Source organism: Drosophila mauritiana, chromosome 2L (genome assembly GCF_004382145.1).
Source record: "Drosophila mauritiana strain mau12 chromosome 2L, ASM438214v1, whole genome shotgun sequence".
In the NCBI taxonomy this organism is placed as follows: Eukaryota; Metazoa; Arthropoda; class Insecta; order Diptera; family Drosophilidae; genus Drosophila; species Drosophila mauritiana.
In genome coordinates this window covers 22,507,577-22,579,665 of record NC_046667.1, presented here as the reverse complement: position 1 = coordinate 22,579,665, position 72,089 = coordinate 22,507,577, and the positions used below count along the sequence as shown (strand labels likewise).

Genomic DNA, 72,089 nt, shown 5'->3' with positions numbered 1-72,089 from the left:
AGAGAAGTCAACAAGGCGAATTCCCTGTTTTCGCAAGGCAAATTTTCGGAGGCTAAACAATTTTATAGCTGGCTCTAATTGGTCCGATCTTTACTCCTGCAACATAATGGCGGATGCGATTAATATGTTTTATACCGCAATTAAATCATTTTTTGACTCTTGTGTTCCGATGTACTATCCGTCAATCCACTATGGTTTTTTATGCGTTTTTTTTGGCAGAAAGTCAAAAAAATTTTTGAACGGAATAAAAAAATTTTTATTTTTTTTATATTTAGGATAGTCTAATTAGATAAAAAAAAGTCGATTTTTACTTTTTTATGCAACACTGCCTTATTGCCCACCTCTCAAAGACAGCTGATTGTCGATAACATGCGTAAGACAAAATTGGCGGCAAATCATTGTGCAACATTTGTGGTTAATATTTCCTCAGAGAATTAAAAATTTTAAGGTGGTGTCATGGAAAACAGTAGGCCAGGTATGTAGATTTGTAGTTCAGTAAAATTTTTGTGTATGTTATATGTTTTTGTGTAGTTGTATCGTGTTTTGTTTATGTACCTTTTTTACAGTCAACTTAACAAATGTAGCTGTGTTTCGTGGAATATAACTTTTGTATGGCAAACCACTGCAAAAGAATTTAAACGGCAAGTTATTAACTAACATGTGTATAATATTATACAACTGGTTTCATTTGCACCTTTTTGTTCCTTTTTGAAAAAATTACGTTTTTGTAGATGAATACTGGTTTGGGCATGCAGAGCTGCTAGACATTTGGAGCAACAATAGTCGCTCTGAGGATGCAGTTAGACAGCATATATTAAAAAAAATTGGTCAGAATAATTTAAATGAATGTTGTATTTCATTGATAAATAAAAAAGTTAAGTCCTTCTTTGATTACATAAGGAAACATTTGCCAGGTTGCAATAGATCGCTGGACAGGTTGAAGAAAAAACACTTCAAATGGCTGGCATGTACTCCAAACAAAGTTGGTCGTCCAAAACTAGTTTATGAAAAGGCTAGTGACAGACTAAAAAGAAAATTAGCTTCGGACCTTGCGGATGAAAATAATAATTCTGTACCATTACTCTTGCATGCTGCTTCAGTTTCGGCTAAAAAAGGAAATGAAAAGGACATGGCAGTTGTATTAAAAGCAGCTGGTAACAGCGATAATATCAATAATATAAAAAGAAAAATGTTCTCTTCTGAGCCCACACAAATGTCCGTCGACAATGCATTAGCCTTTTTATTTGAAAACGGATTTACAAAAAGCCAATACATCAATTTAAAACGGAATACAAAAGTACACGGCTTTGATATTTACCAATCATATCCTGATGTTCTTAACGCTAAACTAAAGCTTGGCCTATCACAACAAATATCCTTGGTATCCTATGTCACCTACTGTTCACAAGGTGTTAGTTCATGGGCATCAAATTATAGATAATTGTTTGGTGCCTGTTGGCTGTCTTGGTGAGCATGCGTCCGAATCGAGGAACAAATTTTATAAGAGCGATCGGAGAAGACATGCAAGAAAATGCAGTCGCCTAAATACTATGACCGATATTTTTAACAGAGCTCTAGATACGTCTGATCCTTTGTTGTCTAGTATTTATCTAAAAGAAAGACAAAGGAAAAATAAAAACAAAAATATGCCGCAAGAGGTAATTTCTCTACTTAAATCACCATGCGTTGGAAGCGATCATGATGATCATGGTGATTGCCAGGACATCGACGAGGGGGAGGAGGACGATGAAAGAGAACTTCTACAGCAAGATCATGAACTTGATGTAATAGCCTCAGACGAAGAGTTTTTTTAAATTAATAAATAATAAGTTTAATTTTTTTGTAAGTATAATAGCATAACAATGACATACCATATGATAAATTTATTTTTAAATTTCATGACAAACTGTTTTGGACCATCATATACATCTTAATATGATTTTATTTTATTTAATTTTCTGTATATAATATCATAATATAATATAATTAAAAATAGATACAATTTTTTTTTTTTTGGTAATGTAAATATTTTTATGGCATATCGGCCAGATCGTTTATATGGCAGCTATATGAAAGTTGACCAAATCACTTGAAACTTTGTGAATCATCTTGGGGGAACTAAAGAGTATCACAAACCAAATTTGGTGAAGATAGGTCATCATTTCGAATTTCTGCCAAAAAAAACGCAAAAAAAACCATAGTGCAATCTCGCAATCTCCTTGGTTTAATAAAGAGTTGACACACCTAAGAAATGTAGAGTCCAGGCTCTATATGAAATTTAAAAATACCGGTTCTCAGTCCATCCTTTGTAAATATTTAAGCGCTCGGTGCTCGATGCTCAGTGCTACAAAAATTATTTAAACCGTTGTAAGTTCCAGTTTGCACAGGATCCGAAAAAGTTTTATAATTTCGTTAGCACTAAGCGAAAAACAAGTTCTTACCCTTCCTCGCTATTTTTTGAAAACCCTACGGTTACATCGGATCAGGCAATAGCCGATCTATTCGCCAAGTTTTTTCAAACGTATTCAACTTTACCTCACTCCCTCCGAACAGCCATACTCTTATGCGGTATCTAAGTCGAATCTAATATTTTGCCCCACTATAAACGAAAGCTCACTGCTTAACGATCTTCAGCGTGTTAAACCGGTCTATTCGCCAGGTCCCGATGGAATCCCTGGCTGTGTGCTCAGATTCTGTGCAGAAGCCTTGTGCAAGCCTCTACTGAAACTGTTTACCTTATCTTTGGAATCTTCACAATTCCCTCATATATGGAAGGAGTCCTTTGTGATTCCTCTTCACAAAAAAGGTAGCAAACTGGACGCAAGCAATTACAGAGGAATCTCTAAATTGTCGGATATCCCAAAACTTTTCCAAAATGTTATCACTCCTCATTTGCAGCACCTTTGTAGATCAATCATATCACCGTGTCAACACGGTTTTATGAAACGCAGATCTACAACCACTAACCTCTTGGAGCTAACTTCTTTCGTAATACAGGGTTTCAAAAATAATCTTCAAACAGATGTCATCTACACGGATTTTAGTAAAGCATTTGACTCTGTTAATCATTACCTTCTAATAAGAAAACTTGATCTTATAGGTTTCCCTGTTGATCTTCTAAATTGGATTTCAAGCTATCTGAATGGCAGGACACAACAAGTCCTCTTTAAAAATTCTTTATCTTCTATTCTCCGAGTCACATCCGGTGTCCCACAAGGGAGCCATCTTGGTCCGCTTCTTTTTACCTTATTCATTAACGACGTCCCCTTAATAATAAAACATTCGCGTGTACTTATGTACGCAGACGATGTTAAATTATGCCTCCAGTACAAGGACACTTCGTGCCATTTGGACTTACAATCCGATCTAGACCGATTTCAAATATGGTGCCGTGATAACGTATTAAACTTAAATGGCTCCAAGTGTAAAGTTATGACCTTTTGTCGTGCCAACCCAATACGCACGACTTACACTCTAAGTGGGTGCTCTTTGGACAGAATAACACGAGTTGCTGATCTTGGTGTTCTGGACCCAAAACTAAAATTTTCTGACCATATTTCGTCTATTGTCAATAAGGCCAGGGGTGTGCTTGGTTTTATAAAAAGTTGGTCTAAGGAATTTGATGATCCTTACTTGACTAAAACCTTATTTATTTCGTTAGTCCGTCCGATTCTCGAGTACGGATCACCTGTTTGGAGTCCACAAAACGCAGTCCACTCGGACCGCATTGAATCGGTCCAAAAAAACTTCTTACTTTTTGCCTTGCGGCGCCTAAATTGGGATGCAAACCGTATATTACCTCCTTATTCCAGTAGACTACTTTTAATTAATTTACCGTCCCTAGCTAACCGTAGAACTATGCTTGGAACAGTCTTTATTTGTAAGCTTATTCGTGGGGATGTTGATAGTCCCGACTTGATTAGTCGGCTTAACTTCTCGGTTCCAAGTAGATTCACTAGAAACTATATACCCCTTATCTTAAATCATTGTAGATCTAATTATGAGTTGCATGACCCTTACAGAGTTTTATGTTCTGACTATAATAGACTTTATCCTATTATCTGTAATCTTGACTCTCTGCCGCAATTAAAGCAATCGATTTTATCTTTTCTATTACATAATTAGATCCTACTAACACTAATATTTAACATAGTTATTTTACATTATATTCATTTCCTCGTTCCTGTTCTCTTTTTTATATCGCGTCTATATCTTCTCGCGAATCGAGCCGTCCGATTCACGGCAGCGCCCCTCGGTCGGTTAGGCGGGAGGTGTGGCAGTGGGACCCGTGCGAAATATAAAAAAAAAAAAACTAATACAAAAATTAAAAAATATCAAAACATTTTTCAAAAGTGTGGCGTGGAAGTTTTGGGCGGCTTGTAGGCGTGGCAAAATTTTTTTTGGCAAGGCGATAGAAATTTTTTGAGCTATTAAAATCATACAAAAATTTCAAAACATTTTACAAAAGTGTGGGAGTAGCAGTTGAGGGCTGCGTCTATGTCTCCGGAAGCTGCATGTTTAATCTCAACATTCTAGCTTTTATAGTTCCTGAGATCGAGGCGATCGGCAATCTTATTTTTGGCTACTTATCATCATACTTGTATTTTTTCTTGCCTAAATATGATAATTATGTTGTAACAGACTGATTTTTTTTTGGTCTCGGTACGAGATAAGTGCGTCTAGCTCAGAAGATTTGTATTAGGCGTTAACACCCGGTTACAAGTGACAACACTGCAGTTATCTTATCGTCGATAGGATGCATGCGCTATCGGTCGTTGGACTCGCCGGTCCAACGCCAGGGTCGATTCATAGTATAGCAAGGCATCTGAACGTAGCCGTGCTTTATCTTAATGGAGCTCAGCTACCTTGAAAAATTTAAAAAGTGTTGTAATGCACGCTAATTGTACGTGCTCCAGGTTAAAAGAGAGGTTTTAATTTCAATATCACAAGCTTTATGCTTTTAACTGGTCTACAAGACTTGCCGGTCTCTGAACCTGCTATGCAGAAATATGAATCCATCACCAAGTAAATCAGAACTGCGCCCTTTTTAAGACACACGTCAATGATGCCGTCGTTCTGCATATGCCAATCATCTAGCGACGAACTGGATGCTTTGTTCACTGCTTCACTGCTACTGTCATCAAGACTGGACGACGGGCTACACCACCACCGCGCCAAGTCGACCCAAAAACTGTTAGAAGACGCATACTAAATTCTGAGCCAAGAGCTATTTTTAACCTCAAAATGCGCCTTAGGATGAAGTTCATAGTAATAGGGGATCCTGCAAGTAAGCAGTCCATCTCAAGAACCGGCACGAAATCCGCGCCACCCTGCTCGAAGGATCTGACCCTGAAAATAACAGCGACTTCTCAGTCTGGAAGTTAACGAGAGGAATAAATAGGCAGCCGATCTGCCAATCGCCAGTACATGAACACAATGGCATATGGCTCAAAACGGATGGTGACAAGCAAATGCATTTTCTGACCTTTTGTTCTCCATCTTCCCCCTTTCAACTGACGGAAGACTCCCACCGAGAGGAAGTCGTAAACTTTTTAGATGTGCCAATCTGCCCACATCATGAGATATACCACAGCCAAATTCTCCCACGCAAAGGAGTTACGGCCGTAGTAAAAATTTATAGAAGAAGAATTTACTTAAGAACAAACAGACATAAATACAAATTATAACACAAATATACTTTTTATTTTATCAAACAAATAAGGCTAATTTGGAAATCGAACTTCTAAAAGTTATTCAGCAAGTTTAACCATATAATGAAAGAAAAATTTTACCAACCCAAAGTTGAACCCGTCTTAAATCCATGTCTTTTTTTTTTTTTTTAAACATTTGATAAATATACGGCGAGTCGAAGTTCTGATTCAGACGCGTACCATATATTTATTTTGATTAAAGGCCGAAATCGTTATGGTTGTTATACCTGTTACTCGTAGAGCAAAAGGGTATACAAGATTCGTTGAAAAGTATGTAACACACAGAAGGAAGGGTTTCCGACAATACATATTGATCAGGATCAATAGCCGAGTCAATCTGGCCATATCCGCCTTTCCAACTGTCCGTATGAACGTCGAAATCTCAGGATCTATAAAAACTAGAAGGTTGAGATTCAGTTTACAGATCCTAGAGACAAAGACGCAGCGCGTCTTTGTTGTGTTTTAATAACATACTTAAATGTACCTTGCAAAATTACAAGCGGAATTGGAGCGCTTCCGTGGGAGCGACGATGGCAGAGCCAGCAACGCAGTTGGCACTGACTCTAGCAGAAGCAGCGACGGTGCTGGGGGGTATAAATACCACCCAATTTTGTACTTTAAATTTAATTCCGATTTTTCAAAATAAAGACGGACCACCGGTCCTAATTACCTTCTTGTGAAAATAAACAAACGTTTACTTTAACTGGCGCCCAACCTTAAAAGGGTCCTGCCGCGGAAAAAATCCTTCGTCGTAACAAAAATCCAGTAAGTGCACCCCATAGGCTGCCCTGATTACGATACGCGAAAACGCAAACCCGTAAGAGCACCCTATAGGCTGCCCGCTTCGCGAACTATAAGAACAACAAAAACAAACAAATACAACAAATCTGTAAGAGCACCCAATTGGCTGCCAAGATCACCGTGGGACGGATCCTGCAAAAATAGGACTCACTTACATCGGCCTGAAGGCTATCGCTGCAGACGACTGGACGGGAGTGATACGAAGGTATTCCAGAAGACCCCAGGAGCAAAAAGGAAGAATACCAAATAACCGGTTCAGTACTGTAAGTTAAGCAAGTTAAGAGATAAGAGAAAATACAACTGAAAAACATACAAAATCTATACGAAAAGTGAAAATATAAATTTTTTAACATACAAAAATCTATAGGAGAAATAATCTAAAAATATAAAACAAAAAGTAAAGGAAATAATATTTGTAAAACACACAAAAATGTATATGAAAAATACTCTAAAATTTAAAATTTTCTAAAAAAAAATTTAAGGAAAAAATGTTTGAAACATACAAAATCTATATGAGATAAAATTTAAAAGAAAAAAAAAAATATTTGAAAAACATTCAAAATCTATACGAGAAATACTTTAATAATATAAAATATAAAATTTTCTAACAAAAATTAAAAACATACAAAATCTTTACGAGAAAATACCGAAAAAAATGTCTGAAGACATACAAAACCTATACGAGAAACACTTTGAGAAAATATTAAGAAAAAATATTTTATAAATAATCATGGCAAACCCATACAATCTAATTAGACCTGCCCTACTTAATAATAACACAGGCCCCGAAGTAAACCAAGCCCTTAACGTAGCCAATATGCAGGGACAAATTCAGGAAATAGTAGAGATAATTTTGAACCAAAAATTAAACTCAGACACTGCACCACTACTTGATCAAGCAGTCCATATCAATAATGTTAATATGAGTAAATTAGAACGAGTTCCAGATATAGTAAAGTGTTTAAGGGAATTTTCTGGCCAAGCAGGAGAGCGTACAGAGAATATTAAAAATATATTCATCATTAGCAGGATCACCCAAATATTACGGAATTCTTAATGTTATCAGGAACAAAATTGTAGGCAACGCAGACTCAGTCCTATAGTCTTACAACACCGCACTAAATTGGACAGCTATCTCAAAACGTTTGACAGCACACTACGCGGATAAACGCGATGTGACCTCACTAGAATTCCAAATGACCTCGCTGGTGCAAGGAAATCAAAGTACATATTTCTACCAGCAAGTTTATACCCACCTATCTCTTATTTTGGACAAAATTACTTGCATTTTGCCAAATCCTACAGAGACAAGGCACTTGACATCTTCGTCAGAGGCCTGAACGGCGACTTGCCCAGACTGTTGGGAACCAAAGAGCCCGCAGATCTCACATCAGCACTTCAGCTATGCGAGAAATTGGAAAACCAAAAATTTAGAACCATGTACACAAATAATAGCCAAACCCATTTAAGAAAATTCGAAGGCTCTGGTAGAGGACCACCCCTACCAAGAAAACCCGTACAACAATTCTCAAACGCAGGTCGACAACCATTCATTCCACACTTGGCTTATGTTCCACAGACCCCTAGAATAACTCATTATGTACCACAGCAACAATATGGAGCGAATTATCAACAACACTATGGCAACCTACCAACACAGCCACCAAGACCATCGGCCCCAAAGCCACAACCTAGGCCAGAGCCTATGGACATAGATAGAAGTATGCAGACAAAACAAGTTAACTACATGAACAGACCCAGATTTGGACAGCAAGAAAAGAGACCATCACCACAAGGACTAAACGGACTGACAGACAAAAAACAGAGAAATTTTCATATAGACACCGCTAGCGAACAAACTACAGAGTACAACGACGCACCAACAGGAACTGATGAAGCAACACTCAATGAATACTATTCAGAAATCTCAGATTTCGAGCAGGATACAGACGTGGCAGAACATTCTTAATTACATTACAGCCCTCTTCGTTACCCTACTTCCAATCTAAAGCAGGTAAGGTGGAGAGATGATCAACATTCTGATAGACACCGGATCCAACAAAAATTACATCCAACCCAGATTAGCTAAGAAACCAATTAAAAACAACCAACCCTTTTTCGTTAACTTTGTGGTCGGAAAAGTTCTTATAACACAACATACAATCGCCAATCCTTTTGACCTAAAAAATACTTTTATTAAATTTTTTATACTACCCTCACTAAAAACCTTCAATGCCATTATCGGAAACGATACACTGCGCTAAGTAAAAGCCAAAATTAATATGCAAAAGGATACAGAATAAAAAAAGAATTAAAATAAAACAGAAAACCTCACGCCAAGTCAACAAATTAGATACTCAAGTAGAACACGCTTCAGAAACTCAAAAGAAACATTTGAGAACTATTTGGGGACCCGGACGAAAAACTGACATACATAACAAGAGTAGAAGCCACTATAAGGAGTACAAACGAGAGCCCAATATACTCAAGACACTACCCGTACCCATAGGCTCTTAGACCAGAAGTAGAAACACAAATACAAAAGCTGCTCGCAAACAACATAATTAGACCCTCACGATCTCCATACAATTCCCCAATATGGATTGTCCCAAAAAAAAATGGACGCATCAGGACAGAGAAAACACAGAATGGTAATTGACTATAGGAAATGAAACATGGTTACCATTCCAGACAGATACCCCATACCGGACATTAACAACGTACTTGCACAGCTAGGACAGAATAAGTTTTACTCAGTCATTGACCTCAAAAGCGGCTTTCACAAATCCCACTAAGAAAATCCGATATTGAAAAAACGGCATTCTCAGTTAACCAGGGTAAATACGAGTTTACCAGACTACCGTTTGGACTCAAAAATTAGGAATAGGAATTAGGTGTTTCGTATACATCGATGACATCATCATCTTTAGCAAAATTGAGGAAAACCATCTAAAAGACATCAAGATAATATTTAATATTCTAGAAGAAGCAAATATGCGAATCCTGAAGTGAAATTCTTAGGGTTTTTAGTGGCTGATACTGGAATAAAAAAGGACTCTCAGGGTTTTACCGTCGCTTTATCAAAGATTATGCGAAACTCGCAAAGCCCCTTACAGCCCTTTTCAAAAAATGCCTCAAACAGAACACTAATCTTCCTGGACGAAAACGCTGGGGAAGCATTCAATAAACTTAAAAAAAACTCTAGCTTCCGAAGAAGTCATGCTGGCTTATCCAGATTATAGTAAAGAACTCCAATTGACCACCGATGCCTCCGATTATGCCATAGGAGCCGTATTAGCTCAGGAGGACAAACCAATAATGTTTATTTCTAGAACCTTAAGTAAGGCAGAAGAAAGTTACTCACCGAACAAAAAAGATATGCTGGCCATAATTTGGGCAGTACAAACTTTTCGAAATTTTTTGTATGTATATCCAACCAAAATAAAGATATTCACAGATCACGAGTCTCTCACACACCCAACCAATACAAAAAGCCGTAACGATCAAATGAAAAGGTGGAAAGCAATATTAGAAGAATACACCCACGAACCTTTGCACAAACCTGGCAAGGCAAACGTGGTTGCCGATGCATTGAGTAGACCTCCCTTGCAAACGAATGGAGAACTAAATGCTATGACAGAAACCGTGCACAGTAGTTTCAGCTCTCCCGAAAAACTAATACCCATGGCAGAAGAACCAATAAATGTTTTTAAAAATCAAATACTGCTATCTTTAGGAAATATATCTTACAAATTTGAAATGGTTTTTCCAACATATCACAGACACACTATTACAGAACCAATATTCAATTCAGACAATTTGATGCAAATTCTAAAAGAAAGACTCAATCCGTCCGTCATAAATGGAATCTACACCGAAGAGGAAACCTTAGGGAAACTACAAGAAATTTATCCACTTTTTAATAATTACAAAACCAGATTCTCTAATAAAATAGTTACAGACCTGACCGACGAAAATGACCAAGAAAACGCAATTATATCGGAACACAGGATAGCACACCGCAATAGCAGCGAAAACAAACAGCAGCTGTTAAAAAAAGTATATTTTCCACAAATGAGGGCTAAAATCACAAAAATAACAAAGGACCTGATAGAGCTACAAAGCACACTTATACCACAATACCCAGGGCAAATTATTCATGTCGACTTTTATCTCACATGTAAAAAAGTAGTAAAGCGATAGATAAATTTTCTAAATTCGTACAAGCTAATAGTCAATTCACGAGCAACCCAAGACATAAAACAACCCCTGAAAGAAATATTAATAAACTTCGGTATTCCTGAAGTAGTGGTAATAGATAACGAAATGTCCCTTGATTCAGGTCCCATAATGCGGATGCTGCAAGACCAGTTCAATATAAAGGTCTATTAAGCACCACCCAACAACAGCTCAGCCAACGGTCAGATCGAACGCTTTCATTCAACTCTTTCAGAAATTATTAGATGCCAAAAAGCCTAGAAACTATACAGTTCATTAAACAACCTTATAGAGAGATCAGTTGTCACATATAATTATTCAATACACTCAACCACAAACAGGAAACTGGTCGATTTATTCTTGGGCCGAAAAGTATCTCTGGTCCCTAAACTTCTACAGACAGAAAGACAGAAAATTACGGACAAAATCAAGCTCACGCACGAAAAAGATCTAGCTCACCATAATAAAAGTAGGAATCGGATAAAAAATTACTATCCTGGACAAGAAATATTCGTACAAAACAATAAAAGATTAGGAACCAAATTGTCACCCAGATACAAAAAAGAAATTGTCAAGGAAAACAGAAACAGCAGAAATAGGGAGAATAATTTATAAAAAACTAATTCGAAATTAAACACTGTCACTTACAGAGCCCTTCTGACTGTGTGCGCTGCGGACGTACAAATAACGGACTACACTAATTCTTATTGTTTATTGAAAAGGTGCTCCAAGTGTGGAACACTGACAACCATAATGGGAAGATCCTAATCTTCACCCAAACTCAGCGAATTGAGAGCAAAGGCTGAAAGAGTAAACGCGAAATAAAAAGTCTTGAGCCGCGTGTCCGAACACGAAGAAGTTTTATTTGAAACTGAAACTGATACACATAAAAATGCCAGCTTCATGCGGCTGCTTATTTACTAATATATATACATACATACAGTTCATGTGTATGTGTGTATGTTCTCATACAAAATTACATATGCACATGTGGGCATTGCTTATATTCAACAGCCTTCCTCAATGCCAACATGTTTACAAAAATTAAAACAAATTTAACATTTTCATAAACCATAAAGCATAATTGCTTCCCCTTTGAAAGGTTCTTTGTCATAATGTCTGCTATCATCTCATCCTTAGAAGTGTACCCTAACACAACGTGACCCTCTTTCATGACTTCTCTAATGAAATGATATCGAATGTCGATGTGCTTCGTCCTAGAGTTATGAACCGGGTTCTTCGCTAAGTGCTGCGCACTCAGGTTGTCGCCATGCATAACCGCCGGTGTCTTCAGATCACCGCATCCGATCTCCACTATTAGCCTTCGTAAAGCTATAGCTTCCTTGCAAGCCGTGGTCAGAGTCATATACTCGGCTTCAGTACTGCTCAACGCCACGCTCTGCTGCTTCTCGGACCTCCATGATACTGGTCCGCCAGACAGGAAAAACACATACCCTGTGTATGACTTTCGGTCCAAACGGTCGCCTCCCCAATCTGCATCCACAAAGCCGGTAAATGCCTGACCGCACTTTTGATAATGCAGCTTGACGTCCACAGTTGACGCCAAGTACCGGAGGATGTGCTTCACAGCCACCATGTGCTCAGAATGCGGGTCCTGGTTCCTCTGAGCCAACTTCGCCACCGAATGTAGTATGTCTGGTCTGGTAGTAAGCCCAAGCCACATTAGCTCACCAATTGTAGACCTTCTGGCACTGCTCACCCGAGCACACCACTTGATGCCCTTCATCCAAAGGTGTCGTCGCTGGTCTACAGTTCTCGCTGCCATATGCCCGCAATAGTTCCTTGATATATTGCGAATGGCCCAAAGTTATTTCTCCAAGGTCGCCATCTCGTTGCACCTCCATGCCTAAGAACAAAAGCAGTGGACCCTTGTCCGTGCACTCGAAATCTTGGCTTTCAGATCCTCCATATCTTCTCTTGACTGGCACGCTAGAATTAAATCATCAACATATACTAAGATGAGCATTAGATTACCTTGACCACTTTGCTGATAAAGACATGGTTCATGATTACAGGCCTTAAATCCCAAGTCTTTTAGAACACCGTCGAGCTTGGAGTTCCACTCTCCGCCTGACTGCTTCAAGCCGTATATTGCCTTCCTCAGCAATAAAACCTGGTCGGGATTACCAGCATCTGTGTACCATTGGGGCTGCTTCATGTACACAGTATCCTTTAGCTCGCTATTTAAGTACGCCGTGCATACGTCCATGTGATGCAAGTACAATTGCATCTCTGCTGCCAATGCCAAAATGAGCCTCACACTCTCGAGCCTGCACACGGGTGAAAAAGTTTTGAAGTAGTCCACTCCGAACTTCTGCGAACACCCCTTTGCTACTAGTCGTGCCTTGAAGCGCTCAATCCTACCAGAGACGTCTCGTTTCAGGGAATACACCCACTTGCAAGCCACACACCGCCGATTTCTTGGTTAATCAGCCAGCTTCCATGTCTCATTTGCAAGTAGCGCCTTGTACTACAGGCCCATTGCCTCTTCCCACTTTGCAGAATACTGCGAATTGATGGCCTCCTCATAGGACTTGGGAATTTCGACGTCGCTAGCCATCAACACGCCAAGTACATTGTATAGCTTCCTCGGGCGCCCTGGTCTGCCCGACCGAACAATCTTTGGCCGTCCAGGCCCCACATGTACTTCAGCTTCTTCTGCCTCAGCTGCACTCTCATAGTCGTCGCTGCTGCCCACGGGTTCTGTATCGTCACCTTCCCGTGCATTCGAATCACTCTGCGGCTCCGGGTCATCAGTTGCGGGAAACTGGAACTCAATGGTATTTCCATGATTTACCAAACTACCAGACTCATCAAAAAGGACATCTCGCTTCTCGATCACACACCGCTTCTCTTTGTCAAACAGACGGTATCCCTTAGCCGCTATTGAATATCCAATCGTACGATATTCCTTTCCTTTGGATTCGAATTTGCCTTTATGGACTCCTTTGTCCAATGCCACTGCTATGGCACCAAAAACCCTCAAGTGGCTCACTGCTGGTATTTTTCCGGTCCACTCTTCCATAGGGGTTTTGCTTTGTAATGCTCTGCTCGTTGATCGGTTCCTCAGATACACCGCAGTGTTTATCGCCTCAGCCCATAGCCATCACCTCAGCACCTAGCCATTTCTACTAGCGTGCGGTTGGCTCGTTCTGCAACTCCATTTTGTTGGGGAGTGTGTGGAACAGTCAGCTGTCTAGCGATCCCATGTGCCTTTAAATAGTCATCAAAAACATTATTGACGAACTCACCACCATTATCGCTCCGGATACATTTTATCTTTCTACCTGTTTGTCGCTCGACCAGTTTCTTAAACTCGACAAACTTAGTGAAGACCTCGTCCTTTTTCCGCAAGAAATATACAAAAATCCGCCTGGACTTGTCGTCTATGAAAGTGAGAAAGTACTTTGATCCAGCAAGTGACGGTGTGCTAAATGTTCCGCACACGTCTGAATGGATCATATCCAACAGCTCCTCAGCTCTGCTCCTCGTTGTCTTCGGAAATGGTTGCACATGGATTTTTGCCAGCATGCAAGTCTTGCATACTGCGTCTGGTTTGAAAACGACCTTTTCAACACCGTACACCATCTTCTTCCTCACCATCTCCTGTAGGCTGCTTGTATTCAAATGGCCATACCTTTTATGCCATAGTGAACCATCAGCATCAACGGCCGCAAAACAATTGTTATGTTTCCCTTGAAACATATACAAATTACCAGCTCTCATTACACGCAGTATTCGCTCGCCTTCCTGAATGACGTTAGCGTAATGTGGTCCAAAATTGACAAAACATTTATACTGAGCTGCACGGCTGACTGACATAAAGTTGCCGTTCAAATCTGGGACGAAGAGTACGTTATTCAATACCAGAGTACATAAATCAGTCTTAAGCTTCACTGTTCCTATGCCCTTTGCTAGTAGGAATCCATTTCCAGCAAGACTAATTTTTTCAGTGTGCTCTTCAAACTCAGTAAAAACACTTCTGTCACAGCACATGTGACTGGTAGCCCCGCTATCGAGACACCACTGTGTTTTGCCAAAACCACCACCATCCAGCGCATTTAACAAGCAGCATTGTTTTTGTGTCGCGCTCTCTTTGTTTACTTTCTCGCGACGACAGTTCGCTTTAAAATGCCCACGCTCTCCACAGTTATAACAAACTACGTCTTTTCTCTTCTTTGCGCTCGGCCGAGCTTCTCTCGCCGGCGCCTGTGGCTTATGTACTGCAGTAAATGCCTTTGCGCTCTCCGTTTGTTTTTCTCTCTGCTGCTCCGCTCCTCCCCTTCTCGTGTCTTCCTCGATCAGCTTTATACATAGAGCATCGAAATACGGCAGCTCGTCGCGCGTCTCAATGGCGACAACGAAATTCTCGAAACTCTCTGGAAGGCTCGACAGCAAAACAACACTGCGCAATTCCTCGGTGATACCAATTTCCACCGCATCAAGGGCATCAAAGATTTCCTTAAATTCTTTAATATGTGACGATATACTCTGCCCTTCCAACAAACGTTTGCTCAGCCACTTCTTATACAGCATGACCGTTCGTAACGGCCCTTTCGGCTGGTGGACATCCTGTAAAACTTTCCATGCCTCAGCCGCAGTGAGACACCCTTTTACATAACCAAGTTGCGAAGACTTCACACTCAAGATGCCTTAGTAAAAATTTTTAATGCTATGCTAAGACTAGGGCACTTTCCAAGGCAATGGAAGCGTGCACGTATCATCATGATACCTAAAGCCGGAAAGCCGCCAACGCAGATCGATGCATATCGCCCAATCAGCCTGCTATCAACTTTCTCTAAGATTTTTGAGAGAATACTCTTAGCCCGCCTGATGGAACTGCCGCAAGTAGTGAACCACATACCTCCACACCAATTTGGTTTCAGGAAGTCCCACGGCTGCCCTGAACAAATACATCGACTGGTAAACCAGGTGACGCATGGCTTCGAGCACAAACTCTACACGGTCGGCGTCTTTCTAGACGTGAAGCAAGCGTTTGACAAGGTGTGGCATGAGGGCCTTCTATACAAGATGAAAGCTCTCCTTCCTGCTCCCTACTATGCCATCCTGAGATCGTTCATCTCTTATCGGACGTTCGACGTTGCAGTGCGTGATGCTCGATCCAGCCTGGAAGAGATTCACGCAGGAGTTCCTCAGGGAAGTGTTCTTGGGCCCTTCCTATACACCCGTAAACAACACCGAAGTCCCCCCGGCTCAGCGACTCCTGGCCACTTACGCCGATGACACTGCCATGCTGGCGTCTCATCCTTCACTGCAAACTGCCTCCAACGCAGTCCAGGAATGGCTACATGCAATCGAAAAATGGACTGCCAAATGGAATGTGGCCATTAACTCCTCAAAGTCAGCCTGTGTAACTTTTTCCCTGCGACCCGGAACCTGCACAGATCTGACCTTCGATGGAAGCCCTATCACCAATGCTAGATCGCACTGCTACCTTGGAGTTCATCTAGATCGGAGACTGACCTGGAGGGCCCACATCACGTCGGTCAAATCTAAGTCACTGGCGAAGCTAAAAAAGCTCGACTGGCTCTTCCACTCCAGCAAACTTCAAATGAGCTCTAAGGCTCTTTTAATCAAAGCCATTCTCGCTCCAACGTGGAGTTATGCCATCCAAGTGTGGGGAACTGCCGCCAAATCCCAGCTTAATAGGCTCCGTGTGGTCCAGTCGAGAGCTGCACGTCACGCATCTGGGCTCCCCTGGTACGTGACGAACATGGTCATCGAAAGAGATCTGAAAGTTACCCTTCTTGGTGATCAGATCAATTTCCATAGCAGCCGTTATGCCGACAGGCTTATGGTCCACCCGAACCGACTAGCAACTATCCTAGCTGATCCCATCTCCCTCCGAAGACTGAAGAGGGTACACCCCAGCGATCTCCTTACCCGGAGGATAATATAACATATTACATACTAAGTAATTAATAACTAGACTAGATTTTTTCTTTCTCTTGTACTTTATAATTAAGATACCACTTGGTCTCAATTATCTTTATCACACATTAGGTTAAGTTCAGAGGAATTACTGAACGATTCCTTTTGAAACCTTAATAAATAGAATTAGTTATTAAAAAAAAAACCAACACTGAACGCATCTGGATGATCCACGTTTCATAGGAGCCATCCTCCAGCTTATCGATCTGATACAGGGTACTCATTCCGCCAATCTTGAGTAGACTACAAAATCTAACTCCTGAGTTTCACTACACGTTTCTCCTTTAGGCAGCTGGGCCCATAACCTATTGTTTATTGAATAATGCCAGCTTAATGCGGCTGCTTATTTACTAATATATATACATACATACAGTTCATGTGTATGTATGTATGTTCTCATACAAAATTACATATGCACATGTGGGCATTGCTTATATTCAACATTTCTGACATTGTGACACTGACTACAGGACTAGCCAAGGTTCAAACAGGGATCTTTCGATTAATCCATATTATTGACATAGAGGAATATGAAAAAACAATTGATATAATAAACCAATTGATATAAAAACTTACGACCCAATCCCCTACCCTTCTTAATAGAGGAAGTCAGGATTTCTAAAAACCTAATAAATCAATTTAATAAACAGCCTAAAATATGAAGGAGACGCTCAAAGGGATACTAGAACCACATTAATGTTTCAAATTCAAATGCTTAAAAAAGAAGAGCAAAAAAAAACACGACCGTTCGCTTTGAAAGCTAACAGACGATTTCGAAGTTAAAAGAATATTAGATCAGAATCAATTACCTTACACAAACTTTGAGGAAGCCATGCACATAGCAGAAGTAAACATAGCAAGTAACGGACCAATGTTAATCTATATTGTAAAAATTACTGTAACCGATACCAAACTATGTGAAGAAATTCTAATTAAACCAATAAAAATTGGTCAATATGTCAACAAAATAGAAACCGAAAATGTAATTAGATGTAAAGATAAAATATTCGCAAAAACTACAAAATGTAATACTTATAATGAAATGACAATTTGTAAACATAAGAACATGACAGACATTAGTAATTCATCTTGCCTACCAAATCTCCTAAAAAGTCGCCCTGCCACCTGCATTATAATCAACAATCAACACATCCCCACAATTGATGAAATCGCACCCGGAGTTATATTACTCAACAAATTCAGCGGCAAGAACTCAGTCAACGGAACAACGTCAACACTTAATGGGTCATTTGTCATTTACTTCAGCAATACCACAATAGAAGTTGATGAACAAGCCTTTACGAACAAGTACACCGTACACCATCGACCTATGCCGGCAATCCTCCGAACCGAGATGACAATTAAAAACCTAGAAGAGAAACTATCACTAGAATTTGTCAAGGAACTTAATGTCAATAATACTAAAACCTTGGAGCTGTTAAAAACAACCTCCCACACAGCGGATATACTGATGGGCTGCGTCCTAATTACCGGAATCGTCGTAATAACGATCCGCATCTTGATTAAGGTTACAAAGGTTACAAAATTCCATATAAACCAAACCACCGACCACAAACTGACCAACGACCGCAACGAGTGGGGACACTCGATTTTAAAGGCGGAGGAGTTAGCACCAAAAGAACTCGCAACAACAATCTATGAAGGCTTACACGCGCATACGGCCGTGCACCTGCAGTAGCCAATAAATGCAAGATCAGCGTCTGGAGCGCTTCCGTGGGAGCGACGATGGCAGAGCCAGCAACGGAGTTGGCACTGACGCTAGCAGAAGCAGCGACGGTGCTGGGGGGTATAAATACCACCCAATTTTGTACTTTTAATTTAGTTCCGATTTTTGTCAAAATAAAGACGGACCACCGGTCCTAATTACCTTCTTGTGAAAATAAACCAACGTTTACTTTAACTTATATGTGGAATATATTTATCTCCATCACGACCCTTGAAAAAAGACAAGGTAATTTCGTTTCATTTTACCACGGTCAAACAAAGACTTGTAAGTACATTTATATTATTTTCATGTATACTCAAATATTACAGCTAAACCACACAAATTAACTTTGCTGTGATTTTTCGCTGAAAACATCTTTACATCGCTAAAATTCAACATTGTATTGTATGTTGAAGTATTATGTCACTATTTCATAATCAGAACAATGCAGCAAGATATGGGCAAAAGAAAATCCTAAAATTATTTTATATGCAACATTGACTAAAAATTAGCAGGGGAGTTTCTAGTAAGCATGGTACTGCAGAACACCAAAAGAAAAATGTTATGGCCACAAGATCCACTTCTTAAAAAGGAGTGCTTGCTCTTGTGAAAATGTTAAATGCTATGCTAAAATTAGGTCATTTCCCCAGGCAATGGAAGCGTGCACGAATTGTAATGATCTTGGGGATTTCACCAACACTGATTGACTCATACTTTCTCCAAAGTTATTGATCGAATTTTGCTTACCCGCTTGATGGAACTGCCGCAGGTAAGAGAACACATCCTCCTGCTCAGCTGATCCTGGCCACCTACGCTGATGACACCGCAATGCTTGCGTCGCACTCATCCTTGCAATTCGCTTCCAATGCAGTTCAGGAATGGCTGCATGCATTCGAGCGATGGACTGCCAAATGGAACATAGCCATTAACTGCACTAAGTCGGCCTGTGTCACATTTACCCTCAACGACCTCAAACCTGCCTAGGTCTTCTCTTCGGCGGAAATACCATTGACTGCGTCTCATCCCACTGCTACCTCGGAGTTCACCTTGATCGGAAGCTGAGTTGGAAAGCCCCTATAACGGCAGTTAGAGCCAATTCCTCTTGGAAACTGAAAAAGCTGGGCTGGCTTTTCCACTCAAGCGAACTCCATATGGCAACTAGGGCTCTCTTAATAAAAGCCATATTAGGTCAAACACTGACCTACGCCACTCAAGTGTGGGGAACTGCCCCTAAGGCTCAGCTCAATAGACTTAGAGTAATACAATCGCGAGCGGCACGACATGCGTCTGGGCTACCCTAGTATGTGAGCTAACGAGCCATCGAAATATACCTAAAAGTTGTCCCATTGGGAGACCAGATAAACCAGATAAAATTTCCCTCCGACGTCTGAAGAGAATACATTCCCGTGAACTCCTTTAACGTAAGATAGCATAATCTTTCCACGGTACATTTGTATACACTATAATTAAGGAACAGAATCCATAATTTCTTTTAAGCTACACATTATGTTAAGATCAGAAGGAACTGAACGATTCATACTGACTAATGAATTAAAAAAAGCTTGAAAAAAAAAGTCTATAAAAATTTCATTTTTGGTTAAGCTATTGAATCAATTTCAGATTAAAAAAGAATGAAATTGTTTTAAAAATTGTGGGCATGATAGCCTGTTTGTTTTTGGCTTATAGAAACCGTAAAGTCATATGATATAGAAAAAAAAATACAGCTTTAGATCAAGCGCCACCACCTAGTAATGCAGACATAAGTTTACCACTCTGCGCGTGCAGCGCATCGATTTCCGCAAAATCTTTCGATTTCGCAAAATTTTTGCTATCACAATTTTTTGTAAACAATTAAGAGACAATATAGCGTTTTTTCACAGTTTTAATTCCGATGTTTGTAATTACTTCTATATACCCTTAAAGTAATAAAATTAAAAAGCATTTTTTACAAATAACGCTTTTGGTCCTCATTTAAATTAATTAATTAATTCTTTTAAGTATTTTTACCTGCTTGTTTCGGTACACCAACAGTATAGCAGCCTTCGTGATAACTTTTGTCGACGTACTTATCGAACCCTTGTCCAATCGAAAATTTTTGTTGCCGGCAAAATTTTGTATGTCAAATCTTAGGTGTGGTCACATATCAATTTTTTATTTTTGTTTTGACGTGGGAGTTTTGGGGTTAGAGCGAGCGTGTTGTGGCATATCGATACTAGACTACTACAAAAGACAAGACAACTACAAAAACATTTCAAAACATTTTTCAAAAGTGTGGGTGCGGTAGTTTTGTACGGTTCGTGGGCATTAGAGCGGAGTGGCAAAAAGTTTTTTGGCAAATCGATAGAATTTTACAAGCCAAATGCAAAAGGGCTCGGTATACCCTTGTTTTCTTTCCATCAACTCTTTAACCTTCATCAAGTCACTTCCAGTCGTTGAAAAAGTTCGCTTCATTTCTTCAGTGACCGAATAGTAGACATAATCCTAATTCTCCGCTCAATCCTCTAAAAATTTGTTGTCGGCTTACTCGATATAATTCTTGCACACTTTCCACACTTGGGGTAAATTTGGTGACTGGATTCCTCTGCAACGCATTCTTGAGGTATCGTATCTGCTATGGTGTCGAAGGTTGCTTTGGCTCCCTCAATCGATGCATCTAGGCGTTAAAGCACTCTTGTGACACTTGTTCTGGTGTCGGGGTGTCTTGATGCCTTAGAAAGCTATCCGTAGGGTTTCTAGGTAGTCCGTAAAGGTCTATGCGGCGTGTAACTCAGCCATCTTCTTCTTCAGAGCGTTTATTTGTGCGCTCATTTTCATTAGCTCTCGTTCCCGCCTGTTTAACCGGTGGAAGCACCGCGGAAGCACACTGGCGCGACACCTAGGATACCCTACGGGTGGTAGTTCTATTCCTCCGGCTGCTTCACCTCCTACCTCCGACCACCTACCTCCTCTGGCTGGTTTTCCCAGTTTTCGAGACTCTCACATAGTCGGCGGGTGTCTTCCGCGCTTGGACTTCGCGGTGCACGCGCCTCTCCTCCACAACAGTTTTCCTATTTCCCCGGACTCGAACCTCACAAGCAACCTGGCTACTTGGGGTAGTACGTTGGCAGCGTCGTCCAAAAGAAACTGAAATCGTCATGGAAAACCGTAAAGACTCTATCCTGTCAAACGGCACGGCTCTTTAGCCTAGTTCGACGGCAGTCGGCTTAACGTTTTTCGGTCAGTACCCCACCCCCTCTGTACTGGATCGACAAATAAGCGATACATCCGCATTTTTGGACCCGAACCTGTATGTATAGTTATGTGTAAGTTAAATTAAAAAAATCGGTCTGCTTTTAGCTTCGATATTATAACAAGGAAATCCTTTTTTTTTACCTAAGGAGTATACAATTTAATTTTCCAGTTAATTAAACTGTTTGGAGCAGATCGCCAGCGCATAGTCATGCGCTACTACTGTACCCACAGCGCTCTTCGAGTCCCTCTTTTCACCATTCTTTCTTCTCTCGCTGAAGCTGTCCCGTCATCTATTCAGCAATTCTACATTGTAAGCATATGCCGATGGATTTATATTTTGCTACGCCGGCTTATAATTGCCGTCGGCGTGGAAAAGGACTTGGGCAGAGGGAGAGGCATCCGATGTTCAGACACCAGTTTGCAAGCCTAAGCTCGCGTATTTGGTTCATGGGATCTTGGTAAGCCTCTCACCTCTTCAACATAAAGAGAATAAATATTAAGTGCCTGTAAAATAAATGAGTTTGTATCGTTCGTCAGTCATCAGTCCTTACTGTCTCACAAGCTTGCTGTTAGCTTGATCGTAAAACGATCGGACAATGTTTAGACCACCTTCCCTTCTCTCCTCATCACTCTTCACGGGCCACGCATTACGCTCCCTTTTTTCTAGGTTGTTAACGTTTGACGTTTGGTAGGTAATTTTTGACCCAATCCACCTCTCGTGTCAGCACACCTTTCAAAAATATTTACCTACGAATTTTGTTGTAGTTGAACTCAACGATTTGATAACCATCAACTCGGAGGAAGGTGTTTTTTAATCTGTGCAGGATCTAGTAACACGTCCTCTGGTGAACAATAAATTGTCAAAGACACCACAATCATAAATAAATCGACTAATTTTCTCTGGTCCTCTGGGAGGAATCCGATTTGGACAACCTTTCAATAAGATGTTCGAAGCATCTATGACTCGCACTTATAATAATAATTCCGGGAGATGTTGCAAATTCGGTACGATCTTATACGAGCGTATAAAGGAATCTACAGCTATACGATATTCTGGTAGATCGCATAGTTCTGAAAACAAGTAAACTCCATATGGTAGCCTATAAAGATGGGGCTTGTGGAGACTAACGAAAACTGATTGCTGTTCTGAACTGATTCATGACAGCTCATCAAAATTTGCGATATGTCTAACACTGATTGATCGGTCCTCCAGTTGGCCAGAAGCTATACCTTTAAGAAACCTTTAAGAATTACTGCCGAGACGATAGACACCGCTTTTTGGACCCATTGAATTGCGCGTTTTAGTACAATGAAAACCATTTTAACGGATCAGGAAAACAGTTCGAGGCTGCTCTCAACAATATCCTTTATGACGTCGGCACCAATCGACATACAGATATCTTTTTCATTGAAACAACAAGGAAATGTCGATGTCTGTTGACCGACTTAAGACACCTTTTGTATTAGATTATAGCAACAATCTCACTTCGCCTTATTAAATATGTTATATATTCAAATATTGTTGTCAGTCACCGACTATCTCTCTTCGAGTGCGGACGTCTATGACTTTCCAATTGTGTGCGCTTTGCTTATCGCGTGATTACCATCGCCGTTACATTGATATTTATCATCTTATCTTCTTGATCTTCTTATCAACGCGTACGTGCAAATCCAAAAACATTCAATATTCAGACCTCCCTGAAACGCAGTGCAAAAATCAGAGATATTTAGTGGTTTATCAAAAAACTCTCCGAAAACCATATCCGACTATAACTGCTTTGCCGTCCATAGAGCCCTTGAGTATATCAGCAAAGACATCACATCCATCTCTAATCTTCGCGATGGTAACCTTCTCTTGCTGGTTAACTGCAGGGAAGTTTTTTTTTTTTTTTTTTTTATTTAATTAATTTATTTATTAAGGCATACGGGGAAGTCATGAAGCCCCTTTGTGTCCTTCTTATCTATTAATTCAGCCCATTTTGGGCTCGCCGGCTAACTATAGTTAGCTTTTTCAAATTTACAGTAATTTAACTAGAATTACATAACAATCACATATAACAAATTAACAAATAGGATTTAAGATAAGCGTCAGCTTCTGCGGACCCTTGTCAAAGGAGATCGGGTAATGAGATCCCTCGGTTGCCTTCTATTGAGCCTCCTTGGTGGGCGAGATCTATTTAGAGCGCTGGCCAGCCGATTTCTGTGGCGCTCCAGCCTGTCATGGTATCTGCTCGAGTGCTGGTTTATTTCGTCAAAAACCGTTGCTAGTTTCAGGTCTCTGTGCAGAGTGGTGTTTCGAAAAAACCACTCGCAGCCGGTGATAAGTCTTGCTACCTTATTTTGAATAGCCTGGATTCTTTTGATTTGGCTGTCGCATGCCAAGCCCCAGATTTGGCACCCATACTTCCAGTTTGGTGCTAAGATCTGTTTGTAAATTGTCAGCTTGTTGGATAGCGACAATTTACTGAGCGAACAAAGTAGCCAGTAGTGCTTCGCCACCTTAGCACGTAGGCGCGTTCTGATGTCGGTCACATGCTTGGAAAATGTGAGTCTGCGATCCAGAAGCACTCCAAGGTACTTTGCTGCGTTCGGCTGTGGTACGGGGGCTTCCTCGATGTAGACGGGCGGTGGCGTTCTCCGCTTTAAAGTAAAGCAGACGTTGTTGGATTTACTGATATTGATGCCAATGTTCCAACGTCTTGCCCATTCCGAGAACCGGTATGCAAAGTCCTGGATACCATCGGCTGCGTCGTGCTCGCATCGGGACCTGTAGGTGACGCACACGTCATCGGCAAATGTGGCCAACATAGATTTCCCGTAAAGGCTTACATCCGGCAGTAGAGCAGGGGGCCGAGGACACTACCTTGTGGAACACCAGCTGCCACGTTGTGCTCGGTGGAAATTGCTGAATGAAAGCGCACAGCGAACCTCCTTCCTTCCAGGTACGATTTTAGCAGCCCAAAATATGGAGCAGGCAGCGTATGCTTGATTTTCAGTTGGAGTCCAATGTGCCACACTCGATCAAACGCTTCTCGAATGTCCAAGAAGAGGCTGTTACAATATTCCTTACTGTCGTAGGCCGTCAGAATTTGCTCGACGACTCGATGGAGCTGCTCGGCAGTACAGTGGCCAGCACGGAAACCGAACTGGTGCTCAGGGGTAATCCCCTGGGCTTCCATAATCCTTACAATCCGGACAGCAATCAGTCTCTCAAACACCTTTGAAATTGAAGGGAGGAGACTGATCGGCCGGTAGGAGGCGGGCTCCCTTTCCGGCTTGCCAGGTTTGTGGATCATGGTGATTATCCCGAGCTTCCACTGATAAGGGAAGTATTGCAACCTCACAATAGCGTTGAAAACCAACGTTATGTAGAGGATCGCTTGTCTGGGCAGGGCCTTCAATGTGGCGTTGCAGATGACGTCATGTCCAGGTGCTTTGTTGTTACTCTGGCGCACAATGACTACGGCTACCTCGCAGGGTTCGAACGGCGTGATTGGCATATCAATTTGAAGCGCTTGGACAATTTTGTTTCATCTGCTTCCTTTGCCAACTCTCATAACTACTTCTGTTCGCTCTCAGGTTCTATCTCAGAGAGTGAGCGTTTGCCGATTTCCCTCTCGCACCGGTACCCACATCCCTTCCCTTGATTTTTAATCCAGGTTGAGATGTATTGCTCTTCCAGGGTGACTCTATCAAAGAGCGTTGATCGGGCTTCTCCAGGTTCGTCGCAGGAGCAGGAATAACGGGGTCGCAATATGGGGTCCTTATTAAGGTAATACCACCCAAACTGCAATACTGTTCAAACATTGCACTAACATATTGTCTCCCATTATCCGTGCATCCGTTTTTTAGCAGCCTTGTATCCGTAGGAGACACCTTTCAATTCGGGCTGGAGGTTTCGAGGTTGGTTTAAATATTGTTTCTAGTGATTTGTGATCTGTCACCATCTCAAATTGCAGTCCTGCTTCATAGAAGTAAAACTTCTCAACCGCCCAGACTAAATCTAGATTTTCTTTTTCAGTCTGGGAGTATCGTTTTTCAACGTCCAAAAAGCTTCGACTAACAAACGAGATTACTTTAAGTTCGTTGTCTTCTGTGAACTGAATTAGCACGGCTCCAAGCGCAACAGGACTAGCGTCCGCTATCAGTTGAGTTTTATTATTAATATCGAAATAGGACAAGTTTCTTATTTTAGCCAAACAAACTGTTCCGAGTTATATAGTTATCAGTTATCGAGTTATAGATATAGTTATCAGCCTGCTAGATTCATCGATTTCCAATTGAAGGCAAGTATTTTTAAGGTCAAGACGAGAAAAAATATTTTGCGCCCCTCAGTCTGATGATAAATGTCAGGAAAACGGGCAATGGATAGTTCTCCTTTAAGATGGCTTTATTAGCTAGTCTCATATCTATGTATATTCGAAGATCGCCGTTTTCTTTAGAAGCTATTACCATGGGTGATATCCAAGGAGAATGACCTAGGACTGGTTCAATAATATCAAGAGCAAGGGTCTCGTCCAATTTCGTCATTACCTTATTTTCCAACGCAATTGGTATGCGCCGCATTGGTTGTTGAGTCAAGAGTGATTGTTTTCCAATTTTAATTACAAAAAACGGTGCAATTATTTCGGATCTGCGGCTCACAGATATGGGCGCATCAAAAATACAAATTACTTGCAGAAATTGAACCGAGATCCTGAGTCAATTATCAAAGAAACTTCTTTACCACCTATTCGGCATTTTATCAATTCGTCTTCGTCGTCACTTATGATTTTTAAACAATTGTTTCCAGGTTTCTTATCGTTCTCTTGCTCTACCCAACGCACGCTGGAGCGCAGTCGTTTATTATTATAGGTGTTATTTTGGCTACCTGGTCGCTTTAAATTGGTTCTGCACTTGTGTGCAAAATTACCCAAGCGAGTACATTTATTGCACGTTTGCTTTAAAGCTGGACAAGCGGGGCTGTTGCCATTATGACCTTTTCGACCACATCTGACGCACTCAAATTGATTGTTGGGCGACTTCAAGTCTTACGATGTTACCCTTTGTATTTTTTCTGACTTAAGCCGAATAAGGTGAAGAACAGTGCGTCTCCTTTGGCTGTATTGACAGAATGTGCCGCCAGCACAATTGGTTTACCCTGTCAGCTGTCCATTATGATAGCTATCAGCAGAATACGTCACGAGAAGTGGTCCACTTCGATAAATAAACGAAAAGAACAGATCGACGGTGAAAGTGCTGAAAACAATTGTAATAACTCAACAGTTTTGTATAATATGAATATTTATTGAATACTTTAAAACTTGATTTCAAACACAATTTTTTTTTTTTTTTTTTTTTTTTTAATTAATTTATTTATTAAGGCATACGGGGAAGTCATGAAGCCCATTTGTGTCCTTCTTATCTATTAATTCAGCCCATTTTGGGCTCGCCGGCTAACTATAGTTAGCTTTTTCAAATTTACAGTAATTTAACTAGAATTACATAACAATCACATATAACAAATTAACAAATAGGATTTAAGATAAGCGTCAGTTTCTGCGGACCCTTGTCAAAGGAGATCGGGTAATGAGATCCCTCGGTTGCCTTCTATTGAGCCTCCTTGGTGGGCGAGATCTATTTAGAGCGCTGGCCAGCCGATTTCTGTGGCGCTCCAGCCTGTCATGGTATCTGCTCGAGTGCTGGTTTATTTCGTCGAAAACCGTTGCTAGTTTTAGGTCTCTGTGCAGAGTGGTGTTTCGAACAAACCACTCGCAGCCGGTGATAAGTCTTGCTACCTTATTTTGAATAGCCTGGATTCTTTTGATTTGGCTGTCACATGCCAAGCCCCAGATTTGGCACCCATACTTCCAGTTTGGTGCTAAGATCTGTTTGTAAATTGTCAGCTTGTTGGATAGCGACAATTTACTGCGCGAACAAAGTAGCCAGTAGTGCTTCGCCACCTTAGCACGTAGGCGCGTTCTGATGTCGGTCACATGCTTGGAAAATGTGAGTCTGCGATCCAGCAGCACTCCAAGGTACTTTGCTGCGTTCGGCTGTGGTACGGGGGCTTCCTCGATGTAGACGGGCGGTGGCGTTCTCCGCTTTAAAGTAAAGCAGACGTTGTTGGATTTACTGCTATTGATGCCAATGTTCCAACGTCTTGCCCATTCCGAGAACCGGTATGCAAAGTCCTGGATACCATCGGCTGCGTCGTGCTCGCATCGGGACCTATAGGTGACGCACACGTCATCGGCAAATGTGGCCAACATAGATTTCCCGTAAAGGCTTACATCCGGCTGCGGCATGTCGTGGCTATACAGGCAGTAGAGCAGGGGGCCGAGGACACTACCTTGTGGAACACCAGCTGCCACGTTGTGCTCGGTGGAAATTGCTGAATGAAAGCGCACAGCGATTCTCCTTCCTTCCAGGTACGATTTTAGCAACCCAAAATATGGAGCAGGCAGCGTCTGCTTGATTTTCAGTTGGAGTCCAATGTGCCACACTCGATCAAACGCTTCTCGAATATCCAAGAAGAGGCTGTTACAATATTCCTTACTGTCGTAGGCCGTCAGAATTTGCTCGACGACTCGATGGAGCTGCTCGACAGTACAGTGGCCAGCACGGAAACCGAACTGGTGCTCAGGGGTAATCCCCTGGGCTTCCATAATCCTTACAATCCGGACAGCAATCAGTCTCTCAAACACCTTCGAAATTGAAGGGAGGAGACTGATCGGCCGGTAGGAGGCGGGCTCCCTTTCCGGCTTGCCAGGTTTGTGGATCATGGTGATTATCCCGAGCTTCCACTGATAAGGGAAGTATTGCAACCTCACAATAGCGTTGAAAACCAACGTTATGTAGAGGATCGCTTGTCTGGGCAGGGCCTTCAATGTGGCGTTGCAGATGACGTCATGTCCAGGTGCTTTGTTGTTACTCTGGCGCACAATGACTTCGGCTACCTCGCAGGGTTCAAACGGCGTGATTGGCATATTCATTTGAAGCGCTTGGTTCAGCTGGTCCTGAGTTTCTTCAACCTGTTGCAGGCTGGCAAGCTTGAATGGTTGAAATCGCTCGGCGAGGTGCGCAGCGAATACCTCCGCTTGTCCCAAGTCGGTCCGACACCATGTCCCGTTGCTATCGACTAGAGGCGCCTTCCTCGTGCAACGCCTTTTGATTGCGCGCGTGGCCTTCCACAGCGAATGCGTCGCTTCGCTTTCGACTCCAGTATTGGCATGCCTTTCGTCGAACCATGCGGCTTTGTGCAGCACCAACGCGCATCGGAGCCTACTCAGCGCTCGATTCCATTCCGTTTTGTCCAACGGGTGCCGAGACCTCATCCACCTAGTGCGTAAGCGCCTCTTCTCTGCAGGGAAGTAAGTGACAAATTTATCAAAGTGACCTCTTTACCTGGCTTATGCGATATCGAGTGCTTGCTCCACAACACTCTTAACTTTGTCAAAGGCACCATTTACGCTCCCTGTCTTATTAACATTTCAGAAAACGAAATTGTTGAGGAACTAAAATCTCAAAATGTACACAGCGTATTTAAATTCATCAAAATGATCTACGGCACCCCCAAACCTTTTGGAAAAATTCTCGTAACGTTTGACCGTTTCAATCTTCCCAGTAAGCTAACGGTTTCCTGGCACACAGTTAAGGTGTCAGAATATATAACCAACCCGATGAGATGTATGTCTTGTCAATTATTAGGCCACACATCAAAGCACTGCAAGAACCCACCCGTCTGTGTATCATGCAATCTCGGTCCCCACCTTCCCGTGCCATGCACTCGCATTTTCTGTGCAAACTGCACCGGCGAACACCCAGCCTCCTCACCCGAATGCCCACAATATCAAACACAAAAATAACTGCTTAACATCAAAACAAGCAAAAAATGCAGTTTCCATGAAGCTCGCACTATACTAAAACAACAACAAAACACAACAAATAACCCCACGCTTACCTACTCGACCGTCGCAAACCAAAGCACAGCATCCGTTATGCTTGTCAAAAAATCCCGAAACCCAGACACGATTACAAACACCGACTTGCCCACCAGCTCGACAAAAGTACCATCTCCGCTCTCACTAACGTATCCCACTTCTCGGACGAACTCTTTGAATCTCGAAGAGAACTTACTTCCTCCCCAAGCACCTCTGCCAAAACTGATTTCTCTTACTTAAGAACAACAAGTAAACTAAAATCATGCATTGAACGATCTCGCTCCCTCAGGGCGGAAGCAAATGCTCTATTAGGACAAACCTACGACGACGACAACAATACATTAATGACCTCAAGATCCAACTCTAACGAATCAATTGCTTCACAAACCTCAAACCTACAAACAAAAATCAACACAACAGAATCAGATGACACTAGTCCTTGTTGCGAAGTTGCGAAAAATCAGCAGCATATTGGACTGACGGTTGCTTAAATCAGCAAGTCGCACAAATGACGAAAGTCATACGAGCAGCTGCAAACTGTAGCATTCCCCAATGTAGCATTTCCCCCGAAGTCAACAAAGCGAATTCCCTGTTTTCGCAAGGCAAATTTTCGGAGGCTAAACAATTTTATAGCTGGCTTTAATTGGTCCGATCTTTACTCCTGCAACATAATGGTATAACTGTAATGAACACACTCATAGAGCGTTGTCCACCCCAACACACTCTGTCTACTATTTTGACCGGCATGCTCAGGGAAAATGGGCGTGGGTTTTGTGTTGAGATGAACAAGAGTCTTACAGCTACAATACTGTAGACAGAGATACGGTAGATTCAAAAACGATAACCAAACGGTTAAGAAGCGGACAAGAAAGTGTACCTATTGAAGATAAGGTCGAGATGTTATTGGCCTTATTCTATACCCACCCTACCTGTGAAATCCATTCGGACTCCACCCTAATACAACCACTGCTTCACATACCCTTTGGTGCCCAACAAGACGTCAGATTAATTCATTTTGGACCCCATATAATTGTAGATAAAGATATTGTTCCGATACATTTTCCTAAACCTAATCCTTAAACTAAAAATTACGTTATTCTCTCTCTTATTATCTCTTATTGAGTAATTTTGCTTATCAACGATAAAATAAAGGAAAAATATTTAAAATAGGAATGCAAATATTGGTATTTAAGTTTACATTCTACTTTTGTTTGTTTGGCTTACTTTACATTAGAATTATGTATAATTAATGAATATTTAAACTTTAAACTTCTTTAAATTAAGAGATCTATATATATATACGATTAATTAAGGCAAGGTATGTTAAAGCATTTAGGAATATCTGACTTTTTATATATATGTGTCGCATTACGAATGTATTTTGACCACTGTACGTGTCTGTCATATTATTAGCATGGTTTGACCACTGTGCTTGCAAGACGCAGCTGCGCAATGAGTTTGGTATATTGTGAGGTCATTCTTAGAATTTGACTACAACGTAGAATATGACTGGCGCCAAAGCACCGTTACGAGTGAGGCGACAGCGTTGTCGCGCTGTCGCCAAGTGTAGTCCAGCTAGCGTGTGTAAAGGATAGATCGATGCGTAGAAAATACGATCAGTTGCATACAGACGGTCGCGCACGCTGGTTGGAATTCGCTTCACTCGAAAGGTTTATTTGCTAATATGGAAGATCAGGAGCAAGAAAATGCCAACGCTGCGACATCAGAAGTGGGATCTGCTTTAGCTACAAATATCACCGATGCATACCTGGCAGCTTCACAAGTGCAAAACAACAACCTAGTGGAGATCATCAAAAATATGCAGACACCAAAGGCATCGGCAACTGATGAAAAGGGAAAACATATAACTCTCCCAAAGTTTCATCCTGAGGGAGCTGGTGCAGATGCCTCCGCTTGGTGTACAACAGTGGATCTTATTTTTGCTGATAAAATGCCCGAAGGTAGCAGCCTGATGATAACTTTAAGTAAGGCGCTAGAGGGAAGTGCATCACAATGGCTGTCCCAAATATGCTTTGCTGGCATCACATGGCCACAATTTAAAGAACTCTTCGTTCAACGCTTCGTTGGCATCGAAACGTCTGCAGCCACACTGATGAAAATTTTGAGCGGGCGACCAAAGTCTGGAGAAAGTTACACCGAATATGGAAGCCGAATCGTCACCTTACTTATGTCCAAATTTAAATCTATTGATCTGGAGGAATTTGCGGTTTCACTTACTCTGGCTCACATGGCACAAATTGATAACAAATTGTCGCGCTGGGTTTTTACAAACAATATTAAAACTCGAAATGACATGCAACAACAACTACAAGCGCACACTTTTAAAAAACGGAACCTTGATGACGACGCATCTACAACAGACCCGGAGCGTAAAAAGTCTAAGTATCTCTCTCAAGTGGAATGCAATTATTGTGGAAAGACTGGACATAAATATGCTGAATGTCGTGCTCGGCAGAGGTCACAAAATCAAAGTCACAACGGAAGTTCAACGCAGGGATCAACAGTCAAATGTTTCAAATGCGACGAGCTTGGGCACTTCGCATCCGCCTGTCCAAAAGGACAATCACGAGGAAACGACCAAGTAACCGAGAAACGTGTTGGCATCTGTACTGTAGCTCCACCATCAGGAATAGTAAGAAGTTCAACCGGTGAGTCCGTTCCATACTTTTTTTGATTCCATTATGAAAGGATGGATTAGTGGTGCTGTGCTTATGAGTGGCAAGTTCTAGCTACGTAAAGATTTGTAATTTTAATTTCATAAATAAAAAAGATTTAATATAAGAAATAAGATTCAATGTAGGCGACCATGTCTTGCTCAAGAGTGAAGAGTGGCATCAAACAAAGCTAAACCCAAGGTTTGGGGCCATATGTAATGGCGGAAAAGCTTGATGGTGACCGATATGTGTTGAGATCTTTGACAAGCAAGAGAACGTATAGTAGGCCCACGAATAGTTATGGTCGATGCCTGTTGAGGTAGACGCAGACCAATGCGAGAGATCGCCGACTGAGGCACTCGTAGAGATCAATGTGAGAGATCGCCGACTGAGGCACTCGTAGAGATCAATGTGAGAGATCGCCGACTGAGGCACTCGTAGAGACCACTGCGAGAGATCGCCGACTGAGGCACTCGTAGAGACCATAGACTCTGAGTTAATTATTCACAAGGCTACAGCTATGAGGGTCCGGAGAGACCATGACGCATGAGGATGCGTGAGATCGTTGCAAGGAGTGCAGCAAGAGCCTGAAAGTGTGACATAATAGAGAAACTGAAGACCGCACCATAGCAGAAGAGACTTGTTATGGCGGGGGCCGTTTGTGTAAAAGGAACTACACAAAATATAAGTTCAGTTTGTGTAAAAGGAACTACACAAAATATAAGTTCAGTTTGTGTAAAAGGAACTACACAAAATATAAGTTAATTATGTGTAAAAGGAACTACACTAAAGATAGGTTTATTATGTGTAAAAGGAACTACACAAAAGATAAGTTAATTATTTGTAAAAGGAACTACAAAATATGTTTGATTTGAAAGATTAAGAGAAAAATGTGTTAAAGGAATTACACGAGTGGTATGATTTGTTAAATTTGAGTTGTGTTACGAAAATTTAAGTAATTTAGTCATGTTATGATAAGACTAAAGTTGAAACTAATTTGAATCAGAAAAGGATTGAATGGAAATAATTCTTTGAAATATCCAAGGAGTCTTTGAATCCTGAAGTGTTATCACTTATGTGGTAGATTTAAGACAACACACGAGGACGTGTATTATGTCAGGAAGGCCGTGTCGCATTACGAATGTATTTTGACCACTGTACGTGTCTGTCATATTATTAGCATGGTTTGACCACTGTGCTTGCAAGACGCAGCTGCGCAATGAGTTTGGTATATTGTGAGGTCATTCTTAGAATTTGACTACAACGTAGAATATGACTGGCGCCAAAGCACCGTTACGAGTGAGGCGACAGCGTTGTCGCGCTGTCGCCAAGTGTAGTCCAGCTAGCGTGTGTAAAGGATAGATCGATGCGTAGAAAATACGATCAGTTGCATACAGACGGTCGTGCACGCTGGTTGGAATTCGCTTCACTCGAAAGGTTTATTTGCTAATATGGAAGATCAGGAGCAAGAAAATGCCAACGCTGCGACATATGCTTGTGTGTTTTTATTGTTTTTGTTCCGTACTCACGCACTTTCCATCGATGTCAGCAGGCCTGATGACTGTTGATGATTTGCTGTAGGTATTAATATAAATCGGGAAAATCACATATATATACTTGTCAGATCTCCCACAAGTTAAGCAAAATTAAAATCGTAGAAATTTATAAGTAAATATTTTTAGGTAAAATTAACAGAAATAAGAAAAACTATTCTAAAGAAGTTGACCAGCGATCTGTCGGCAGAAGAGCACAAGCCCAGCTTTGCGCTGCACGCGGTGGGTGCCCCTGATGCAAGCAGTTGTAAATCTTTCTGCGATCGATGAAGCCTCAGTAAGTTTCACGCGTGGTCAAAAGTTAAGGGCGAAAAACAATACAAACCGCCTTGGCGACGCAGCCACTAAGTCTTCTGCCTCCAATTGTGAGACCGGCAGCGGCGCAGTTAAAGTAAACTATCTCTTGGCAGTATTTGTAACTCTTATCCAAATCACACGATGCTCGTGGATTTTTAATCATGGATTTTGCACAAAGTTAAACTTCACTCGATGACGCCTTCACGAAAAGAGAACGGAAATATACAAATCATGTGTGACCGTAGCTTGCTACAATCCTACTCGGGAATTTTGTGGTATTTTATATAGGGCAATATTCAATTTTGCCCGGATTTGAATTTGGCTAAAATGGTTCGTCACCAAATAAGTGCGGTAGCACATATAAGGTTGCCATTTGGCTCGACTCCCACAATGGCGGATGCGATTAATATGTTTTATACCGCAATTAAATCATTTTTTGACTCTTGTGTTCCGATGTACTATCCGTCAATCTCTAAACCTACTTGGTTTAATAAACAGTTGACACACCTAAGAAATGTAAAGTCCAGACTCTATATGAAATTTAAAAATACCGGTTCTCAGTCCATCCTTTGTAAATATTTAAGCGCTCGGTTAAACTTTACCGTGCTTAATGCTCAGTGCTACAAAAATTATTTAAACCGTTGTAAGTTCCAGTTTGCACAGGATCCGAAACAGTTTTATAATTTCGTTAGCACTAAGCGAAAAACAAGTTCTTACCCTTCCTCGCTATTTTTTGAAAACACTACGGTTACATCGGATCAGGCAATAGCCGATCTATTCGCCAAGTTTTTTCAAACAACATATTAAACTTTACCTCATTCCGAACAGCCATACTCTTATGCGGTATCTAAGTCGAATCTAATATTTTGCCCCACTATAAACGAAAGCTCACTGCTTAACGATCTTCAGCGTGTTAAACCGGTCTATTCGCGGGGTCCCGATGGAATCCCTGGCTGTGTGCTCAGATTCTGTGCGGAAGCCTTGTGCAAGCCTCTACTGAAACTGTTTACCTTATCTTTGGAATCTTCACAATTCCCTCATTTATGGAAGGAGTCCTTTGTGATTCCTCTTCACAAAAAAGGTAACAAACTGGATGCAAGCAATTACAGAGGAATCTCTAAATTGTCGGATATCCCAAAACTTTTCGAAAATGTTATCACTCCTCATTTGCAGCACCTTTGTAGATCAATCATTTCACCGTGTCAACACGGTTTTATGAAACGCAGATCTACAACCACTAACCTCTTGGAGCTAACTTCTTTCGTAATACAGGGTTTCAAAAATAATCTTCAAACAGATGTCATCTACACTGATTTTACTAAAGCATTTGACTCTGTTAATCATTACCTTCTAATAAAAAAACTTGATCTTATAGGTTTCCCTGTTGATCTTCTAAATTGGATTTCAAGCTATCTGAATGGCAGGACACAACAAGTCCTCTTTAAAAATTCGTTATCTTCTATTCTCCAAGTCACATCCGGTGTCCCACAAGGGAGCCATCTTGGTCCGCTTCTTTTTACCTTATTTATTAACGACCTCCCCTCAATAATAAAACATTCGCGTGTACTTATGTACGCAGACGATGTTAAATTATGCCTCCAGTACAAGGACACTTCGTGCCATCTGGACTTACAATCCGATCTAGACCGATTTCAAATATGGTGCCGTAATAACATATTAGACTTAAATGGCTCCAAGTGTAAAGTTATGACCTTTTGTCGTGCCAACCCAATACGCACGACTTACGCTCTAAGTGGGTGCTCTTTGGACAGAATAACACGAGTTGTTGATCTTGGTGTTCTGGACCCAAAACTAAAATTTTCTGACCATATTTCGTCTATTGTCAATAAGGCCAGGGGTGTGCCTGGTTTTATAAAAAGGTGGTCTAAGGAATTTGATGATCCTTACTTGACTAAAACCTTATTTATTTCGTTAGTCCGTCCGATTCTCGAGTACGGATCACCTGTTTGGAGTCCAAAATAGGCAGTCCACTCGGACCGCATTAAATCGGTCCAAAAAAATTTCTTACTTTTTGCCTTGCGGCGCCTAAATTGGGATGCAAACCATATATTACCTCCTTATTCCAGTAGACTACTTTTAATTAATTTACCATCCCTAGCTAACCGTAGAACTATGCTTGGAACAGTTTTTATTTGTTAACTTATTCGTGGGGATGTTGAGAGTCCCGACTTGATTAGTCGGCTTAACTCCTCGGTTCCAAGTAGATTCACTAGAAACTATATACCCCTTATCTTAAATCATTGTAGATCTAATTATGAGTTGCATGACCCTTACAGAGTTTTATGTTCTGACTATAATAGACTTTATCATATTATCTGTAATCTGGACTCTCTGCCGCTGTTAAAGCAATCGATTTTATCTTTTCTATTACATATTTAGATCCTACTAACACTAATATTTAACATAGTTATTCCACATTATATTCATTTCCTCGTTCCTGTTCTCTTTTTTTTATCGCGTCTATATCTTCTCGCGAATCGAGCCGTGCGATACACGGTAGCGCCCCTCGGTCAGTTGGGCGGGAGGTGTGGCCGTGGGACCCGTGCGATTTAAAAAAAAAAAAAAAAAGTGTGATCCACAAAGCCAAAGTGCCATGCTGGAACGCGAACCTTCAACAGCTTAGGGACCAAAAGCAACGCTTGTTCTCGTCCTACGAAGCCAATATGGATAATACAAACCTTATCAGATAAAAAAAAGCAATCGCCCTTTTTAAAAAAGCTCAAAAAAGCTTTTTAAAAAAGCTCCTTTGAAAAATTGACTTCCAAAATCTCCCCAGTATCCTCCACAAAAAAGTCTGGTCCGATATAAAACGCCTAGCCGGCATCCCTCCCACACCATTCAAATATATCAAATCCAACTGAGGTACCCTAACTGGATCATTTGATATCGCCGAAGAGTTTGCCCTATCTTGGTCTAAATACTCTTCTGACCAAAATTTTTCAGCAGAATATATACAAGAAAAAAATCGGTATCTTACAGAGCCCTATGCCATCGACTCACTTTCCCCATCGTCTACATCCTTAGATTCCAAATTCACATTGCTTGAAATAGAAAATTCAGTAGCAAAAGCAAAAGGGAAAAGCCCTGGGCCGACAGAGTATTATACCCTATGCTCAAAAACCTATCTCCCCACCTAAAAACAAAACTTTTGGACATCTTTAATCAAATATTAAACACTGGAAAATACCCACATACATGGAGATTGGCTACCGTTATCCCTATCTCAAAACCAAACAAACCTCCTTCCGATATTAACAGCTACCGTCCAATTTCTCTGTTATCCTGTCTGGGAAAAACACTAGAAAAAATAATAGCACAAAGACTTATCTGGTTCATTAAACGCCACAACCTAATTTCCCATAATCAAGTTGCCTTTAAAAGAAATCACAGCACGATGGACGCGTTATTGCGTATCCAACACTTCGCGTCGAACGCTCTTTCGACCAAAAATCACGTCTCTATCTTGGCGACGGATTTTGAAAGAGCCTTCGATCGCATGGGGATTCACGCCGTACTTTGCAGACTCGCTGGGGCATTGGTCCAAAGCTTTATAACCTAATTAAAGCCTTCATGACCAATCGGTCCTTCAGGGTTCGAATAAACAATGTCACATCGAACTCCCACATTTTACACAATGGAATCCCGCAGGGTTCGCCACTTTCGGTGGTTTTATTTATGATAGCTACGAAGATATAAATGACATTGTAACTCGGCATAAAGATATTTACATCTCACTATACGCAGACGATGCAATAATCTTTACAAAAATAAAAAATATTAACACAGAGAAAAATTCTTAGAAATATTGCAAGAAATTAACTTGTGGGGAGCAACCTCTTGCCATTGAAAAATGCCAAATTTTACATATCTGTCGGAAACAACGTTGCAACCTTTCCAACATTGTTTTTAACAGCCGCACAATAAAAGATAACCTTCGACTCCAAACTACTTTTTAACTAGATTTAACATTATTAAATTTCTATCTAAATATTCTTACATAAATATTAAGACTCTCGTAGATATTACGCGCGCATTAACGCGCCAATCTTCGGTTGGTGTGCTGAATCACACTTAAAAAAGCTACAAGCCTTATATCACAGAGCAGTCCGTCGCGCCATTCAGGCATTTCCTACATCTCCAGTAGCGTGCACATTGGCAGAATCGGGTCTTCCGAGTATCTAATCACGCGTAGAAGAAACTACATTGATGCTTATCCCGAAGCTGTACACCACGTCCATCTGCCTGCTAACCAAAGACTTCGGAGCCATATTTAAACAAAAACGGAAATTTAAGTGCATATCCACTCTAAGACGTTGCGCCAACTACATCAAGCTACTTGACCTTCCCCTCCCTAAGCCCAGGAGGCCCTTCAATTCGCCAGCACTTTGGGGTTCCAAACAGCCTGACATAAACCTTTAAATATACAATGCTGCCAAAAAGGATACAGGTCGTATAGAATACCAAAAACGTTTTATGAGCGCATAAGAAGATCTTGGTGTGAAAAACTGGATCTACACCGATGGTTCTAAAGTCACCGGCGCAACCACTTTTGCGGTTGTTGACTGTAACCGTAAAATCGTTGCAGGAGGTAGGCTTCCGTCATACAACTCCATATTCACAGACGAAGCATTCGCCATTCTCAAAAACGCTGGTAAATCTGTTATCTGCACAGACAGCCTCTCCTCTCTCTCCGCTATACGCAACTGGAACCATAATGACCCCACAACACAAGAAGTTAGGCACATCCTAAGTTCTCATCGAAAATTACCTTACTCTGGGTTCCCAGTCATCAAGGTATCCATGGGAATGAACTTGCTGACAACGGCACCCAAGAGATGAGGCTTACACCATCAATCCTTTTCACTCCGTTTAACTCCAAGGATTTCCAAAGTCGAATCAATCTATACCTCAAAGAAAAGAAACTCTCCGAATGGGCACTCTTCATACACAGGTACCAGTCTATTAATCCGAATTGCATCATGTTCAAGCCACCAACGAACGTACAAGTTAATAATTACAGTTAATTGATTTGATTTTGAAGATTGCAAGCGACCGTTTATTGCAATTTATAATTTGAAACTAAATCTAGCGTACAAAATGTTTCCCTAAGTCCCTAGCAATCAAGTGAAGTCGTCGGCAGCGGCGCAGCGGGCGTCGGCCGCGGCGCAGCGGAGAAGTGTTGATGTCGCGCTTAACCGTTCGTTGGAGTTGATGGCAGCGGAGAAAATTTGATTCTTGAATGCATTTATCGGGGCTTCAACGCTAGGTATCAGCCCATGGCTCGAACTGTCAGAGCTGTGCATTGTTGAGGCTACTGTGTTAATCTGTTGGACTGTCGGTCCTCTGGACAGAGCGTCGGCTACAGTATTTTCTCTGCCTGGCTTGTAGAAAATGTCGTAGTCATATTCCTCAAGGTATGCTTTCCATCTCTTAATCCTCGCATTTCCATTCCAACTACTGAGAGAATGGGTCAAAAGCTGATGGTCAGTAAAGATTTTCACCTTTGCTTTACCGTAAAGGTAAATTTTTAGCTTTTTTAGAGCCCAAATAATGGCTAACATTTCTTTCTCACTCGTGGCATAATTTTCTTCCGCCTTCGAGAGTGTTCTCGATAAAAATGAGATGGGTCTGTTCTCTTGTGAAAGAACAGCGCCTACTGCGAAATTGGAAGCATCCGTTGTTAGGTGAAATTCTTTTTTAAAGTCCGGGTAGTGGAGTATTACGTCTGGAGAAACCAAGCTGCTCTTCAATTTCTTGAAGGCTTCTATTGCTTCGCTATTAAGGGAGACGGATTTTTTTGACGATAATGTCTTGGAAATTCGACCATTCTCCCCTCTCAAAAGCGAAGTTTTGCTAACTTAGCGTAGTTAGGAATAAATATCCTGTAATATCCGGATAATTCCAAGAATGATCTCAGTTCTTTGAGTGTCCTTGGAATTGGAAAGTCTGAGATTGCCTGTACCTTGGTTGGGCTGGTTTCAATGCCCTTGTCGGACACGATGAAGCCTAGGAACTCCACTTTTCTCTTCATGAACTCGCATTTATCCAACTGACATTTCATGTTGGCTTGCTGAAGAGTTCTGATAGTGTCAAGGTTCTGGTAGTTTGTTTCATCATCTTTACTAAAGATGATGATGTCGTCAATAAAAATGAAACATATCTTACCGATATGTTCGTGAAGGATATCGTCCAGTGCGCGCTGGAAAATTGACGGTCATTTTTCAGACCGAATGGGAGTCGTGTAAACTCGTATTTTCCATTATTGATGGAGAAGGCGGTCTTTTCAATATCAGATTCCTTTAAAATAATCTGATGAAACCCACTTTTCAGATCGAGCACTGAGAAAATCTTGTTGTCTCCCAATTGGGCTAACACTTCATTAATGTCAGGGATAGGGTATCTGTCCGCTACCGTTACCATGTTAAGTTTCCGATAGTTAATTACCACCCTGTATTTTTTCTTGCCAGAGGAGTCGAGTTTTTTTGGTACAATCCACACTGGTGAATTGTAATGTGACCTTGAGGGTCGAATGATTCCATCGTGTAAAAGTTCGGAAATTTGTTTGTGTGCCTCGTCTTTAAGAGACATTTGGTACTGATAGAATTTTGAGTATATTGGCTTTTCCGATATAGTTCGGATGGCTGCCCTTACACTTGTTGTGTAGGTTAGTTTTTGATTGGGGTCTGCGAAGAGACCTGGAGACGAATCAATTATTTTATTTAATTTCATTCTCTGTTCTACCTCTAAGTGTTTTATTCTCGGACTAATTGTGCTAACAGCCTCGAACTGTTTTTCTTTGAGAACAACTCTTTTCCCGTTTTCCAGTTTCATGGTAAGGTTCTTCAAATCAATTTGCGCTCCCATTCCCTTCATTGTGTTTTTGCCAAGTATGGCGTCAAAAGTCTTCAGCGTTGGTAATAAAAAAAATTTTATTTCGAAATCGAAAAGGTTTGCTCTTTTGTAATGCTATATTTTTACATCACCGCCTGGAGTATCAGCTATGTAAGGCTTGTTATTTGGTATCGCGTTCGTCACCAAATTGGGCTGGATGTAATTTTTATTAGAGCCTGTGTCAATCAACACCCTTTAAACCTTTCCACTCCCCACTCTACATTCGAAGTATGATAGTGAGGGGTCTTCTACTGTAAAAAATGCAACACGTGGTCTCGTTGTTCGCTGTCCAAATTGTCTATTTGCCCATCACAGTATTCATTTAGGGTGCCGTTTATATCGTTCTGGGTTTCATAATCTTGCATCGACCGTTGATAGCCTGTCATGCTTGAACTGGACCCAGTTACTTCAATACTTGGCTGTCCTATGTTCACTGTTTGGATGTTGTAGTTCCTTTGTCGTTTGTTTATGTCCGAGTGTGGTCTATTCATATAATTAATGTTTCGCGTCTGTACACTGCCGTCCACGTCCATTGGTGCTGGTCTTGGTTGTGGTTTGGTCGCAAAGGGACGGGGTGGGGCATTATATTGTTGCCATTGCTGTTGATAGTTTTGTCGGGGTGGAATGAACGGTGCATTACCGAAGTTAGACACATGTTGCCTTGGCGCCGGGAATGACTGGCCTAAATATTGTGGAGGTCTCCTCATGGGATGTCGTGGAGGGACCGGTGGAGGCTGTCGATGGCCAAAGGCATTCGACGGCTGAAAATTGCGGGGTGCCGGTATGGGTTTTTCGTTTCCTCTAAAACTCGACTGTTGACCCTTATTTGCCGCATGGTTTGACCTGAAAGTTTGATTTTCAAGTTTAAGGCAATAATGTAAAGCTGAGGGGAGATCAGCTGGCTCTTTTATTGCCAAAAGGCGAGGTAAATCTCCTCGAAGGCCTCTCATAAAAGTATCCAGAGCTTTGTCTCTGTACATTTTTGTAACAAAGTGATCGGATTCTCGGCTCATTAAGCGACAGATTTTTGTAGGCGTCCTGGTGGAAGTCTTCCACCGACTGCTGGTGGCCTTGAACCAAAGTTGACATTTGGTATTCCAAGGTAGTTATGTCCCGTTTATCTGCGTAATGCAGAGTGAGACATCTCGACATGGCCTTCCAGTCCAGCGGAATGCTGTAGGACTCGAGTGCCACATCAGCACATCCAACAATTTTAATTCTTATGGTATGAAGTATACCAGAATATTTTGGAGTACCCACAAATGGGGTATAAGTCTCCATGATTCTATCAACGCTCTTTTCTCAAGACCCAAATTCTGCTGGATTTCCAGAGAATTCCCTGATCGATTTTACGATATCAGGTACCCTGTCGAAGTCCACTAAATTATTTCTGTATTCGGGCTCGACGACCTGATCGCTCACGTCAGTAAAGTCAAGAGTATCGTTATTCATTTGTTTTATCAGTCCAGGTAAAACTTGGGCCACCGTTTGGCCAATTAATGCTGTCAACTGTTCGCAGGCAGGTCGGGTCTTTCTGAGGGCACCGGTCTTTCATTTGAACTAAAAGCTGATGGTCTTATTATATTATTAGGGTTTGCCATACTGGCTTTTAATTCGGACAACACCTGCACAAAACAAGCCTAAACCAATTTGAACTTAACAAAAGTTTTGGGCAGAAAATATGGAATGCGTGTGTATGTGTTTGCTTATTTATCTTTTTTTTTAATTTTTTTTTTATTTTTATTTTTTTTTATTTTTGCAAGCAATACAAATTTAGCTCACCGCGGTTATTTTGCTTTGAGAACAGTGTACCAGAAAGGAACAGTAAATAGGAAAATTTTCCTTTCAGAAGATCTCTAGGAACTGGGTTGAAAATATAGTATTAATAATAATATCAATAATAATAATAATATAATAATAATAATATAATAATAATAATATAATAATAATAATATAATAATAATAATATGATAATAATAATATAATAATAATAATATACTTTATTTTTTTTTTGTTATACTTATGTTTTATTATGGGTGGATGCCTGAATTTTAAATTGCTGATGTTTTTTCCAGTGTACATTCCAGGTTCTTTTAGTCTCTCTGCCTCCTCTTCAGTTGTTTCAGCTTCAGCTTCTTCGTCGTCAACGTGTTCTTATTCCTGTTCTTTTTGGCGGGCTGCTGCTGCTGCTACGGCTGTGCTGTTGTTGTTCTTTTTTTCCTTGTTGTCTGCGCTTTGGTTCACGCAGCCGTTCTCTGCCGTTCGTCGTCTTTACCTCTGCCGTTACGTTTTGGGTTGCACTGTTAACTGTTATCCGTGTTGCTCTTCTGTAGTTCCGTTAGTTCTCGGCGTTCTACTTCTACTTTTTCCCTCCTTTTCGATGAAATTGCTCTTCTTCGTTTTGCATTTAATTAACATAAAATTGTTGCGGTCACTCCTCCTGGCTGAGTGAATGTTGTCCTTTTTGCTACTGGGGAATCCACGTCAGCACTCCAAAGAAGGTTTTCTGCGAGCTGGCCTGACAGAAAATGTGATCCACCAATGGGCAATGCTATGCCGATGAGTATTTTCCTCTTCCGGAAAATATGTTTTTTTTTTCAAACAATTTTATTTTATAGCCGACCGTGAATTTTGTTTGTTAATAACTCGCGGGAGTTTCTTCGGCACAATTTAACCAACGAATATTTGTTTAGCAAAATTTTGATTTTGCTCCGCGACTTAGAATTTTGTCTTTCGTTCGCGTTTATTCGCTGGTCCCTGTTCGGGCGCCAGTTAATAATTACAGTTAATTGATTTTATTTTGAAGATCGCAAGCGACCGTTTATTGCAATTTATCATTTGAAACTAAAACTAGCGTACAAAATGTTTCCCTAAGTCCCTAGCAATCAAGTGAAGTCGTCGGCAGCGGCGCAGCGGGCGTCGGCCGCGGCGCAGCGGAGAAGTGTTGATGTCGCGCTTAACCGTTCGTTGGCGTTGATGGCAGCGGAGACTATGCAGACCTCTGGTCAGCATTTTGGGCACTTGTGTTTACCCAGAACAATGTAGAACCACAAGATGTTAGAGAATCAATTGCAGGGCATCGGGCACACCCAATCCACACATCAACACTTACTGAAGAGAACGGCGCTACCAACATGCCAACTATGCGGGGACGAGCTCACCGTTGACCATATTCTCGACGCCTGCAGTCAATTGCAAGTTAACACAAGCCAACGTACTAGAACAGTTGGCTCAGTGTGCGAAATATGATATAAAAACGTCAAAAGTGCTGACCCGGCATTGGGCCGGAAACTTGTGCGCAGACGGCAATCACAGCATATTTGTGTGGCCGCTGCGATTCTTTTGTTAGCTTTAAGAATCATTTTATATTTCAGTTCGTTTCGAAGCCTCATTGAATAAAGAGCACAAGCTCATATGAGAACAACTCCGGCAATAGCCGTTATTCTTTTTTTAAAATAAAACTGACTGATTCCCTAGGCCAGCAGTTAAGAAGGGTAGTCCCCCTTCCATCATAATCTTCTTAATTTGCACACAATTACATCTCAATTATTTGGTACACATAGTCTTTCGAATTGTTTAAGTAACCCGTCCTGTGAAAATATCTCAAAAATTTACAAATAGGTTCAAAAAGCTAAGTTTATTTTAAGTCTCGAGTCGAGTATTTTTGTCAAATAAAATAAGAAATATTAACTAACACAAAGATACTGCTATTTAGTCTTGGAGTTATTCAGACAATTTCTGAATTTTTGCTGTTCTTCCAAATGTTGAAAAAAAAATGTAGCTTGTTGGGGTGGTGGGGGGTGTCCGTTGTTTTAGTTTTTGGATCTGGCAATCATTTCGAACAACATTGTACAAATTAGGCTGTCTAGAGTCTGCATTGTTAATATATATTCTATCAATCAAATTAAATAAATTGTTTATAAAAAAATAAAACTATGTTATCAATCAAATAATAAAAAAATATTTTTTTATCTTGAAATTTCTTTGCAGATTTCAAAACGTTTAAAAATTTTTTAATATTTTTAGATTTAATTTATAGTAACTGAATACTTGATCTACCATTTAATAAACTGTATATATTCATTTGTTACGACCATATGAGGAAATAATATGTTTTAAATATTTAAGTTTCTGGTTGTTTGTTTGAGTTTGCTCATTTATTCACCATATTTTGTAATTTATAGATTCCTAATTTGTATTATTTTACTTTGTAATTTTCTTGTAATGATCCTTGGTCATTATTTACCGAAACCAAAATCAGTTATCATCCTGAATGGGCCCTTTTGCTCGCTAACCACGGGGAATACATCCTAGTCAGAGGTAAACAAGTAGGTATTTAAAAAATAAAAATATATAATTAAGACGACTACAATTTTAACAGCTATTATACTTGCCAACCAAAACTTAATAAAATTTGAAACGCTATAATCATGATAATCATGCAATTTGCAATTTCTAAGCCCCCTTAAAAATTGTAAAACAGGCTACCCGCGCTTAACGCATACAAAAGTATGATCTCCTTGAAAAATAATTAAATTAAACTTGGCCACCCAAGAACTAAATAAAAATAAAATACATTGCTTTTGGATATAGATCACCATATGCGCATGTCACGGTCTGCAGCCAAAAGACAAACGAAAAAAGGAAACAAAGAAATAAGAGCTCTCAATTACATTAAATTGCAAAGACAAAGAAAAATTCTGCAATTGAAAATCAATCAATCTTGCATTGTGCTTTTTATTGTGTGAGCCTTAACCGTGTTAATTTTAGGGTCAATATTAGGCGCCGAGTCCGCATTATATTTAAATTGTATTTTAGCTGACCTCCATTTCCTTGCAATCGCTTACCCTCCTTTAGAATCAAGCACCGATGATAACTCAAATTTTCCCTCTTCACGCTGTCAAAAAAAAAACTTTCTCGTCATGCAGTTGCCAAAAATGGAAAAGAACCATATTGGCACTCGGATCCTGGTGGAACCCATCTCTCCTGGAGAATCAGCTCTGTTGCCTCTTTCAGTCCGAAATTCCTGACCCGAAAGATTTCCAAACATCTGCTATCCAAACAGATCCGCACATTTCCGGGTTTTTGCACTAAGACTACTGGTGAAGACCAAGTGCTATCGGATTCTTCAATTATATCAAGCTTAAGCATACGATCAATCCCAGCATATAGAAGCTTTTCCACAGCTGTACCTCATGGTAGTCAGACCCATACTAACCTATGGGGTAATAGCCGCTTAATAATAATAATAATCCCATACCATCCATATCGACCATACTGTCGAACATTGAAAAAGCTCAGTACTTCACGACTCTTGATCTGGAGTCGGGCTTCCATCAAATAGAGCTCGCGGAACGCGATCGAGAAAAGACAGCTTTTTCGGTCAGCAACGGGAAGTATGAATTCTGCAGACTTTCCTTTGGTTTAAAAAATGCCCCTAGTATTTTCCATCGGGCCATAGATGATGTTTTGAGAGAACAAATCAGTAAAACTTGCTATGTCTACGTCAATGACGTAATTATTTTCTCCCAAACAACAATGGAGAGTCATGTCAACGATATAAACACGGTTCTAAAAACTTTTTGCGATGCAGGTATGAGAGTGTCTGTAGAAAAATCTAAGTTCTTTAAAGAGAACGTAGAATATTTGGGATTCATAGTGTCCCGAGGGGGAATTAAAACTTCACCTGAAAAGGTTAAGGCTATAAAAGAATTTCAACCTCCATCCACATTGTTCAGTCTCAGGTCATTTCTGGGATTGGCCAATTATTATAGAAGCTTCATAAAGGGGTTTGCTAGCATCGCAAGACCTCTGACAAATCTTCTAAAAGGTGACAACGGAAAATTTGTGCAAACCACTCAAAGAAAGTCAAACTGGAACTGACCAACGAGCAGCGAAAATCATTCGAAAAACTAAGAAACACCCTGGAGTCTGAGGATGTCATGTTGGCATACCCAGATTTCATTTGACTTGACCACTGACGCTTTTGGAAGCGGCCTATGGCTGTTCTTTCACAGAAAGGTCGTCCGATCACCATGATTTCTCGAAGGTTACGCGGAACCGAGATTTCAATGGCAAGAAATGAACGAGAACTACTCGCAATAGTATGGGCACTTCAAAATCTCAGAAACTATCTATATGGCTTAAAGAAGTTAAACATCTTCACCGACCATCAACCACAGACAACCAACATAACACTGGTCATCATCTTTCTTATCTACAGTCTGAAAGTCAAACGTCAACAACCGTCAAAGACCATTGAATCCGGGGACGTCTTCATCTTAAGACAAGGAGGAGTTAACACGAGCAAGTCAGAGGGGTGCAACGACCCGGCGAAATGCCATCGAAGACCGGATGTGCCAACAATAACATTGACGCCCAGCCCAGTAACGCATTTCGCTTTAGCGTAATGCGATGCGGGCATGTGCGCACTGGGTGACCGTTGAGGGCATGAAACTCCAGTTGGCACGAGCCGCTGACTAGGCGCTCTGCTGAGTCGGCTGCCTCCAACCGAAGACTTGGCGGTCTTAATAAATTTGATTTGTAGCTAGTTCGTAACAGACCAGAATTCAGAGCAGTTGGCTCTAATAAAAGAACCATTTAATAATTCAAACGTATTCGGTTTAATTTGTATGTACATATGTGCGTACATATGTATGTATGTTAGAAAAAGGTATGTATATATGTATTTAAAAAAAATGTTTATCTTCATATTCACAATTCTAAAATAAGCACATTGTAAAATAAATATAAACGAAAAACGATTGATTGCACGATTGTAAAAATATGAACAATCGCCGATTGAACTTCGAGTTTTTATTTTCCTTAACATATTCAAAAGCTTACATCTAAATACTTTTTAGTGTAGCATTCTAGGAAGCCTTCCATTGAATGCTTCAACAAAGCTTCTTTAATGTGGAACAAAAAGAAATTTGTCATTGTTCTGTGGAAAAAGAAGCACTTTGTAAGTGCACGTTCCGAACTTCTGACTTGGTGGCTCTAGAGCCACCCATTCTAATGTCTTTGGTCTGTCCGTCCGCCAGTTAAATAACGAAGATGTTTTATTTCTCCGTTTAGCGAAAATTATTTTTATATTTCGAGAAGGTGCCCTGTTTGGATTACAATTTCAGCTACATGGTTCGGACGGCAGCAGTATTAGTCTAAAATTACCAGTTTGGTGATCAGCTCAGAAATGCGTTCAGTTTAATACACGTTGATCAACAAATTGTGAATAATCAAATTAATAAACAGCAGATAAATATTTTTTAAACAAATAAATCGGCATAACTTTAAATGTTTAAGTATAACATTTTTTTACTATAGTCAAAAAAATACAATCCTGTTTAGTTATAAAAACCTGCTCGTAGGTAAAGGTGTAATATACAAACGAGCCCAGTAAAAACATATTAAGAATATTTTATTTGTTTCAGACCTAACCATATATACTCATTATTTTTTTCTTGTACAACATGTTTATCTTGCAGCTGGTCGATTGGTCGATTGATTTATCATCTAAAGTTCAGACAACAACAATGTTTGCGCTATTTCCTCGAAAATCACATGGCTTAGTTCTGATGGGAAAATGCAGAAAAGAGAATTATACAATGACAACCTTTGCATCTGGGTCTGGTGTCTAAAATATCACACGTACAAGCCTTGGAACGTTATTCAGATTTAGAGAACTAGACTTAGATTTAGTTTATTTAACTATGGTGTATAAAAAAGTAAAGTGAATGTACAAGATTTTTGAATAGTTTCGATGTACCCAAAATTCTTAATGAATGTCATTTCTAATGATTTTATATTTTGACTTTAAATTGGCAAAATTTGTTCCACAGGCCAAGATGTCGTTACATTGTCGGTACCGAAATCGGTCAACGTCGCTCTGAAATCTTCTTGTAAGATCAATGTTAGGTTATAGATAAATTATTTACTTACCATTATTGAATGAAAGGTCATGTTATATTCTTTGGATGCAGGTTCCAGTTGATCCGAGTTTAGAATAATATGTTGCTTAAAATAGTAAATCGCTGAAGCATCTTTACTTTCCAGCATTCCATTTAAATGGAAGTGCAACTTTTCGTCTATAAAATGCAATTTGCAATAGTCATTGTTAATGGAAACGGCATTGCAAAATAGATCCGCTATATTGCAAAAAGTGAATTGACTTCGAAGACTGCTAGCCTGCCTGATTTTTGATATATTTGGCTTCCTTTGCATCAATTGCTCATTGTTCGACGTGTATTTCGCAGGTACTATTCTTCTACTGAAAATAGCTCGGAATGAATTTCCACTACTTTCCACCGGCACCTGAAAAATTACAGCACACGATTGCTGATTAAGTTCCACAAGTTGCAGAAGCTGCATTTTAAAATGAGGCAGATGCTCGTTTTTCATTTTACTTAACGCTACAACCATGCAACATTTTTTATTAACAACTATTTCTGTTGGCAGTAGGAGGACGTTGATGCGGTTGTCATAGTATGTCAAAAGCTTCCAAAATGTCCTCTGCAACAGGGGCCGGCTATCGATAAGTCTGACGTTAAGCACAGCGTATATAGAACTTTTTTGATCTAGATCTAGACTCTGCGCTGCCTGCAGAAGAACATTGTCCCTGGCAATATCAAAAGGTACTTGAAGGTGGTATTCCAGTGACGTTTTAATGGGCGCGTTAACTCTCCGGATATTTTTAATCATAGATATAAGCTGTTGTTGCTTATACTCCTTATATAATTTTTGCCTAACTGAATCGGGATGTTTTTTATATTCCTGCAAGGCTTCGGCATTGTGCTGCAGTCTCATTAAAGATGATGTTGCAAGGCTCGGCGTTGAATTTCTCAGATCATTCATTTCGGACATCCCGAAAGCAATGCAATAAAGTGTGTTGTTGTCGCTCAGGCAGAACAATTCTTCTTTTTGGTCTATCCAACAACATCCGTATATCCCGGAGACTGGCTTCGTCAAGGTGTAGACAAAACACTCGTCAAGCTGGGCGTTGTACTTGAATCGCAGTCGCGCCAGCTGGTTCCCGTCTGTGTAATAGACGTCGCCATTGCCACTTGTTGCATCGTAGTCCAGCCATTCAGAACCTGTGTGAAAAATTTGACGCTGTTTTATAGAAAGGAGCCTGGACGTGTACCAAATGTCTATACTGCCAGAGCTGAGAAAAATCAAACAAAGGTTCTCGATTGGCAGCAGTTTGATGAATTTAACGTGCGCTGCATATATGCACAGAAGCTCGATATTATAGTCAGGACCGGTACTATCTGATCTTGTTTTAAGATTATAGGCCAACGCAAATACATGTCCACCTATGCTGAATATGTGAACATAATTTTGTTCTGCCGCGTGTGTGCCAAAAAGACTTCGCACGAACTCTTCTTCCTTTTCGGTCACTTTTAAAGTTGTCAGGGTGTATTCATTATGCTGCCAGTCGCTCTGAAATAGGTTCTCCTGGTCAAAAGTTATGTCAAATGTATGTTGCAGTGTACACTTGTCCTTTTCCCAATCAGGAAGATCAACATACGTCTGCAGAAGCAGTCGGCGACTTTCTATTCGAATCACGCTGAATCCCACATCAAATATAGCTAAACAACGAACTGCACTGAGCCATTTTATAAGACTCAGGGCTTTAAATGAGATAAAGCTGTATAACTCCCCATTCGACATATGCAAAATCGTGTTGTGCCTCATAGCATGCACACTCCTAATATAGCTTCCATCACTTTTGGGCACAGGAATTCGCACAGCAGTCATTTTTATCCTGCAGCTGTCCTCTGGCATCTTAAAGCGTATGTTTAGCAAATAATACTTGTCCCAAGTGATAAACACCGATTGGTCATCAGATGCCGCAACTAGACAAAACCCACATGCTTGGAAAAGTGCGTCATCCCTGACCAACCATTGCTTTAAAACCATATCTTCAAACTTATTGTGCGGGTTCATGATTAATGTTATGACTTTTATAAAGCGGTAAAAACTTATTTATTTATAATGGGTGTTCCTAAACTAATCTTCACTTTTGTAACAACAAGGACCCACTAAGCACATCCCAGCATTTTCGGTACTAACGGCAAAGTGATGGATGTACGCGGGCTCTCATTTCCAAGACATTTTTCGAGAGTCAGTTCCGAAACAATCCAGCCAGTTTATTATTACTCTATCTGCTATTACTCTCACTATTACGAGTACAAAAGCCTTACGAAAACTTAAAGCCGATAATTCGGTGGGACGGTTTAAATTTAACCACTTTACTTATTGCCATGGCAAATACCTTTTTCTATTCGAACGAGTCATAAACAGAGTCTAGACTGTACATCAAAAACTCTTAATTTACAAAACTGTTTGCAAAATGTTTTCTTGTAATACAAAACTAACTGACATAATTTATTGCTTAACGCACTTAAAGTTAAAGGTTGTAGAAAATGTACATTTTGCAGTTGATTTTTAGAGAAATAAAGACATTTTTTTCAAATACATGTTTTCCCAAAGGATTTATATGTTTTAGTTATTTGTTTTGTGACAATTTGGCGACAATTTGATTAGAGTCAGAAATAGTCAAGCCAAACACTCTCGCCAATCAAACTCGGAGGGTTTATTATCGTCGATGTTTGCGAAATGAGAAAGCGAACAATTTCGAACAGCCTCAAAAAAAATTCGGGATTTTTACAAAAAATTTCATTGCAATTGCTGTCAAGACGCGGTCAATAAAAAAAAGCTATGCTCTTTAAAATTCATATTTTTTTCTTAAAATCGATACATTAGTTTTTTATTATTACTTTCACAATTTTGAGAAACATGGTTTGGGCAATATGGTGTTTATGTTATAGGGTCAAGGAAAGACTGGATTGGTTCAAATGGCTATAGCTATTACGCTATACTCTTGCGCATTATATATAACTGCACATTATATATAAATGTATTTCACAGGAAAAATAGAGTATTTTCGTTAAAATATTTCGTTAATTTATAACATAGAGTTCATATAGACGTTAAATATTTCTTTTAGGTTTTAGGTCTGTTTAGGTTTAGGTGGAGTATATTTCTTTATTGAAATTAGCCTATCTTCCCAAACCGATAAATGTTACTTATATTTACTACAATGTGTACTTTACACTTATCTGCAGCTTAAAGCGGACGTCCCAACGATTTTAACTAATGGTTTTCCGCCAAAGCTGCCGGTCGGGTCAATTACAAGAAGCTTCCTCTTGAATCCCAATATCGTTGAATTCAGGCTAGGAATTTGATGTAAATACTATTGAAAGATAAAAATATTTCAACAAACTAAAAATTGTATATACATATGATCAAGATCAACTGTCGAGTTGATCTAGCCATCTCAGGAACAATAAAACCCATAAAGTGGGGATTAAGAATGCAGATTCTAGAGTCGTAGACGCAGCACAAGTTTCCAAGTATTACCACGCCCAATAGGCCCACTTTTGAAATTTCTTTTTTTTTTTCCTATTATTGTTACAAATTTCTATCGATATGCCTTGACAATCTTGAAGTTTCTCGATTTCACTTCCACTAGCTGAGTAAGATGTATGTGATAATCGCGGAACTCGACTATAGCGATCTCTCTTGCTTTATCCATGATTTTTTATTTTTTCATCTTGCTGAAACTTATACGGATTATACGGGCATGCTCCGGTTCGAATACGTAAGAATTTTACGATTTTAATTTAATTTTAATTTGAAATCGAAAAATTGGTGCTCCGGTTTTCGAAATCGTAAGAATTTTTCAATTTGTGAAACGAGCCGAAATGAATAGTAAATGCCTGTTTTATATCAAATCACATCTTTTTTTCAAAGGGGAAGAATAGTTTACTCAGTAAGGTTTATTCCACTTAGTTATTTAAAAAAAAAATTTTTTTGACCCCACCTCAAATGTGACAAGCAAAATTTCGCCGTCGGCAACAAAAAAATTACGATTTGGCAAGTGGTCGACAAAAGTTATCAAAACAGGCAGTTATTATAAAATGTAAAAGAATTCATAATTTATTTAAAGGCCAAAAGTGTTGTTTGTAAATAATGCTGTTTGATTTATTCACTTAACTGGTCAAAGTGGAGTTATAAGTAATTGCGAACATCGGAATTAAAACTGTGAAGCAGTTGGCCCATCTTATGTCTGAAACAGCTTAAACGGCTGTTTGCTATCTACAAAACATTCCGCCAACAACAATTTTTTGAAGACCGGGGCACCTAAAGAGGAAATCGAAAGACTTTGCCCAAACCGAAATCGAAAATATATTACGACTACCGGAGCATGCCTAATATACTTTACAAAATCGGAGACGCTTCGTTCTACCTGTTCCATTTTTTTCATTGAATCTAGTGTAGACTACGGGTAACGAGTAAAATATCTGTACTGTACTACAGCAGAGGATACATGTACATATTATAGTAAAGTCATTGCAGCTGAAAATTCTGTTTCGTCCATATCTGTGATCTCAGGAAGTAGATAATTTAGCATTTAATAACATTTTTATACCAAATTATTCATATTTCACATGAGTATTGCAGTGAAATTAAATATATATTAATATAATATTAATATATATATATATTATTATGAATTATATATATATTAATATATATTATATATGTATTATATATATAATAATATATTATATATTTATTAATATATTTTATATATATATTAAATATAGTTTGAAGATAGAGGAAAGTTAATGTATTGCTATGATTTGGACTTAATGAACAATTACCATATTCATGATTTTTATTTTATATTAATATGACCCACTTTGTTTGCTGTTTATCAATTTGTTTTCGAAACTTTTACTTGGATTATAAATAAATTAGAGTAATGCGTTTAGCTGTGTAAACCTGCCGTATTTAGTACCGTTCACATCGCTTGTTTCGTACTTTAAAAATTGCTTTGATTCGTGTTACACCTAAATCTGTTTGTACATCCTTATGCTGGGAAGGAAAGAAGGTTAACAATTAACTTATTTAAGGTTTTAAAATATCTAATATAAATAATACTAAAGCGGACAGTATTTCCAAGTGTTCCATAAGTCGTGCTTTGCCTTTGACGCTGTCTTGCCTTATATTGGCATATATTATTGTTATAGTAAGGTATTTTTTAGTACTTTTGATGGTTGGATCCAATAAGGCCGCACTATTTTCCTTCTTTTTGCTAGCAATTTCCGGCGAGGTATGTGTAAAATTTTTTAACTCCACGTGATTTTAATAAATCTTTTTATTTTAGCGGTTACATTGTTATCAAGATTTAAAATGGTAGGTGCTTCAAACATTCAGCATTCATTCATTAAGATGAATACTTAAATAAATTATTTGGACGAGCCGACAAAATAATGTGTCCAGGCACCTAAATATTTTGGCTTATTGGTTGCATTTGTTTATTTTTTGCAGGGTTTCGTTAAGGTAGTCAAGAACAAGCAGTACTTTAAGAGGTACCAAGTCAAGTTCCGAAGGCGTCGCGAAGGAAAGACCGATTACTATGCCAGGAAGCGCCTAACATTTCAGGACAAGAACAAGTACAATACTCCTAAGTACCGTTTGATTGTACGTTTGTCCAACAAGGACATCACAGTACAGATCGCCTATGCTCGCATCGAGGGTGATCGCGTGGTGTGCGCTGCTTATTCCCATGAGCTTCCCAAATACGGGATCCAGGTGAGTTTTACCACAGCGTTCTGGCGTACTCAACTTGATGGCCCATTATATTTATTTAAGGTTGGATTGACCAACTACGCTGCTGCTTACTGCACAGGCCTGCTGGTCGCCCGCCGTGTTCTTAACAAGTTGGGACTGGACTCCCTATATGCAGGATGCACCGAAGTGACTGGCGAGGAGTTCAACGTCGAGCCTGTTGATGACGGCCCAGGGGCATTCCGATGCTTCTTGGATGTTGGACTCGCTCGTACCACAACTGGTGCACGTGTGTTTGGCGCTATGAAGGGAGCAGTTGATGGTGGTCTAAACATACCTCACTCTGTAAAACGCTTTCCTGGATACTCTGCTGAAACCAAGAGCTTTAATGCCGATGTGCATCGCGCTCATATATTTGGCCAGCACGTTGCAGACTATATGCGCTCTTTGGAGGAGGAGGATGAGGAGAGCTTTAAAAGGCAGTTTAGCCGATACATCAAGTTGGGCATTCGTGCTGATGATGTAAGTACAACATAGTTTTTCAAGACGTCCACTTAAAAAATTACAGCTGCGTTTCGCACACAACGCTAACTGTGCCATAAGTGGACAACATAAAACCTGCAACCTATGTTCGAAGTTTTTCTCTCAATAGATCACACTTCCTGTTATGGTTACACATTTCATACATATTATTATCCAAATACTCGCCGAATTAAATAAAATAATAGGTTCGATAAAAAGCAGGTTCCGACCATAATATGCCTTGATTAGGGTCACCAGCCGAGCAGATCTTGCTCCTGCTGATCTTAATATGCGTCATGCATCTGTATGTTGAATTTCAGTTTCCGAGCTCTCAACATTTTAGTTGCGTATCGACTGTGTTAGCGATCCTGACCCATATTTCATATTTCACTGCTCTGTCTTTCAACCTGGTCCACACTTTTCATCAAATATTGTGTATTTAATTCCAGATAACCATATATATTATTTAGTTTCAAAAATATTAGGTTCAACAATTATTAAAAGTCTAATTCATTATTTCGGTTTTGCAGCTTGAAGATATCTACAAAAAAGCCCACCAGGCAATTCGTAACGACCCTACACACAAGGTCACCGCTAAGAAGTCTTCTGCCGTTACGAAGAAAAGGTGGAATGCTAAGAAACTCACAAACGAGCAACGGAAGACTAAGATTGCAGCTCATAAGGCAGCTTATGTTGCAAAGCTGCAGTCTGAAACTGAGGCTTGAAAGTGATCGTCATCAGCTTCAGTTTAGATTGGTGTAAAAATAAATAAACAGTTGTAATGACACCAGCAATTGATACTGATTAACAGCCATTATTTGGGAAACTCTTTTTTTTTAACTTTTTAATCTGTGGTGTGCGGCGGAGAAATCCTCTGAATCCTGACAGAAATAGGGCAATACTAGACTAATTATATGTTTACTTTAAGTGAGGAATGAACTGAAGCAGTATTTAATCTAGAGAAACCCCATCTCTCCGTACAAATTACAAATTATAGTCATTTTGGTAAAGAATGGGAAGATCGGAACTTGTGTACTTGATTTGATTTCGGCCGCAGTGCAACACTATTTTATCAATTCACTGTTGAACATTTCTCTAGTAGGCAATGTATAACAGCGGCAAATTAAGACGAGTATATATCTAGTATATCTTAGTGTATATATTAGTATATCTTTGAATAAGAATAAGCATCTCCTAGCCTCTAAAGTACATATGTTCTTGAAGTGGAATACTATCCGAATCGGTCTGGCCATGTCCGCATGAACTGAAACTATATGGACAAGAAAGTTTGGAATAAGCATGCAGATTGTTGACAGGCAAGTTTGTTTTGCAAGAATGCCTCCCATACCCCCCACACTTGGAAATTCGTAAATTTGTTTCACTGTTATTTGTCGTGTCAATTTCTATCGACATTCCAAAACATTTTGGCACCGCCCATCTAAAAACCCTAAACAGCGCAAAACACTTGCTCTTGCCAATTACTATGCAGAGTAAAACGCCCACAGACTGTCTAAAAACTTAATTTTACACTTTAATATTTGTCTTGCAAATTATGGCAAAAACATTTTGTTCTTTTTTAACGTCCAACATTTTTTAGAACGTGTTGATATTTTTTTATACCCGTTATTCATAAAGTAAAAGGCTATACTAGACTCGTTGAAAAGTATGTAACAGGCAGAAGAAAGCGTTTAAAGTAAAAGTAACGTTTAAAGTAAAGTATAAAGTATATATATTCTTGATCAGGGATCAATAGCTGAGTCGATCTATCCATGTCCATCTGTCCGTAAAAACTTCGAGATCTCAGGAACTTTAAAAGCTAGAAGGTTGAGATTCAGAAAACAGTTTATAAAGAGATAGACGCAGCCCATCGTTCCACGCCCACGCTAACGCCTACAAACCGCACAGAACAGCCACGACCACATTTTTGAAAAATGTGTTAATATTTTTTCATTATTTTATTAGTATTGTAAATTTTTATCGCTTTAAAAAAATTTGTTTCCACGCCCAATCGAACGCCCCAAAACCTCACAAAACTGCAACGGCAACATTTTTGAACTTTTTGTTTCGAGTTTTCCACATAATTTAATTTTAGTAATTTTCTATCGATTTCCAAAAAAAATTTGGCCACGTCCACTCAACGACCTAAAACCTCCCAAAAGTACCAAGCCCACATTTTTGAACAATTTTTAAATTTGTTCTCGTTTTATTCCCCAATATCTATCAATATCCCAGAAAAATTAGAAAATTTCGGGTTCGCATTCACACTAGCTGAGTAACGGATATCTGATAGTCGAGGAACTCGACTATAGAATTCTTTCTTGTTAAATTTTCTTTTTTTTTCTTTTTACTTTTTTTTGAAATGTTTTACTTGTGTTCCCATAAGCATGAGAATCTGCGTAGATCAACTCGATTAGAGCACTCTCTCTTGTGATGTCGTCATGTTTGCTAAGTATCAATTTAGACCGTGGGGCTGCTATTGATACAAGTTCTGCAAAAACAAACAAATGTTGTGCTTTAGTTTTCAGGTTGGAAAAATATTTTTATTAAATAAAAATTTGGCATTTAAAGACAACACTTGGTTTTATTTAATAATTGTTACAATGTGTGGGCGTGACCGGTTCGGCGGCTTTAGGGCGTTAGAATGAACGTGGCTAAAAGCTGTTTAGAAAATCGATAGAAATTTACAAGACTTATAAAATTATGAAAAAATATCGAAAAATGGTTCAAAATGTGAGCGTGGCAGTTTTGGGCGGTTTTAGGGTGTTAGAGTGGGCGTGGCAACATGGGTGCGCTGGGACTTTGTCTCTAGAATCTGAATTGTGAATCTTAAAATTCTAGCTTTTATAGTTCCTGAGATTTCGACGTTCATACGGACAGCCGGACAGTTGGAAAGACGGATCGACTCGGCTATTGATCCTGATCAATATGTATAGTCGGAAACCTTGCCTTGCGGCGCCTAAATTGGGATGCAAACCATATATTACCCCCTTATTCCAGTAGACTACTTTTAATTAATTTACCATCCCTAGCTAACCGTAGAACTATGCTTGGAACAGTTTTTATTTGTAAACTTATTCGTGGGGATGTTGAGAGTCCCGACTTGATTAGTCGGCTTAACTTCTCGGCTCCAAGTAGATTCACTAGAAACTATATACCCCTTATCTTAAATCATTGTAGATCTAATTATGAGTTGCATGACCCTTACAGAGTTTTATGTTCTGACTATAATAGACTTTATCATATTATCTGTAATCTGGACTCTCTGCCGCTGTTAAAGCAATCGATTTTATCTTTTCTATTACATATTTAGATCCTACTAACACTAATATTTAACATAGTTATTCCACATTATATTAATTTCCTCGTTCCTATTCTATATTTTATATCGCGTCTATATCTTCTCGCGAATCGAGCCGTACGATACACGGCAGCGCCCCTCGGTCGGTTGGGCGGGAGGTGTAGCCGTGGCACCCGTGCACAAAAAAAAAAAAAAAAAACCCTTCCTTCTGTTTGTTACATACTTTTCAACGAATCTCGTATACCCTTTCACTCTACGAGTAAGAGGTATAACAACCATCCCGATTGCGGCCAATAATCAAAATAAATATATGGTACAATTTTTCTTTCATTATATGGTTAAACTTGCTGAATTAATTTCAGAAGTTCGATTTTGATAAAATAAAAAGTGTAATTGTGTTATAATTTGTATTTATGTCTGTTTGTGCTTAAGTAAATTCTTCATAATACCGCATACTATGTCTGTTTTTGATTAGATTACACCTAAATTCGTCAGTAATTTTTGGCTTTTGCTTTTTGGCTTCAGAATACCACATACCATACCTGGGTTTGAACTCCGGCCGGCGGTAGTGCTCTACTGACTGGGGTGTCGGAGCTCTACTCACTCCACTACCGCCGGCGGCAATGGTAAAGCATCCTGGGATAACCTTGAACTTCGTCTGATTCGAAAATAATTTCGCAGCCTAAAAAGGCTTTCCTGGAAATAAAAATTAAGCTATAAATACTTAAAGCGCAACTGATAGCATTATGTCATAAGTACACGTATCACGTTTCGAGCAAGTGGAGCCGGTCTTTTATATGAGCTATTGACAGATCGCCTATGAGGTAATAAACATAACCGACCTATTGAAGATGTTTCGAATTATTTGATATGTTTATATATTTGTATTTATGTATGTATTTGTATTAATGTCCTATTGAAGATGTTTCGAATTATTTGATATGTTTATATATAAGTTAGACACTGCAGTTTCCCTGGTGTTGTAAGCCCGACGACTCGCTGGTTCACCCTTTCCCTCCTTGAGCATTCCTTTCCCCCTTACGCCCTCCCGCTCTTAACAACCCAACTCACACCACTAAAAGCGACTGCTACAGGTAGTAACAACAAAAGGCAAGCCAATCAGAAGTTGGTCTTCCGATCCAATTCAATTTGCTGACAAACAAAAAGTCGCTCATTCGCTCGGCCGACCGAATTGCACAACGAGCGCAGACATGGTCGAAGAGTCTGATCAGCACTTCAACTGGGCTGGTAGAAATATCCAGCGGTCAGTTACAATTAAACTGGAAACGGATAAACAGAACTTTCAGCTGAATAAAACATTATTGTTGATGCAATAAGCTTTTTCATTGACTTGGAGAAGTGATGTGCCAATTTATAAACACGGTAAAGTTAATTTTCATTTAATATTTTAGTTTTTTTTCAATATATTTTGTTAATCAGGGCTGTAATGTATAAAAAAAATGCGGCAGTGCCCGTACCGAACCGATTAAGAGCTAAAGTGCATCACAGCAGTACCGGTGTGATCAACACTTAATTTGGAACTGACTTTGCTATGCAGAAGGCAAATGAGCAAATATCAAGAGAGAGAGGAACAAAGCACAAAGGGGAATGCAAAATCTATTGCTGCACAGAGCAATGTATAAGAGTGATAAATAAAATAACTCAAATTTATGATGGCTGCGGGCTGCATAACCAAACACCCTCCCCCCGTTGGAGGACACGGGCTGACAACATCACCCTGTTTGGGTAGAACGCAAAGTTTTGCGACGGCTCTATTGAAGATTCCAGTGGCAGTTTTGAGAACAGCAACAGCGACGCTATCGGGTCCATGGGTCAGATTGATTACTCGAGCTAGTGGCCATTTGAGGGGTGGCAGGTTTTCGTCTTTTACTAAAACGACATCATCGATGAACGGATGAATTCAATACTATCATTCAAGCAGAATTCATGTACTGCAGTTTGATGTGACAAAAGCTTGAGATCCTTCATCTCATTCCGAGCGCCGACAAAATTGGTGGCGTTGTTCGACCATATGCGTGCAGGCATTCCACGAGTCAGTATAAATCATAAATCACCCAATGCATTAAGAAATGCAGAAGTGGAGAGATCCTGAACCAGCTCAAGGTAAACAGCCTATGTAGAAAAGCAGATAAAGATGCAGATATAGAACTTTATGGGTGCTCTATTCCGAACAGGATTTTTGTAATAAAATGTGCCGCAAAAGTCCAGACCAGTGACCTTGAAGGAATGTGAAGCTGTTAGGCGGTCCTCAGGAAGATCACCCATAATGTGACAAGCTATATGTGGCTTGGCTCGACGACATAAGATGCATTTGCTGATTGCATTTGCAGTTGTCTTGCGACCGCCAATGGGCCAGAACTGCAGTCGAATGGAAGTGAGTAGGTCCAGAATGCAGATTGCGACGTTGAAAGTCGAGTATAGTGACACTAGTGACTGGGTGTTGACCTGGCCATGCTGTGCGTCATAGTCCAACGATGAGTGCTTCAGTCTGCCACCAACTCTCATGAGTAAGTATGTCCGCTGGATTGCAGGCTGTAGGAACATAATAGCATTATGTAGCATTTGACAGCTCCTGGATTAAAGAGATGCGATTAGAAATAAAAGTTTGAACGCATAAAGACTCACCTCGAATCCAGGACAGCACCACAGCAGAATCTGACCAGCAATAAACAGGACATGAAAATAAGCCAAGCAGCAAGACTTCCTGCATTAGTTGAGCCAGTAATACTGCCGCGCATAATTCCAATTTGGGAACCGTGAGGGTCTTTAATGGGGCCACACGAGATTTAGCGCAGAAAAGATGGGCTACTCGTTGACGTTGAGACATGGAGGCTATGTAGATGCATCCTCCATTTGTGTCAATGTTGGCATCACTGAATCCATGGATTTCGACCACGCTATTGTGGGAGCCGAGGAAGCTGCCACTTCTCGGTGAGACAAATATCAGCAGACAACTTTAGCCAAGCAGAATGAAGCGCCGAAGGTAAACTTTCGTCCCAGTCAAGTTTTTCTCTCCAGATTTGTTGCAGCAGGATTTTGGGCTTCGTTATGACGGGGCAGATAAGATCAAGAGGGGCGTAAAAGCGAGCAATTGTAGACAGGACAGAGCGCTTGCTGGATTTTAGAACTGCTTTCATGGGCAATGTGCAGAATAGCAGAATATCCGAGATTGATTCCCTGGCGATACCAAGAGTTTTGGTAATGTTGCTGCCATCATAAAATTTAAGAAAGGAATCCTTTTCTGAATCGGGAATCTGCTTCAAAGTTTCAAGACCACTTAAGCACCATTTTCTTAATTTAGAATGGCCTTTATCCAGTAATCCTATGGTCTGTCGCATGATCTCCAAGACTTCTTCGGTTGAGTTACCTCCTGTGATGAGGTCATCGACATAAAAGTCTCGTAGAAGTATTTTAGGGCCAATTGGAAACGACTTTTTTTCGTCTTCTGCTAGCTGCTGCATGGCTTTGACAGATAGAAATGAAGCTGGCTTTGTTCCGTGGGTGACGGTGTCAAGCTTGAATACTTGTACTTTTTCCTGGGGTATGTCACGCCACAAAATGCATTGTAATAGCTGTCCGATTCCTTGACCCGTACACATTGGTATATCTTGCAGATGTCACCAGTTAAAGCAACGGGGAAGGTTGGAACAAAGACACTAGAATAACAAGATGCGAAGCGGCCATAAATTGGTTTTGCACTATGCAGCCACTGTATCGGTGACGGCCAAAATTGCCCTCTGCCCGCTCGCTTACGCTGAGAGCGTAAGAAATCTAAAAATAGAATTTTCTTGCTTGTGTGAGTAAAAACAATAGACGAGAACGTGTATTTGTGTGCGTACTTAAGCTAGAAGACGATTTTCAGGCCGAAATTAAGATCGAAGAAACGAATTAACAAATTTGGAGTTTTGGGCAATTTCGTAGCGATATGATGAAATAAAATAATAATTAAAAAGTCATGGTCTGACTATTATAATTTTAAAATTGTTTAAATTCGCTTGTTAAAATCGCCGCTCGAATTAGCTACCGTTTACACATTTATATTTATGTTGATAATTAATTATGTGTAATATATATAAAACTCATTATTTACATAAAACCATAATTAGAAAGCAGTACTTTCATTTGTACACTTAATGCATTTCTCAACAATACATTTTTTTATACACATTTGTATTTCATTATATTGAAATATATTTCATAAACTTTATTGTGTATTTTACAAATATTAAAAAAAGATCAGTTGGTGCCTTTAGTTCCCGAAGTTCGACTCTATTGAGCAAAAAAATAAAAATTGCGCACTTTTTAAAAATATCAAATTGGAATATAACAAAATACTAATTCAACTGAATCTAATTCTAATGTTAAATAATAAAAATGGATTATTTATATACCTTATTATTAAGTCAAATGACTTAATAAATATACTAACTAATTAAAGCAAATGCAAAGTAAATTATTTACTACTGTAATTTAAAACATGGCCGCCACGCCAGTAGGTATCACAAGGGGATCAACGCGCCACCAACGGTGGTACGCGCCGTAATTGTGACACACTACTGGAAGAGCAAACACACTCTCCACGCGAGGGCGGCTGGAAACAGGCTCTTAGTAAGGTCATGTCTCTTCTAAGAGTGCTGGCTAATCGTAGTTGGGCTGGAGCTGGAAACTCTTAAAATTTCAATTTTAAGGTGTCATTCGAACCGTGCCGAGAGTCTGCCAGGCTAGGGGGCCCGGGAAACAACTAGCCCAGTCGCTAACGGAGAGTCCGGGCAAGTGGCGTCCACCTGGTCTGGTTAGCCTTACCCGGGTACTGCGGATCTCTGCCCGGGTGGACCGCTTATTTCTCTGCAACTCGTGGCAACCATGAAAAATAGACTCAAAAATATTAAAATAACGCAGGCCTTGACTGCGGTAAAATGTCCCAAGACAGCTTGCGGACCGTCTCCTTGACGGGGAGCGGCCTACTTCGGTGGTAACACCAAAAAATGCTCCTAATCGGAGAGCGCCAACGCCACAAGTACGCCCATCTGCAGGACGGAAGAATCGGGCAACCACACCGAGTCACTCGACTGTGGGGTACGGGATGACCCTAACCGTAAGGGGCTGAGCGGGGCCAGAACGAAGTGCTATCTTCGTTACCTTCAGCAGGGCAAGTCACCCGCAGCTTTGTCTCTGGCCAAGACACCGCAGCCGCTAGAGCAAAAGCCCAACTCTGCTTCGAAGCGGGCAAACACCACCCTGACGCCTCCGACGGAAACGCCTAAGAGGCAGAAGGTGGAGAAGAGCAGGCCACTGACTGCTCCTTTCGATGGCCCAAGTACCTCAAGGGCTGCAAAGGCAACTGAGGTACGCAAGCCATCAAATGCGACCGTAACTGGGGCCATTAAGGTTGCGGTCGTGCCAGAGGGGTACCCCAAAGTCATCCTCAGCACCTGAGCACCTGATAGTGGACTGCCGCAACGCAACCACTGCTGAGTGGCTGCAATCAGTCTTGTCATTGATGACAACTCATGCGCCAAGATTATCTCTAGTGACCACAAGCTGAGTTTCAGGTTTGGAAACTTGTGGTCTAAAGAAGGCCAAAGCGATCAAATCCGGCACAAGACAGGTCGAGACTAAGCTCAATAAGCTCTCCGAATCCAGCGAGGATCTGACGGATGATGAGGATCTTGATGCGACCATGATCGAGATGGGGGATCAGACCAAGGTGATTTGGGATCAACGAGCCTCTAGCCCTAGAGCCTGTATCCTGGCATGTAGAAGTATTAATTAGAATTTCTCACGCGGGACTGTGTACCGATCGTGGTAGAAGATGTGGGAGCAGCCAAGAAGACTGTGGTGGCATCGGTATACTTTGCCGGTGACGAGGCGTGCCCACCGCCCGAAATCACTGCACTGGCAGAATACTGCAAGAGGACACACTCACCCATCATCATCGGATGTGATGCAAATGCACATCACGTGATATGGGGCAGCAGCGACGTAAATCAAAGAGGTGAGTCACTCTTAGAATTTATCTTGAATAACAATCTAGAAATCCTAAATGTCGGCAATGTTCCGACATTTGTAACCAGGGTAAGATCTGAGGTTCTGGACATCACACTTTCCAGCAGATCAGTGGCTTCGCATATAAGCGACTGGCACGTATCTCCTGAGGAGTCAATATCAGATCACAGAATTATTCGTTTTAACATAGGGCTAAATCTAGAATGCAGCGAGCGTAGGCGCAATCCCAGGAATACGAACTGGGAAGGGTTTAATGCCTCCTTACTGCGGAATCCAGCTTCTGGGGTAACCGGGAAACTCCGTACCACTCTAGAACTGGAGGCAGCCGTAGAAGATATTAACTCGTGTCTTACTAACGCGTTTAGAGACAACTGCTCCCTTGGTCAAGCCAAGAGGGAAAAAGATGCTCTATGGTGGAACGACCAATTGGGGAAGTTACGGAAAGCGACCAGGCGTCTCTTTAACAAAGCAAAAAGAGAAGGGAACTGGGATGCCTACCGGAATAAACTGACTATGTATAACCATAAGATCAGGGAAGCCAAACGAAGGAACTATAGAACCTTCTGTGAGGCAATAGTAAACACATGTGAAGGCGCAAGACTTCACAGAGTAATCTCCAAAGGAGTGCCAGAATCAAATCAGGCACTACGTACGGAAGATAACTCCTATACTATAGGAAGTAAGGAGAAACTTGAGCTACTACTGGCAACTCACTTTCCGGGAAGCACGCTTCAAACGGATGGGAATACCCCGGTAACGGCTCAAAATAGACCCTGGGCCTGATTGGGCCAAAGCAAAATCAATAGTAACAACGGAGAGATTAATATGGGCAATTGGTTCATTCCAGTCCTACAAATCTCCTGGTCCAGATGGCATTCAGCCAATCCTACTACAACGAGCGCTAAATCAGCTCGCAGTGCCGATCAGGAAAATACTGATCAGCAGCCTAGCTTTAGGCTTTTGCAAAAGTGGTCTTCATTCAAAAAGCTGGAAAGAAAGACATCACTGATCCGAAGTCGTAGTGGATGTCAGCATTAGAAGCGTTCTGCTTGTAGAGCATCCGCTCCAACGGACGCAGCACGCCTACAGGGCGGGCAGATCAACTGATACTGCCCTATATCACCTGAAAAGCCTTATTGAGGATTCACTTACTCATAAGGAAGTGGAGTTATGTGCCTTCTTAGACATACAGGGTGCATTCGACAATACCTCTCATGAGGCGGTCAACGCATCCTTGGCAAGAAGAGGACTAGATGCAACAACCAGTAGATGGATCAAATTACTACTGGCATCTAGGCGAGCCATGGCTACTATAGGAGGACAGTCGTCCACAGTATCTACCACAAGGGGTTGCCCCCAAGAGGGTGTCCTCTCGCCTCTCTTGTGGAGCTTGATGGTAGACGAATTGCTGGACAGACTGACCCGCAGAGGTATACTTTGCCAGGGCTATGCTGAAGATATTGTCATTATAGCCAGAGGTAAATATGAGGAAACACTCTGCGATATCATTCAACTGGGCCTCAACATGACCAGCGAATGGTGCAAGGAAGTAGGCCTGAGCCTAAATCCCAGCAAAACTATTATTGTTCCTTTCACAAATAGGTACAAGCTACAGAGAATGAAGGCAATAACCCTGTCAGAATGTCGCATAGAGGCCAGCAAAGAAGTTAAGTATCTTGGGAAAACCCTCGACTCCAAACTTAGCTTCAAAACTCATGTCGATAACACAATTGATAAGTGCACCAGAGCACTTTTCACGTGTAGGAAAATTTTGTCAAATTTACAATGCATGAGCATACGTGTGCACACATACAGTAGTCGGCTGTTACTGTATGCGTAGAAAAGAGCTGTTCGCTGTAGCGCTCTCCGCTTTCTCGCTCTTGTGTCAAAATATCGTATGGCGTTACGCATGTTACTATTCTAGTGTCTTTGGTTGGAAACTGTAACAAAGTGTAAAACAGTTTGGAATGCAAAGTGGGGCCTGCAATGAGTATTTCGTTTAAAGAGTATCCAGAAGAAGTTTTGGCAGAGCCATCAAAGACAACACGCAGCTTAGTTGTTTTGCTGTCTTATTTTGAAACGCAGTGATGCGGCAAATAAAATTTGCATAGTTTCTGGGAGTCAAATGGTACCAAAGACATGATTTGCAAAAAAAAAAGGTAAGTACTCGTGAATAAAGGCTGAATCTTTCTTTTTGAGCTGGCGATGGCATTCAAGTTTGTTTTCCAGATAGTCTTGTCGATAGGAATCGTTCTGTGCGCTTAGAGACGGATTCAGCAATGGTTTCTGTCTCCCAAAATGTGCGTACCAGTTCCAAAACGAGTTTTTTGGAGAATGGGAATTCCATCGACCAATTTTATTTGGCCTACACATAGCAGATCAAAGAAAAGACTAGCGAGATAGGCGCAAGTCAATTTTTTGGGGCCTGCAAAATTGGAGATCGGCCAAGCGAAGATTAGCTGATATTTTCCAGTCTTCAGGGTTTACAGTTAGGTTGGGCTGGTTGTCCGTGATAGTAGGAGCTACCAACGCTGCGATATTGGCAACGAACTCTGTAGTTTGATTTGAGATTAATATTTACCATATATTCATCTGAGCGAAATCTGGCTTCACCAATTCCAGAAACTGTAGCTGCAGACTTGTACTTGGGCAATTGCACAGTGTGTGCCAGACGAGAGGTGATTATGCGTAGTTGCGAGCCTGAGTCAAGCAAGGCGCGACAAGGAACCCAAGATCCTGATTTGTTTTGAATATTAATAACGGCAGTGGCCAACAAAACAAAGTCTGCTACGAGGTTTTGAGCCACTAAGGAAGAAGATTGACCAGGTGATGATTCCCGTGCAACTTGCAATCACTTGCAACCCGTTGGAATGAGGTTGAGCAGCCTGGGAGCGAAATGACGAAGGCCTTGAGCCAAAATGTACCAATTTGTTGTGCTTACTTCCACACATACGACAGCAATCGGCATTGCAATTTCGTAGGTGATGTCCACCTTTAAGGCAGTTTTGGCATAAAGCCAACCTTTTTGCCACCTTTAAACGATCTTGAGGCGACAGTTTTCTGAATTGTGAGCATTCAAAAATTATGTGGTCTACAGCATGGCAGAAAGGGCAGCAAGCGACGGGTAGTGGCGACAAATGAATTTCTAGAGTTGTGGATCGCTTTCCTAGGTTTTATAACCTGTGGCATGATTCCAAGTGCAACATTGGTACGTTCGATGTTTTCAACCTTCTGGTATCTTATCTCCAATTCTTAATAAATTCATTACATTTTGGAAGCCTTTCAGTGGGAGCAGCATCTTCCCATAATAGCTGGGTTTCATGTTCGACCTTTTGGAGAAGACAATAAACGAGAATACACTCGGATATTTCCACAGGGGTGCCCATGTTTTGAAGTGCTCGTAAACGGAAATTAATTTGGTCGGACAGGTCATGAAGCTTTACAGAAGATGAACCCTCTACCTTTGGTAGGTTCATGATCGCCGAAATGTGAGACTCGAAAATAAGCCGCTTATTGTTGTAGCGCTTATCCAACAATTCTTGGGCAGCCGGGTAATTTGCATCAGTAACCTCTAAAGCACCAACGGCATCCAAAGCGGGACCTTTTAGGCAAGACTTGAGGTGTTGAAGCTTATCCATGTCAGCCAGTATTGGGTTTTTATCGATGACAGTGGAAAGCATCGACATAAAATCTGTGTATTTAGTATAATTTCCACTAAAGGTTGGTAGCTTCAGGTTAGGCACATTCGGTCGTCGAAATAGAGATCCAGAATGCCACTTAGTTCCTGGATCTTGACGCATAGTTGAACAATCAATCTCTTGCACTTAGCGTCTACTGAGTTCCGTTTGTACAACATCCCGCATTTCAAAGACAATGTCTTTGAACTGGTCACGCAATTCGCTTCCCATTTGACTGAGATCCAGTTACTCCAGGGAATCGTGAGCCAAGTTAAACGAAGCCTCTGTCTGGTTTATTAAATCCAGCTTTAAATGCAGGCCACCATCATTCAGGCAAGTGACCGATTCGGTGGTCAATCCTGCAGCCATTTTTTTAGCGTCGACAAAAATGGAGTTTTCCTTGCGCTTTAAAAATATTATCCTGTCAGCCGGCAAACTGACTGTGTCCTTGTTTGACATTTTTTTTTGGCGGTGGGCAAAGAAGAAACCGAAAACAAAACGAAAGCAAGCGAAACGGGTGCAACTGCCGCTATGCGAAAAGGCTTGCGATAAACAAAAAGTACCTAGGGCGAAAAGTACAGCCACTTATGTACACACAAAAGTGCACCGAAGTTAGTTAAACTGAGTTCCCGATAAAGAAGTGTTACCGATCACGTCGGGGTCACCAAATGTTGAGGCAATGAGATTTTTCATTGACTTGGAGAAGTGGTGTGGCAATTTATAAACACGGCAAAGTTAATGTTTTAATTAACATTTCAGTTTTATTTCAATATATTTTGCCACATGTAATATATAAAACGAACGGCGGCAGCGCCCATACCGAACTGATTAAGAGTTAAAGTGCATCACAACAGTACCGATGTGATCAGCACTTTATTTGGAACTGACTTTGCTATGCTGAAGGCAAATGAGCAAATATCGAGAGAGAGGAACATAGCATAAAGGGGAATGCAAAATCTATTGCTGCACAGAGCAATGTATAAGAGTGATAAATTAAATAACTCAAATTTATTATGAGCTGCTGCTGACTGCGGTATGCATTACCAAACAAATATTGTAATAAATCAATAAACGCCATGTAAGTCCAGTAGTTGAATGCAAGGTAGAATAGTTGTAAAGAGGTGCACCAATTGAGAACACGTGTTTGCCTTGCAGTTGAGTGCAGCCGTCAGGCCACCTTTTTATTTCTTCGATTTTCTTCTTATCTCTTCGAGTAGGCAGAAACGGTTCTGCCAGCTCAACGTCTACAGAGTGTCTGATCTTACCTAAATACATAAGAAAGCTGTCGACTGCGCCGCCGTCGACAGCGGCAGAAGAGCAGCGTATATATATATGTATATGAGAGAGAGAGCTTATGCGCATATATGGCCAGCGGCCAGCGTGGGGATGCTGACTTAGCTTGAAGCATAAATGGGTGATCTTATATCACGCTCACTTGAGTTATTTATTTATGCAATGCAACTAAGTGTTGCTGTGTACTTATAGGTACAGTGTACCCTCGATATATGCACATACTACACCTCCCCTTTTTTTTAAAATAACGTAAAGAAATGAAGTTATTTTCTATCAACTATATTATCATTATAAAATAAAAATTACTTAAATATTATTTTTAATGAATTAACATTATTTATGATATAGAATTTTTAAATGAATAAAGAAAAAATATGTATGTATTTTGAATTAATAAAAATTGGATTATATCTATGTCTTTGTTATATTGTTTTGGCTGATCAGGCCGTTATTTAAGTTTTATTATGAAAGGTTTGGCATTGATTGCCCTTTTTTTTTTCATTCTATTTGTGCTTTTTTAGCCTATCTTTATGTACTATTTGTTGTTTCTTACTTCCTGTTTTAATGGTTATATTATCATTTATTCCTATATCTACTACGTCATAAGGACCTTCGTATCTTTTATCTAACTTATGACCTGTTTCTTTTCTAAGTAATACTTTATCTCCTATTTTTAATTCTAAATTATTTGTATACCTATCATATCTTAATTTTCTATCCGCTTTTGCTTTTTCTAACATTCTTCTTGCTCTGTTGTACGACATTTCTAGTCTGCATTTAAGCTCTTTAGAGTAGTCGTCTAAGTTGTATATTGGGTCTATTTTGTTTATCTTACTGAAATCTTTGAATTGTCTGGGTAGTCTGCCAAATACTAGATCGTATGGGCAGTAGTCAACAAAAGTCAACTATTCCATCATCTATTAATTTTTTTACCTGTCTGGCGATTTCTGGTTTTTGGCTATCTGCCATGCGATAGTTTTTTATATAGACCGGTGTTTTTTCCCCTAATCTGAGTTTTTGTTTGTAGAAATTGTTAGCCGATATTGGTTCTGTTTCTAGACCAAAAATATCGCTAAACTCGGTGCATAACTTAGTTAGTACATTATTGAATTGTTTAGGGAATCTTAATTGTTTTAAAATTTCTTCAGTTCTATTTTCCTTTTCTACTGGTGTTGTAAAAATGTCATAGTCTTTCATTGATTCGCATTTGATCTTCGCGCCATCTATTATGGCGTCTTTATTATTTGTATTTATAATGCGAATCAATGCGTTTTTGCTATCGGCAATGGTGCTTGCTACTATTATACCCGGTTGCAGCTCCTGATTTGGTACTACCACCGTTTTTTCGTTAGTGAGTAATTTGACTTGTCTGATTACTTCACATCTAGCTGGCAATAAGAGTGTGTTGGAGTCTAAGTTATGTGTAATTGGTACACTAATCTGTCTACTGAAGTTATTGGGTCTTATTGTGAACCAAACTTTGTTATTTTGAAACTCTAATACGCAATTGTATTTCTTGATAAAATCTATACCGATTATGCCATCGCATGGTATCGGAAAATTCTCAGGTACTACATGAAATTCATGTGGCACTAGAACATCCTGAATGCGTATGTCAAGATCTACTGTTCCTATAGACTGTATGGTTCCTTGCCCAATACCTGTAATATTTGATATATTACTGAAATTTATATTATTATATTCCTTTGCTTTGGCTTTTAGCAATGAAATTTCTGCACCTGTGTCTATTAGTAATGTAAGAACTGTGTTTGTTTCCTGGTTTTTTGTCTTAATGAAAATACTCAGATTTAGGTTTACTTTAAACACTTTTACTGTTGATCGCTTAAGGGGGTCTGGCTGTTTTCCGATTGTACGTTACGCACATTTCGGTTGTTATTATTATTCTGACTTTGGTTACCCCTTCGGTTACCTCCGTCTCTGTTATTACCGTGGCCGCGGTAGCCTCCGCGACCTCTGTTGTTATTATTATAACCTTGGTTATAACCCTGGTTATAATTCTGGTTATAATTCTGGTTATAATTATTTCTGCCTCTACCGCGATAGTAGGCATTATAATTACCACGTCTATTATTCCCATTATAGAATAAGACTGTGTTTGAATTGCCGGTTATTTCTGTACTGCAATGTAGGTATTTTTCCATTGCGTCGTTGAATGTACTAAATGTACCTGCAGTTAAGATAATTTTAAATGCCTCGTTGGCACAGTTTTTGGTCATTGCTGATATCGACTCTTTAGTCGCGAATTTGTCAGCATTATCGGCGTCTAATCCGCCGTCTATGTAAGCTGCCTCGAGCTGCTTACGCATACTGTCTATTTCTGTAACGTACTGAGACGCGGTCTTGCCTCTTTGTTGGGCATTTATTAATTTGGCCTTTATAACGTCAGGCGATTCGCCTTTTACGTTTGCCTGCAATATGGTAATTATTGCCTGTATCGTTGTCGCATGTTCTACTTTATAGTTTAATGGGCCAATAATTTTGGTCTTTATGACCTCTACTGCTAAAGTTTCTTGATCTCCTTTAGTTAGATCCGTCTACTTTAGTGTTGTCACAAACCTATTTAAATGGAGTTTCTTACCATCGAATTCAGGTAC

The 72,089-nt window shown here is 40.3% G+C and overlaps 2 protein-coding genes across 2 annotated transcripts; one reads left to right on the top strand and one right to left on the bottom strand.

Moving 5' to 3' along the window:
- Window positions 1–48,087: 48,087 nt before the first annotated feature.
- On the bottom strand, window positions 48,088–51,014 carry LOC117135981. Its single transcript, XM_033296598.1, has 2 exons — window positions 48,958–51,014; window positions 48,088–48,904 (listed from the first exon to the last, which is right to left on the bottom strand). Exons 1-2 carry the CDS (start codon window positions 50,962–50,964, stop codon window positions 48,794–48,796), a joined length of 2,118 nt encoding a protein of 705 aa, XP_033152489.1. The 5' UTR covers window positions 50,965–51,014; the 3' UTR covers window positions 48,088–48,793.
- Window positions 51,015–54,131: 3,117 nt separating this feature from the next.
- Window positions 54,132–55,977, top strand: LOC117146882 (60S ribosomal protein L5). Its single transcript, XM_033313480.1, has 5 exons — window positions 54,132–54,199; window positions 54,254–54,282; window positions 54,418–54,681; window positions 54,742–55,179; window positions 55,710–55,977. The coding sequence occupies exons 2-5, from the start codon at window positions 54,280–54,282 to the stop codon at window positions 55,902–55,904; spliced, it is 900 nt and encodes a 299-aa protein (XP_033169371.1). The 5' UTR covers window positions 54,132–54,199; window positions 54,254–54,279; the 3' UTR covers window positions 55,905–55,977.
- Window positions 55,978–72,089: the final 16,112 nt, after the last annotated feature.

Coding starts and splice junctions, on each gene's coding strand:
- LOC117146882 (XM_033313480.1), top strand. Junction 54,682..54,741: donor TTCCCAAATACGGGATCCAG/GTGAGTTTTACC, acceptor TATTTATTTAAG/GTTGGATTGACCAACTACGC. Junction 55,180..55,709: donor TGGGCATTCGTGCTGATGAT/GTAAGTACAACA, acceptor TCGGTTTTGCAG/CTTGAAGATATCTACAAAAA.
- LOC117135981 (XM_033296598.1), bottom strand. CDS start 50,964: ATGAACCCGCACAATAAGTTTGAAGATATGGTTTTAAAGCAATGGTTG. Junction 48,905..48,957: donor TGACCTTTCATTCAATAATG/GTAAGTAAATAA, acceptor AGAAGATTTCAG/AGCGACGTTGACCGATTTCG.